Consider the following 72089-nt stretch of genomic DNA (forward strand, 5'->3'; position numbering starts at 1 on the left):
CTTGCAAATTGGTTATCTATGGTAACTATCACAGTGATGGAAAGCTGAATGACAGTTCTCCAAGGGAGAAAAGGATGACACTACCGGGGGACAAAAAGATGCCATTACCTCACTCTTTTAACCTTCCCTCCCACTCCCAGCCCATTCATAGCAGAGGTCACATTGTATGAGAGTCTGTCCATCAGATAAATTCTAATCAGAAGTTCAACATTGTGGGACCAGTTGAAAAATTACAGGTCAGTGGGTACCATTCATTAGATATGTTGGCAAAAATCTAGTAGAAATCAAGACCCAGCCATGAACCTCTTAGGCAGGAGAAGCTGATATGTCAGGGACCTAAAGGGACAAAAGAAAGGTTCACAATTGGCAAAGAGGAATTGGGTGGAGCTCTGGCCACTTAAGTTTCCTTTCTTTTTTATATTTGTTCTCATTAGTTATACATGACAGAATGCATTTGGATACATTACACATAAATGGAGTGTAACTTCTCATTCTTCTGGCTGTACATGATGGAGAATCACACCAGTTGCATATTCATATATGCACATAGGGTAATATTGTCCGATTCATTCTACTTATCCTTCCTATCTCTCATATTCCCTTCCCTCTGCCTAATCCAAACTATATATATTCTTCCCTGGACTCCCACCCCTTATTGTGGGTTAGCATCCACATAAAAGAGAAAACAGAAGCCTTTGTTTTTTTTTAGGATTGTCTTATTTCGCTTAGCATGATATTCTCCAGCTCCATTGGCAAATGCCATCATTTCATTCTTCTATAAGGCTGAGTAATATTCCGTTGTGTATATATACAGCATTTTCATTATCCATTCATTTTGAGGGGGACCTATGTTGGTTCCATAGTTTATTGTGTGCTGAGCTGCTATAAACACTGATGTGGCTGTGTCACTGTAGTATGCTGATTTTAAGTCCTTTGGGTATAAATTGAGGAGTGGCATAACTGGGTCAAATGGTGGTTCCACCCAAGTTTTCTGAGGAATCTCCATATCACTTTCCATAATGGTTGCACCAATCTTCAGTTCACTGGCAATGTATGAGTGTATCTTTTTCCCTAGATCTTTCCCAACATTTATTGTTGTTGCTTGTATTCTTTTTTAAAAAATATTTTTCTTTAGATATTGACAGACTTTTATTCATTTATTTACATGTGGTGCTGAGTATCTGAGTATCAAATTCAGTGTTAGGCAAGTGTTATGTCACTAAGTCACAACCCCAGTCCCTGTTGCTTGTATTCCTGATAATTGCCATTCTGATTGGAGTAGAGGGATGTTATGGCCACTTAAGTTTCTTAATATCTATTGTGAAATGTTGCTCCAGAGAAGTGGTTCCATATATATTCAACCAAGAGCAGCAAGCAAGAGTCAAAGAAGTACAGGCTTAGTGATCTTCAAATCTATAGATATATTCACCCCCAGGTCAACATTGTGGGGAGGCTGCCTTAACAATTCTCTGAAACCCAGAGGAAGAGGTCCTCATGTCAGTTCCCCACCAATCACAATGCACAGAATTTTGCATCTGATGTAAGAGCAAAAGAATACCTATTGCATATTATCCACTTTGCAAGGATTCACAACCAGTATGAATCCAGGTGATGCAGATGCCATGACCCCAGCCCTCTTTCATGCTACTCCTGTATAAATACTTACATATATCAAAACTACTCTGGAGACTCATTTTCCAGAAGATATGAAGAAACTACAAAATGCACATAGCATTTACCCAGTAATTCTGCCTCTATAATATTACCAGGAAAATAACCAGATATGCTGACAAAGACTTACATACTAAGTGTTTACTCCCACATGTCCTAGAGTGGCCTCAAAAGGAAAGCAGCTGACATGCTCTATCAATAGGAAACAGGAAAGAAAGCAGAAAATACTAACAAGACATCTCCTATGACATTAAATGTCACCTACTGAAAGGAGATTAGATGCCTGGGAAAAGACAGAGATTTCTACTGAGGCCTAGCAGAACTTCATAGACCCCAAGGACTCTCCTGGTTTTCACTCATTCTGTGACATGGCTCTCCAGAAGGATGGACTTGAATGCACAGTATCCAATAAGGAAACAAAAATGCTAGCACATGTTCATAAAATGCAAGAATGCTACATCAACAAAACATCAACAGAACAAACCTGAGAGTAACTGGGAGAGAAAATAACATTGAGATGTAGCCTAAAGGCATTAAGAATATTTCTAATGTGATAGTAATAGAAATAAGACATCCTTCAAGATAAAGGATGAATATAGGAACCCAAACAACTGATGAGAAGTTCTCTAAGACACATCAGAATCCAAATGCCTCATGTAGAAAATAAGGAAAGAATATTAAATCCTGCAAGAGCAAGACACCAGGTTATAATGATAGGCAAGCCAACAAGGCTCACTTCTGACTTAACTCAGACCCTAAAATTGAGGAGGGCCCGGAATCAGATACTCCAAGCTCTAAAAGAAAACAATCCCAGCCAAGATTGCTACACCCCACAAAACTCTCCTTTGTATCTAACAATGTAAGTCTTAGATAATACAAAAATATCAGTATAATCCCAAGAATCTGAGCAGACCATAATGAAATTAAACCAGAAATCAATAGCAAGAAAAATATATGAAACCACATAAACACATGAATTTTGAAAAATACCCTTTCAAATGAAGAATGGATCAAAGAAAAACAAAGATATTCTTCCAAGAAATAAGAACAAAGAAAAACACAATCAAAATTTTGGGGATCATATGAAAAAAGAAGTGGAAAATTGTTACCATTGCATACCTACAATTAAAAAAAATGACCCAAAAATAATTTTAGACTACACCAAAAGGTCTTAGGAATGAAAAAGTCAACTGGCTGCAAAACCAATAGAAGACAGGGGACAAAATTGGTCAGAACAGAAATTAATGAAATTGATAAAAAATACAAAGAAGCAAAACAAACAAACAAACAAACAAACAAACAAACAATAAAAAAAATGCAGGGAGTTGGATATGTGAAAATATAAGTAGGATTAGTAAACCCTTAGCCAAACTAACCAAAGGAAGAGAGACCAATTTCACAGAGTCAGAGATGAGAAAGGATATAATAGTTAGAACATTTTCAAATCCAGAGTATCATTAGAGACTATTATGAAAATGTTAACTCTAATAAACTGACAAATCTAGAAGACATTGACAAATTTCTTGACACATATGACCTGCCCACTGCGAACCAGAAGACAGGGACAAATTTGTTGACACATATGACCTTCCCACTTTGAACTAAATAGAATAATATGAACAAATGAGATTGAAACGCCATTTAAAAGGCCTAACAAAAAAGAAAAATCAGGACCAGATGGATTCTCAAATTAATAGTACCAGACTTTTAAAGAAGTAAAAACACCAGTCTTTCTCAAATTATTCCATAAAATTGAAAGGAACTCTCCAGCTACATTCCCTGAACCCAGTATAACCCTGATACCAAAACACAACAAAGAAATATCAAGAGAAGACAACTACAGATGAAAAACACCATCAACATGTAATAAGCTATAATAAAAGGTCAGCAAACTGCACTCAAAATCACATTAAAAAGATAATACACCATGACTGAGTGAACTTCCTCCTGGAAAACCAGTGATGTTTCAGCATAAGGAAAATCAGTTCATATAATTTACCACTTAAAGAGAATTAAGAATAGGAATCACATGATCTTCTCAAAGAGGCAGTGGTCAAGAAATTAGTTTTGGTGGGCCAAATTCAGCATATTGCCTGTCTATAAAATAAACATTAGTGGTAGGGGGAGGGCTTTCTGGTGCTATTGATCCAACTGGGGGCATCCTGTATGCTGTCCAAGTACTCTGCAGGCAGGTTTGGAGGAATGTAGCCACACCCATGAGACCCAATAATTCACAGCAACAGAATTTCTTAAAAAAAAAAAAAAAAGCTTTCCAATTCCTAATTTACTGTATAAAACACACATTATGAAATGTTGATAGGTCTCCCCCCATATTTATATAAATGTCCTTCCTACATATTTAATATATATCTATATTATCTTTCATGTAAATATGGTATACCCAAAATGCAATTACCCATTGTAACATATAACACATAATAAAGATCCTGATAATTTGTATGTATGTACAGCTTTGAAATCATGTTTTTCTAACACTGAAGGATTCAGTTCCAAAAATGAAGCTACTGGATGAAAAGAAGAATATACTGGAAATTTTGATATATGCTTCAAAATCACACTTCAAAATGATTTTTCAAATTCCACTTCCTAACAGTTCCAAAAATGCATATTAATGTCTTTTTCCTCAGTTTTGCCAGCATGTCAGGCAACTACATGAATGGCACCTCTCTGTTTTGCTACCTTGTTCTGAAACTCATGCAAGGAAGAATAGCTCTAATGAAGGAATTACATTTGATAATGAATATAGCCTAAAATAGAATTCATTTTACAATAACTGTTATCTATGGAAAATATTTGCAGAATCTCACTAATTATGTTCTTCTTTCTCCTCAAGAGCAAACTGCTGTTTCCCAGGTTTTTTGCTACTTCTTTGTTGGATTAATTCATCACAACCAGCAACAGCAGCAACATCATCACATGGTTGTTCTGATGTTTCCATTCTATGACTTCCATGCATCCTGCATTGTTCTTCAACCTTTCAAGAAAGTTTGATATTAAGATAGCTGGTATTTTTCAATAAAAGGCACATTTTGTTTTCTTTGAGATTAGAACCTGACTCATTGGACTGTCATGATTTCAGTACATAAAAGGTAAATAGAGAAAGAAAATTCCAGTCTGCACAACCAAGACAAGGACAATTCCTCCTTGTGTTTAGGTCATTATATTAAAGATTCTTAAAATGAAGGGTTACTGTTTTTTGTCACATGTTGGTACAGCTGAAGTTTGTTTTATTTGCACATTTGTACATATACCTAATATTACCAAGTGCCTTAATTTTCTAAAATTTCTGACTTCAAAGTTCTTTTGAAAAAGATAGATTTACCTCACATTTTGTGTTTCCATTAGTAGTAATAGTTTAGGTACCTCACAAAATTTATTATAGTACCGCAGCTGTTAGATTTTAGTGGGTGCTGTAGGATTCATTTGAAAATTTACAGAATTCCATTCTTCACAAGGTGGCAAAAATTAGCTACAGTGGTATAATCATAATTTGCCTGGATATAAATTCCTTTCCACACATTACGGTCAGCATATGTAGCAAACTTGGTGAAAAAGTGACTTGATTTTTTCCTGTAATTTTGAAAACTCCTCTAATAACAAAAGCATAATACTGTTAGATTTTGCAAGTCTACAGATGAGATCTAGGAACAGACCTCACAGCCTTTTCTAACTTCCCCCTTTCCTTTTAGTATCATGAAACATTAATAATTTTTTTTAATTCAGAAGGTATATTATAGAAACTTTTTCAGATTTTTCATCTAATTTGTTAATGCAGATGTAGTTCTATCAAATACCTTATTTTCTTTATAGTTATTTGTTGCTTAGGCAGGCACTGCAGTATTTAGAAATTTCTATTTCGGTTCATTTTCAACTGCAAAGCCAATTTGTATCATGTAACAAATTGATTTAAAATAAATCTACATTTGTTAAACAACAAAAAAATTAAAGCTAAATAGGTGCTTACTTTAATTTAGTCATTACCCTCCAGTGAAATATTTGTAAATTTTGCTTCATTTCTATTTGAGGAAGGAATCCATGTTCCAAAATGTAAAGAGAGACATTAATAATTCTATGATTTAATTTCACCTCTCTTGGCCACCTACTAATTTCTATTCCCATGTAACTGCCAGAAGAAAAAAAAGAACATCATGAAGGTATGTCCTCTTCTGTCTTTACTACCTGATCTAACATTCACCAGGCAGATTAGAGAACAAGACTTTATGAGGCTTCAGGAGCAAAAGGCAGCTTTTCATTTCTGCACTAATCTACTCTTACCCTCATCACCTTTTCCCATTTGAATTCTGAGGTTTTAAAAATGGGGTGGAGGTCACTAAAGTTGAAGGCCAAAGTTAGTATAGTCAGAGGGGCAGAGTCAAACTGTGGAGTTACTACCATACAACAGTAGAAAATGAGCTGCTTCTCAGTTTCTCAGATTTCTCAATCAATAACTATCAAGAAAATTTCACAACTGGATGGTATGGAAATATTTACCAATTCTAGCCTGATACACTATTTAAAATAGGAATAAAACCAAGAAAGTTTAAATGATCCCTTCAAAGATCCTAAATGTCATGAGCTAGAATTTTTGGCATACCATCTAAGGATACAATCCCATCAATTTCATCATGCTGGGTCAAAACTTTCATCAAATAAGATAAATTTTATCATCATATCAAATGCATTACGTGTGTGATTTAGTGAAAGTATTTCATGTGTTCGAGAACAACAGAAAGCCTCATCTACTTTTCTTTTACCTGGTATCTTTGATTGGTTGGTTGTTTTTGTGTTTCTTAAAATCTCAGGGTATGTTGGACCTCATCTTTTCCTTTGGCATCATATACCAAATGTTGGGCTGAGGGTGTGTACTCCTTATGTGATGAAATCACACATGTCTACACTTACCCAACATTTTACAACATCATGTAAACAGCTGATTCAAAAAAAGCATATGAGACTGGTGACTTCGTAAAAAGTATGGAACCACATGCAATTTTTTTCTAAATATTTAAAGTCATGTTGGAACTACGTTTTCAATATTTTGACAAAAAATGAAAAATCTTTAACCATGAAAGTACAACAACTATTTAGAATATTACTCAGGTGCTCAAACTGAAATATGTTTTTGTGTCCCTTCTCACTCTCCATTTCCTTCTCAATATACTTGATTGTTGGTTTAAATGAAAATAATTTATCTCTAAATCAACACAGCAAAATACCTTGAGCAAGTAACAACTCTTCACTAATTATCTCTAAAGTAATTTTGGTTGATAAAGTCACAGGGTATAGGTCTGCATTAGAGCACTTGGAAAAATGACAGAAAGTCTTCAGATGATTAAGAAGCAAAGATTATAAGAATATTTCCCGCAACCAGGTGCTCTCTCCATTATGTAAAAATGCTATACAAATGGAATATACAGAAAAATTAATACTTGATTCCAAGGATAAGCTTTAGCTACAAGTTACTATAGGCTTTGAGAATATTTTAAACTAGACAACTAGCTAATATATTTTAATATTAACTGTCAAACTTTGATCAATTGATTCTAAAGTGCAAGGCTGAATGGTAATTCCATTTGGCATAGTTTTCATTATGAAAAAAATTATAAAAGCAAAATATTCATTTTAATGAATTTTAATTCCATGGAATTCAGGTCTTGTCTTTTCTTGTTATATCAATTCTAAGAGTGCTTTTGCTGACAAATACATACATTTTTAGTTAAAATAAACAACTTAGAATACTTATAAATGGAAAACCTTTACTACAAAATAAAAAAAATTCAAGATAAAAATCTACTTTTATTCTCAATGAAAAAATTGCTTATCCCTCACATAAATATATGATACATGAGATTCACAAAAAAGTTCTTAATTTTTTAATAAAAGAAGTTATTAGTTTTTTAAGATATCTACTGATGCTGTCACTGCACATTATAGCAAGAACTAGTCACTATAACACTGGAGTCAGTTGAAATTGGATGCAACAGGATATGTGCCTAATTTTAGCACCTTGAAAATACACTCAAGGAAATTTGATTCTGACAGTCTCCATGAGGTCATAGATAGCATGACTTCATGGAAAATACTCTGAACTTAGAAGTTGTTCCAGTTTCCAAGTACCAGTCTAGTGTTGTTATGTAAGTCATTTCCTAAAGACTCAAATTTTTCTTTTAAAAATGTACTTTAGCTTGCCAGAGAAACAGGAAGCAATGAAAGAATTTGTTCCCTATTCTGAAGTATATAGGAATTGCAAATATGATTCAAGGTGCATTTTACCTCAGGTTACTATGTTGAAGTATTCAGAAGATAGTAAGCCCTAACTTGGGCCACCAGCTGTTCTTTGAGTCTAGAAATTTACAGAAGTCAGCTATATAATGGTTAATAACCCAATTTATTTATAAATATATCATTCTATTAAATTAAGTGATATAATTGTCACCTATGATTGAACGAATTAAACCAAGGGTAGAAAAATAATAAATGTTAAGACATGACTTGGGACTATTCATATTCCTTGCCTATGTATTCATTCATTCTCTGAACCAGGAGTTCTTTGTTAGAATGATGCTTAATCTCCACATTTACCTCCAGCAACTCGGAGCACAAAACCCTCCTATGTATAGAAACAGTGCTGAAACATGATAAAGTTTAGCTCTCTAAATCCAAGTGCATTTCGATTTCAAAAAATTGTGCCCAATGTCCTCCTCATTAAGGCTGATTTTAAAATATTTGGATAACTTGAGGGATATATACAAGTAGATTGGGAAATTTTCATTACTACAAAAAAAATGACCCCTTGAGTGTAAATGGAATGATGTTACCCACCCCAAGGAAAGATTATCAATTCTACCATGACTTAAGAAAAAGATCTACACTGACCAGAACGTCATTTGGGTGCAGAGTTTGAGGCACAAAAGAAACACAGGGGCAATTTCTTCCTGCAACATTCCCTGAACCTATCTGATAGTTTAGAATGATCCCAAATTACTGGTGCCTCATAGCATAACTCACCACAACGGTCTCTACTATGGTGTCAGATCCACATAAGTTTGACAGTAAGTGGGAAGGGTCAGTTTGCTCACTAAATATGTGACTAAATCTAGAAGGTCCAGGTGCCAAAGCATGTGATTCCACTTTGGGAAAAATGAGTGACCATAAAAGAATATGAACGCATAAAATGTATAACTTTTAAGTCTATGCATGCATTACCATGAAGAGTGCGGGACCTGGATCAGTTAGTAGAGTTAGTAGAGGCTAATCATTACCCAACCGCAAGACAAAATTTCAAAAGTGCCATTGTAAGAATAGTATTAAAAGAGTGATAATGATACCCTTTTCCTCTCCCCTACTTTTTAAAGAGGATTTCCTTGACTAAAGGACAGCCCTAGCTTCTAGAAAAAATTAGGGGTGTGTGGTTGAAGGTATCTGCTCTTAACAGGAAAATTACTTCCTCGTAACAGAAAATTCACAAGATTTCCTGTTAAATTTAATGTGTGAAGTCTCAAATGTCTAATTTGAAACATCAAACATGTGGCACTCTTGGAATCCCAAGGACTGGGGTTCTACTTGGAATGAAATGGATTATGTTGGGATTCATAATGATAAGATCTTAAAAGTCCTGAGGTAGGGCTTGGGTGTTTTGCACAGTAGGAACACTCACCTAACAAGCCTGAGTCCCTAGTGTCAAACCCCAGTTCTTGGATGGAACAAACTCTTGAAAGAATCCGACAATCTTTGCAGCATCGGACTTCTCAAACTTTGTTTAGTATTCTTGGTTTCATGGCTGCTTTTCCAAATGACCAAATTTACCAGAACTCAGTTGAAATCTCACCTGATGTAGAAGATGCAATTCTTCTGCTGATTGTGAACCTCCTTTCAATATTAGCTAGCATTTCATGTAAACAATCACAGGGTATCACCACCATCAACAGCATGAGATAATGCAGTCTGACCCCAGTGATCTTGCAAAAACACGTCAACTCCTTGTTGAAGAAGTAGCCTGACTGTTCCTTTGCTTTTGTGTCCTGCAGCAAGCATGAGGGATGTTCTAAAATAGCAGAGAGATAACTTCACCTCAAGAATCCCAATGAAGTTATTCAAACAGCTCACCTGATCTATACTACCAGTTTCATATCTTGCCTGTCCCTGTAACATTGACCATTTGCACATGCAAACAGAAACAAACCTCTAGAGAGCTTCAGGGTCCATCTATGTACAAGAGTTTCAGAGATAAAATTAGGCAGGTTAACTAAATCTACATACGTACATTTCCTGCCTTTTGTCTCCCTTCTCTGCAGCTGTCTCTTCTTTGCCTCCTCTCCTTTTAAAGTTCTGCTCAATTTCAGGAATTTTGGAGATAGAAAGTTTTGAAACAATTAAGAAGTTTCTTCTATCTTCCTTCAAAGACAGCATTCAATAAAACCTATTTTCTTTTCAAAAAAAAAAAAAAGAGAATACAGGAAACATCTTGACCCACTCAGGGCATACAGTGTAGAATTTACTAATTTAACGTCCTTTGATGGACTATGCCGAAGTCATTTATTTGAAATAGGAATGAATTGAAGAGAATGATTGCCTACTATTTGCCTAGGATACTGTGCTATACTGAAATTCATAGCTCAAAATGAAAGAAATTAAAGTGATTTTCAGGATTAAAGCTGTAATAACAATCATAGTATTAAAATAATTATAAGATTAATGTTAGTATTCATATGAAAATATATTAGAATATTAATGAAATGATAGTCTAAAATACTGACCATAGGAGTTCCACTTAATGATGTTGATAAAAGGTACTAGGTTAAAATGAATGTGCTTTGGTATAAACCTTAAAACCACATCTTGGGCATATACTATTTTCCTTTTCCTATCATAAAATATTTTGGTTAATAGGCAATTTTGCAAGGTAGCACAACTCTCAAGTAAAACTAACAAGTAAACCCAGTCCTGTGTGAATTAAATTTCTATATACTTTCCTTTGTCAAACAACTATGACTTTTATTGAGGGAAGCAAAACAGTAACGATATAGGTTATTTTCCTTAACTCTCCCCATTCCAACTAAAAAGAAGAACATCAGAATATGTTTCCAAAAAAAAAAAGGTGAAAACCATCAGATAATAGCAAAAAACAGTCATATAGAGACACCCTTTATCAAGGAAAGCAATTGAAACCAAAAAGCATCCAAAAGACAAAATGAGTTTTAACTCTACATTACACTTGATGCAGAATTCTGAAGGCATGGCTAAGCAAGCAGAGATTTAAAAATCACATGAAATAAGAGAAAATTTAACATAGAATCAAAAAACAAAAGTTTTTATTTTCAAAGCTAATCAAAATAATATACGCCTTTAGCTAATAGAAATGCATAGATAGATAACAAAACGTCACTCTTCATTGTGAAGGAGTAAGAATCCTGTTACACTGTCTTTGTTTTGCCCACCCTAATACTTGGTAACTGATGTTTTATTTTGGAAAACTGTACAATGCCCTAAACATTATAAGATAATCAAATTCCTCCCATCAACTGAACATGTCTGACTTATGGAATTCTTACCTCTTTACACCATCAGTAAGGTCAAAAGAAACGGGATAAGTAAAGGTCTGTACTTGCCCTGATCAACTGCATGTGAAACTGCTCCCTTGTCTAATAAAAATTCTTCAATGTGTTGTTTTCCCTTAGATTAGTAACAGTGGTGTGAGTCTCTCCTGTAAGAAAACAGAAACACTTTAGATTCACCCAGTTGTATATTTCACAACTGAACTGAAAATTGTATAAATGATAATTTTAAAGTAAAATTATAGTGAGAGAAAACACATAGTAGCTCTTCCTCCTTAGAGCTTGGCACTTTGACAAGTGCTGCTCCTTCCCTTTGAGATGGCCCTCCCCTGCCTATAGTGACAACATGAACTTCAGTTGTCTCCACAACTCACTCCAAATACTCACAAACTCCAAGAATCTTGCATTTATCATGGTACTATAGGGTAATAAGATTATTCCACACCTGAACCAAGACCTGCTTGAGGGCAGGGGCTATATCCTTGATGTGGACAGACATAAACCCAGAAACATGGTAATAAATTTTTTAAGTATTTCTGTTGACTGAATGGGCTAAATTGCTCATCTTCATGGCAGCTTTTCTCATTCTATATTCTATATTCTATATTTTCTCATTCTATATTCTATATTCTATTTTCTTTTCCAGAAGTATTGTCCCCCAACAGAAAGATCTCAATCACTGGTTTCTGCAACAATACAAAACTGTGCATTCTATATCCAATATTAAAGGAATAGCTTTAACTTTGCTTAATGTCAATGGGGTAACTCTTTTTGGAGGCAATTACAAATATTTCAGACATTAGAGTTTCAAGGAGCTCTAATTTCAGGGAGCTCTTCAACAATAATAGAGTTTCATTCAGGTTAAGAAGAAATTAAATTGATTATCTGTTAGTTGTGTTGTTAGGATCCAGAATCTGCTATCAGGCAGTCCCACCCCAAAAGGATCACATTGAGAATTGGGTCTGGACAGTAAACAAACAGATGGTTTTGGCTGCTTATGATTAAAAAACCCATGAGCTTTCTCCAATTATCAGAGAAAAAATTCCCACATTAACTGCTCTTAACCTCAATACAAAATTATGTTCCTACTTATAAGGATTATTCAGCAACACTCATGCATCTCTGGTTTTTAAATAATTGTACAGGTTCCATTTTAATTTCCATTTCAAGTCACTTTTCATTTGAGGACAAATAAAAATGAGAATATAAAAACTACTGGTTTGTCATTAGAAATTAACTGTGATCTACATGGTTAGCATAATGAAAGGCACTAAAGGAACTAGATCACTTGATATTTTAGAGACACTGCTGATGAAAAAAATACCATGTGGTTGACGATATCCATAACCTATCTACCTATAACCATAATTATTCTACTGAGGCTTATGTATAATCATATTGCAATACAGAATCATGCTTTGGATGAAAACAATATGTAAAATACCAAATTTAAATTCTAAAAAAGTAATTCAGTTTCAAATAGATCATATTCTAATCAAATAAAATAATCAAGTTTAAAGACACTAAATTTTAAAGACACTAAATTCCTTATCAAAATACATTATCAAACAGGAATTGTAAACTCAAACACTTCTAGAGGCAAAGTGCCTACATGAGGAAATGCCTATGTAGATCATCAGAAAACTGGAGAACTCATAGTCCTAAGACAAAGGACCTCACTCTGTAACACCCACAGACAGTAGTGTGTACTCAAAGGAGGACAGATACAATTCTTTCAGTGGGCTGAATAGTCACATTCTATGTGAGACTCCTCAATTTTCAGGCTGACTCAATTCACAGAGAGAAGCTAAATATGTGCATAGGCCACGTTTGATCCACAGACTTGGGGTATGGGTAAGTGTATTGCTGTGGGTTTGTATCCAAAGACTGTGTATGAAGGTACATTTTGGCAGTAAAAATCTGTTCTGTGTCATATCTTTTGTTATCATAAAATTCAGGCCCAAAAATATCCTAAGAAAAACAGATTTAAGTCCTTATCAGTGTGAGTACTTCGACTATGGTGCTATTGGAAATGACTACATTGTCAAGAACAGGAAGAGAATCCACGTGAGGGCTCGTGCTAAGAGACCACTCAAAACCGCCACCAAGTTGGAGGCAAAAAGAACCCAGTGTTTCCCAACAAAACATAGAGCTCTTAAAGCCTCCCAAACCAAGGGCCACATTTCAAAATAAACTGTCAAATCAGCTTTTGAGATTCTCTCTCCATGTAAATAAAGATAAAATTCACAATAGTCTGCTGTTACCTGAATCAGAGGAATATCAAAAAGATGTGTGTGTATTCCAAATCAAATGACCTTATTCAAGCCAAATGAAATCAGCCTGTTTGAGAACAAAAGCATTGAAGTAGAAGTGTTATCCAAGTGTTATCTCCTGCAAAGGAACCCGTTCAGCCCGGGGTAGCCCCTGGGAGCCAGTTGCCCCTGTGAACTGTTTAGCCCAGTTGATGGACATGAAGGTTGTCAATGGCACACAGCAGGTCCTTCTCAAAACTGTTTCCACTGGAGGAAAAGAGTTGCCTGGAAGCTGGCAGGGGAGATGGAGGGGATCCCAAGCACATGAGTAAAAAGAAAGGTGCAAAGGAGCCAGAAAATATACTTTGTGCAGAAGAAATAAAGTCGCTAGCAATGGAAAGAAACACTGGAAAACTCATAGGTGTCGATAGTCTTCAGTCTTTAATTCAGAAACAACTGAAAGATGTGAAGTGGGTAAGGTCTTATGATCTTTTCATGTCTGGCTCTGGTGTGCACAATCACAGGGAACCTTTCTCAATTCTGATGCAGTCAAGGATTTGCAGACAAAGAATGATTTGTATCCACATAGGACCACTTTTTCTTTTACCTCCTTAAAAGGTCACTCTCCAGTCTCTGTCATGAAAAGCAGTGTCCTGTGTGGTCCTGGAGCTGCATCAGGCCCCTTTCCTTGTAAAGCTGCTGGTTCTTTTGCTGAAGATGGAAGAAATGTGCACAGTGATTCGCAGCAGCTATTTCATCTGGCAGTGTCACCTACAGCCACTTCCTGCTCTGGAGAAAAGGGCTTATTGCCTACAGTCAATCACAGTGACTTGGAACCTGGAAGTCAGAGCAAGGTTCCTGCAAAAATGTCTTCCTCTACTGGAAAACTGAAAGATGACCAGGCAGAAGACAAGGCAGCCTCAAGTCCAGGCCAGACCTCCTCTCCACAGGAGAGTGAGTATTTACACACAGACATGACAAGAGGAGAAGACAGAGTTAGATCTCAGCCTGGAGGTGAACCTGGGGAATTAAAGGATTCTGAATGGATCAGTGAGACTTCCAAGGGTCCTGTCATCTCATCAGTATTTTCTCTGAGCTCTGGGTCTGAAAATGTCCCAGAGGGCATTAAATGGAATAGTTCAATATCCAGAATAAAGTCAATTGAACCCTGATGCAGATCACCAGCTGACTGAGTCCTGTGCCAAGCCTTCATCTTTGTCTGCAAATAGCGCCTGGATTCGATCTGCTTCAAAGGGAACCTCTAAAGCAACACCTGAGGGCATTCAAGACATGAATGTGTCTCTTCCTGGTCTGGGTCCTTCCACAGATCCTCTTCAGCAACCCCTGAATGAGGATGGAAATGGAGAGCTTCCTCATCAGCAAATCTAACAACAGTTTGCTAATGGCAGTGACGGAAACACCAAGAGCAGAGGGACCAGGAAGGCTCATGTTGCCACTCCAGTGCTGATCCCCAAAGAGGCTGTGCTGAGGGTGCTCAACTCCTCTGAGGATGCCCACATCATAGAGGCTACCTGCGATGCACCTGCTGGCATACCTTGCAGCAAAGCACAGTTATCAAAACCAACTCCTTCCTGCCCCATGAAACAAGACTCAGACCTGCAGCCTTTGATGAGTGACAGTGGGCCAACAGACATGTCCCCATGTCTCCTTGAGACAGCCCTTTGGCCTAAACCAAGAAAAAAGGATGCTCTGTGTAGCACAATCCCTAAGAAAAATGGCCCTGAATCTGGGCATCACAGCTGTGGCAACATGAATAAGCAAGGGAGACTGCTGTCCAGGAGTCTTCCAATGAATAGGAATAAATCCAGGCAAGTAAACTCATCCAAGAAGAAAAGCAAGTTTCAGGCCAATCACAGCCACTGCCTCAAGGATCCTTCCATTTTTCAGGTTGCCAGACAGCTCCAACTGATGGCTGCCAAATCAGATCAGCTGATTAAATGCCCCCATCAGAACCAGCTGGTCATCATGCTGAATCATCCCAATGTGGACTCATCAGAAGTGACCAATGTGATGAAGGTGATCAATAAGAACAAGGGCAATGTCCTCAAGGTGGTTTTATCAGAGACGATGAGGTGTCAGCTGGGCATTCGACGGCAGCACATGTGGCAGTCCTACCAAAACGTGGAGGACACTAACCAGCTTAAGGAGGCAAATGATGTTGAAAATGAAACTGAAAAAGGTTCATAAAAACAACTACCGGGTGGTGGATTCCTTGCCTGATGACTCTTCATGGTGTATATTTAAGTGCTGGTTTAGTGGACAGCTGTATGAAGACCTGGAAGAGTGGATGAGTCACGGCAGCATTTGATAGAGGAGACTAGAGACTGGGATGTTCTTTCTTCCAAGGGGAAATGAGGAAAACCTCGTCTTTGAAGTGAGTTGCTTTTCTTTCAATTTTTCGGTTTGGCGGATTATTCCCCCAGATTCAATAGGAGAAATGCAGACTGTAGGAATGAGGTTTACTGATTTTTCAGATCCCCTGTGGAAATGTTGATTCTTATCTGGGACTATAGGACTGAACTCCAGGATGTATTTGAAGCCTCTGAAACTGCACACAAATGTACATGCATTTTTCTGAAGAAAGGAAGTGAAACTCTCAACGTTTTTCAGTGGGATTCAAGACCTTTCTTTGTTTCATACTCATTTTTTTTGAGTAGATATAAATCTTTCATATTCCACTTAGGAGGGGCAAGTTTAGAATAATTTATACCTGCTCCTTATACAAATGCTACTGAAGAATTAAATCTACATTTTGGTGAGCAAAAAAAAAAAAAAGAGAGAGAGAGAGAGAGCATCTATAAGCCCATTTCTAAGGATTTTCTAAATGGCAAGGAATGATGAAAGGTTGGAAGAAAATGGGTGCTACTCTGCAAGTTAGCGGATAAAACCTTAAACACTCCTTTTTAATTCCCAAGCACGGAAGTGGTGAAAGGCTGGTGAAAGTTAGATTACCATTATTGGGATGAAGAGGTTTGAAAAAAGGAGGACCTGACAAATATCCCACTCTTCCAGAGATTTCATCAGCTTTGGACATCTGGGATTTATATGTGACTTTAATGTATTTAGTGGCTCTTAACTAGGACTCTTATCTGAGTCAGTACAAAACATGTTTAAATCTGAATATCCATACTATATTTACTGAATCTAGATCTTCAGTGGAGAGGCTACACGTCTAAGTTTTCAAAACTTTCCCCCAGACACTCTCATGCACAGTTTCATGGCAGAGCCTGACGGGCAGAAAACCACTTCAGCGTCAACTCTGTACCAAGGAAAATTCCCTTTATCTTAGGGGATTGGGTCACAAAGAAGAAAGGGTAAGATAGGGTAAGACAGTCATGTACAGAAAATCTCATAACTTTTTTCCAGGTAGGGAAAGGATATAAGTAATGTAAGTACATTTCATTCTAGCAAAAACAAAAATGAAAACCTCTCCCTTCTCCAGATTTAATAGAAGGCCCCAAAGATAGGTAATTCAAAAAGTAAAAGACCCATCAAGGATCAAGAAATCATGTTACACAGACTGAATACAGATCATGATGGTATTATATATATACTAATTGCCCAATTTTCTCCAGAGGTGTTCTATATCAACTCTCCTTGAAAATAGCCTTAGTGACATGTTTGCAGCCAAGAAAATGCAGGGTCATATTTGTGTGACTTCTGAGGCTGCATCACAGGAGTCTTTCAGCCCTGCCCTGCTAGCTCAGATGCTCAGTTTTGGACCCTGGACCAATGTGTACATCCAACTACCTGGAAGCAGCCATGTAATAAGGAAACCAAGGTCAGTGCTGTTGTCAACAGAATCAGCTGTGGTCCAATAGATGGCAGTACCCTTCATCAGACATGTGAATGAAGATGCCCCCAGAAGATTCCAGACTCTAGCTGTCAAGTCACCCAAGCCACTAACTCTGGTAACTAAGTTTTCAGTGTGGGGCAGAGAAAAGTCATTACCACTGTGCCCTGATGGAACTCCTGAAGCAGAGTTGGTGACATAACTAGACAGCTTTTGAAGTCACCAAGTGTGGGAGTGTTTTTTTTATTCAGCAGTAGAAACTGGATTTTCTCTCTCTCTCTCTCTCTCTCTCTCTCTCTCTCTCTCCACACACACACACACACACACACACACACACAGAATAGATACATAGTTTCTCTGTGACATTCAGTAATATATCTTACATGGATGATCGTAGCTCAACAATGTCCTAAAGAGTACTGTGATCTAACATAACATCATTTAAACTGCATTTGAGAAAAAAATAAAAACAAAAACACTCCACAAGGCTTCAATGAGGTATGTGGTACATTCGATGAGAGGTATGTTATTCACAACAACAAGGTAACACTGATCTTGTAAGAATGTCATCTTTTAATATAAGGTCAAAGGACTTCTTATTAACCAGGGCCATTGAAAAGCCCTTCTACCAGGCTTGGTCTCTGTTCTTTCCTATTCAGTCTCTTTCTGGTGTTTCTACACTCGTAGTGTCACTCTTAGATCTGCCCCCACCCTATCCCAAATCTAATCCCTGGCCTGACTCATCCCCAACTGCACATCAGCATCTTTGCTTGTGAGTTCCATTGTAATTTCAGCACCTTCAACTTGGAGGTGCTAAGTGAAACACAACCTTTTCTTGTTTTTGGTACTAGGGATTGAATTCAAGGGCACTCTACCACGGAGAGCCACATGCCTACCCCTATTTTGTATTTTGTTTAGAGACAGGGTCTCCCTGAGTTGCTTAGTACCTCACTTTTACTGAGACTGGCATTGAACTCTCAATCCTCCTGCCTCAGCCTCTGAGCTGCTGGGATTACATGCACACACCACCATGCCCCACTCATAACCGGTTCTTCATCAAATTGTATTCCCCACCCCACTGTTGTCATGTATGTGACACTCCCTACAAACAGGGCTGCCAACACGCTACAGTCCCAAGTTGGATCCTCCCTGTGCATGGTCGCCCATCACCAATCCATCACACAGTCCCGATGATTCTCCCCTCAGAATGTTCCTAGAAATCATCCCTCCCTCTCATTTCACTGCCACATCCAGGATGCCTCATCCCCACTTACTCAAACCCATGCAACTGACTTTAAGCCACCTTTCCCCCTTTGGTTTCCCCAGTGCACCCTGCATCTCACTTCCAGATAAAACTTTCCAAGCCCCACAGTCATTAATTACATCACTCTCTTCCAAGAAGAGATACTCCCAAGTGCCATGACTCCAAGTCAGCTCCTTGCAAGAGTTTGCAATGTCTACCTTCCTCTGGTCTCAAACACTGAGCCAGTATTGCTCCTCTGCAACCCTGATCCTGGATCCCCACCCTGACTCAGTCTAACCTTACCCCTTCACTCTCTCTCCTCCGCCCTCTCCCAGCCCAGAAGTTCTTTCCCTTCCCTCCCAATCTTAATTATGTGTACTCTTCAAAATGGTTCCATGTCATTGCCTTCCACAAACTCTCTCTTGATTGGGACTCTAGATCTCACTCCTCTAGATTCTTACCACACATTATTAGCACCATACCCTTTGATGTGGGGCCATTTTCTGTTGTATGGTTGTTTGCTAAAAGCTTATCATTAATTCTCTGACGAGATGTTAGCACTGAGGCAAGGTCTGTGCTCTATGCTTAACTAAAACTTCTCCCAGGGCCAGGAAGTGATAAATCAATACCTTACTTTACCAAATATACTGAGTACAGTGCAAAGTGCTGGAACCCACTGAACTGCTTCCTGCCCCAGGGCCTTTGCCCTGGTTGGAATGCCCCACTCATGATTTTCTTATCTTTTTTTTTTTATTATTGTATACAAATGGGATACATCTTGTTTCTCTATTTGTACATGGAGTCAAGGCATACCATTTGTGTAATCATACATTTACATAGGGCAATGATGTTTGATTATTTTTTTCCCTTCCCCCACCCCTCCCACCCCTCTTTTCCCTCTATACAGTCCTTCTTTCCTTCATTCTTACCACTCTCCTTATCCCTAAACCTAAACCTAACCCTAAACCTAACCCTAAACCTAATGCTAAGCCCTCCCACCCCCCATTATATGTCCTCATCCGCTTATCAGTGAGATCATTTGTCCTTTACTTTTTTGAGATTGGCTTATCTCACTTAGCATGATATTCTCCAATTTCATCCATTTGCCTGCAAATGCCATAATTTTATCATTCTTCATTGCGGAGTAATATTCCATTGTATATATATGCCACAGTTTCTTTATCCATTCATCAACTGAAGGGCATCTAGGTTGGTTCCACAATCTGGCTATGGTGAATTGAGCAGCAATGAACATTGATGTGGCTGTATCTCTGTAGTATGCTGATTTTAAGTCCTTTGGGTATAGGCCAAGGAGTGGGATAGCTGGGTCAAATGGTGTTTCCATTCCGGCTTTCTGAGGAATCTCCACACTGCTTTCCAGAGTGGCTGCACTAATTTGCAACCCCAGCAGCAATGTATGAGTGTACCTTTTTCCCCACATCCTCGCCAACACCTATTGTTGCTTGTATTCTTGATAATCGCCATTCTAATGGGGTGAGATGAAATCTTAGGGTAGTTTTGATTTGCATTTCCCTTATTACTAGGGATGTTGAACATTTTTTCATATATCTGTTGATTACTTGTACATCTTCTTCTGTAAAGTGTCTGTTCATTTCCTTAGCCCATTTGTTGATTGGATTATTTGTATTCTTCGTGTAGAGTTTTTTGAGTTCTTTATAGATTCTGGAAATTAGCGCTCTACCTGAAGTATGGATGGCAAAGATATTCTCCCACTCTGTAGGCTCTCTCTTCACATTGCTGATAGTTTCCTTTGCTGAGAGAAAGCTTTTTAGTTTGAATCTATCCCAGTTGTTGATTCTTCCTTGTATTTCTTGTGCTATGGGAGTCCTGTTAAGGAAGTCTGATCCTAAGCCAACAAGTTGACAATGTGGACCTACTTTTTCTTCTATAAGATGCAGGGTCTCTGGTCTGATTCCCAGGTCCTTGATCCATTTTGAGTTGAGTTTTGTGTAGGGTGAGAGATAGGAGTTTAATTTCATTCTATTGCATATGGTTTTCCAGTTTTCCCAGCACCATTTGTTGAAGAGGCTATCTTTTCTCCATTGCATATTTTTGGACCCTTTGTCTAGTATGAGAAAATTGTATTCATTTGGGTTTGTGTCCATGTCCTCTATTCTGTACCATTGATCTACCTGTCTATTTTGGTACCAATACCATGCCGTTTTTGTTACTATTGCTTTGTAGTAGAGTTGAAGATCTGGTATTGCAATACCCCCTGCTTCGCTCTTGCTACTGAGGATTGCTTTAGCTATTCTGGGGTTTTTATTCTTCCAGATGAATTTCATAATTGCTTGCTCTATTTCTGCAAGGTACATCATTGGAATTTTAATTGGAATTGCATTGAATCTGTATAGCACTTTAGGTAGTATAGCCATTTTGACAATATTAATTCTGCCTATCCAGGAACATGGGAGATCTTTCCATCTTCTAAGGTTTTCTTTAATTTCTTTCTTTAGTGTACTGTAGTTCTCATTGTAGAGGTCTTTCACCTCTTTTGTGAGATTGATTCCCAAGTATTCTATTTTTTTTCGATGCTATTGTGAATGGGGTAGTTTTCCTAACTTCTCTTTCTGAAGATTCATCACTTATGTATAAGAATGCATTAGATTTATGAGCATTGATCTTGTAACCTGCTACTTTACTGAATTCACTTATGAGCTCTAAAAGTTTTCTGGTGGAATTTCCAGGTTCCTCTAAATATATAATCATGTCATCAACGAACAGGGATAGTTTGAGTTCTTCTTTTCCTATTCATATCCCTTTAATTTCTTTGGTTTGTCTAATTGCTCTGGCTAGAATCTCAGGACAATGTTGAATAGAAGTGGCGAAAGAGGGCATCCCTGCCTTGTTCCAGTTTTTAGGGGGAACGCTTTCAGTTTTTCACCACTTAGAATGATATTAGCCATGGGCTTAGCATAGATGGCCTTTAAAATGTTATGGAATGTTCCCACTACCCCAATTTTTTCTAGTGTTTTGAGCATGAAGGGATGCTGTATTTTATCGAATGCTTTTTCTGCATCTATCGAAATAATCATGTGATTCTTAACTTTAAGTCTGTTGATATGGTGAATGACATTTATTGATTTCCGAATGTTGAACCAACCTTGCATCCCTGGGATAAAACCCACTTGATCGTGGTGCACTATCTTTTTAATATATATTTGTATGCGATTTGCTAAAATTTTGTTGAGAATTTTTGCGTCGATGTTCATTAAGTATATTGGTCTGAAATTTTCTTTCCTCGATGTGTCTCTGTCTGGTTTAGTTATCAGGGTGATATTGGCTTCATAGAACGAGTTTAGGGAGGGTTCCCTCCTCTTCTATTTCATGGAATACTTTGAGGAGTATTGGAATGAGCTCTTCTTTAAAGGTTTTGTAGAACTTGGCTGAGAACCCATCTGGTCCCTACTTTTCTTTATTGGTAGGATTTTGATGACCTCTTCTATTTCATTTCTTGAAATTGGTTTATTTAAGTTGTGTATGTCCTCCTCGTTCAGTTTAGGTAATTCATATGTCTCTAGAAATTTGTTGATGTCTTCGAGGTTTTCTGTTTTGTTGGAGTATAGATTTTCAATATAGCTTCTAATTATGTTTTGTATTTCACTCGTGTCTGTTGTGATGTTTCCTTGTTCATTCTGAATTTTAGTAATTTGAGTTTTCTCCCTCTTTCTCTTTGTTAGTGTGGTTAAGGGTTTATCAATTTTATTAATTTTTTCAAAGAACCCACTATTTATTTTGTTAATTTTTCCAACTGTTTCTTTTGTTTCAATTTCGTTGATTTCGGCTCTGATTTTAACTATTTCCTGTCTTCTACTACTTTTGGTATTGATCTCCTCTTCTTTTTCTAGCGCTTTGAGTTGTCATGTTAAATCATTTATTTGTTGATTTCTACTTCTTTTTTTGAAGGCACCCCATGAAATAAATCTTCCTCTAAGTACTGCTTTCATAGTGTCCCACAGATTTTGATATGATGTGTCTTTGTTCTCGTTTACTTCTAAGAATTTTTTTATTTCCCTCCTGATGTCTTCTGTTATCCATTCATCATATAATAGTTTATTATTTAATCTCCAGGTATTGGAGAAGTTTCTGTTTTTATTCTGTCATTTATTTCTAATTTCAATCCATTATGATCTGATAGAGTACAAGGTAGTATCTCTATCTTCTTGTATTTGCTAACAGTAGCTTTGTGGCATAAAATATGGTCTATTTTAGAGAAGGATCCATGTGCTGCTGAGAAGAAAGTGTATTCGTTCTTTGTTGGATGGTATATTCTATATATGTCCGTTAAGTCTAAATTGTTTATTGTGTTATTGAGATCTATAGTTTCTTTATTCAATTTTTGTTTGGACGATCTATCCAGTGGTGAGAGAGGTGTGTTAAAATCACCTAGTATTATTGTGTTGTGGTCTATTTGATTTCTGGAATTGAGAAGGATTTGTTTGACGTACATGGATGAGCCAATGTTCGGGGCATAGATATTTATGAATGTTATGTCTTGCTGATTTATGCTTCCCTTAGGCACCATGTAATGTCCTTCTTTATCCCTTCTGAGTAGTTTTGGTTTGAAGTCCACATTATCTGAAATGAGGATGGATACTCCAGCTTTTTTGCTGTGTCCGTGTGCATGGTATGTTTTTCCCCATCCTTTCACCTTTAGTCTATGGGTATCTCTTTCTATGAGGTGAGTCTCTTGCAGGCAGCATATTGTTGGATTTTTCTTTTTAATCCAATCTGCCAGTCTGTGTCTTTTGATTGATGAGTTCAGGCCATTAACATTCAGGGTTATTATTGTGATATGATTTGTATTCCCGGTCATTTGACTCATATTTGTTTTTGACATGATTTGGGTTCTCCTTTATTTGACTATTCCTTTAGGCTAGTGCCTCCTGTTGCTGATTTGCATTGTTGTTTTTCATCTCTTCCCCATGGAATATTTTGCTGAGAATGTTCTGTAATGCTGGCTTTCTTTTTGTAAATTCCTTTAGCTTTTGTTTATCATGGAAGGATCTTATTTCATTGCCTAATTTGAAGGTAAGTTTTGCTGGGTATAAGATTCTTGGTTGGCATCCATTTTCTTTCAGGGCTTGGTAAATGTTGTTCCAGGCCCTTCTAGCTTTTAGGGTCTGGATTGAAAAATCTGCTGATATTCTTATTGGTTTCCCTCTGAATGTAATTTGATTCTTTTCTCTCGCGGCCTTTAAAATTCTGTCTTTAGTTTGTATGTTAGGTATTTTCATAATAATGTGCCTTGGTGTGGGTCTGTTGTAATTTTGTATGTTTGGAGTTCTATAAGCCTCTTGTACTTGGTTTTCCATTTCATTCTTCAGATTTGGGAAATTTTCTGATATTATTTCATTGAATAGATTGTTCATTCCTTTGGTTTGTTTCTCTAAGCCTTCCTCAATCCCAATAATTCTTAAATTTGGCCTTTTCATGATATCCCATAATTCTTGTAGATTCTATTCATGATTTCTTACCATCTTCTCTGTTTGGCCAACTTTGTTTTCAAGATTAAATAATTTTTCTTCAATGTCTGAGGTTCTGTCTTCCAGGTGTTCTATCCTATTGGTTATGCTTTCTATGGAGTTTTTAACTTGGTTTATTGTTTCCTTCATTTCAAGTATTTCAGTTTGGTTTTTTTTTTCAGTATCTCTAACTCTTTATTGAAATGATCTCTTGCTTCCCGTATTTGCTCTTTTAACTGTTGATTGGTGTGATCATTTAATGCCTGCATTTGCTCTTTCATCTCCTCCTTCAATGCCTGCATTTGCTCTTTCATCTCCTCATTGACTTCCCTGATTGTTTTAATTATGTACATTCTGAACTCCCTTTCTGACATTTCTTCTGCTGTGATGTCATTGGGTTTTATTGATGTAGTATCTAGGTTTGTTTGGGACATTTTCTTCCCTTGTTTTCTCATATTGGTCAGCTGTCAGTGGGACCCTGAGATATCACAGATTTCCTTTATTGGCTTATAGTGTCCCAGTAGATTTCCAGTGTATCACCTCCCAGCCTTCAGTAGCCTGATGTCTTGGAGGAATTTGATAATGCAGTGCATCTGAAGAAAGCTGCCCCTAGCCCCCTACTGGTTCCAGGGTTTGGAGCTGTCTCTGTGCAGAAAGGCTCTCACTGGGGGCCTGCACCGTGCAGCTGGTCGTGTGGGAGGAGCCCACCGCCGGAGTTTGGAAGGCTACCTGGGGAAGACTCTAGCTGCCCTGCCCTGCTCTGATAAGCCACCCCTATCTGTGCCTGCTGCCCAGGCCAAGTTTCACCCAGTGGGGGAAACTCACCCCATGACTCTATTTTTGTCCAAGTCTCTCAAAGCCTCCACTTCTTGAGTCCTGGGTTCTGGAGCGACTGGGGGTGCAGTCACCCTCTAGTCCGCCATCTTGGATCACCCCCCCCACTCATGATTTTCACCATTGGGTCTTATAATTCACACTGCACCTGAAATGCCACCTCCTCAGGAAAGCCATCCTCCAACTTTCCACTCTAAAGTTGTGATGTGATGCAAACACTATCTCCTAATCATGGTTTTTTTTTATTTTCTATGGGGCACACATCACTCTCTAATAGTTCTTCAAGTTATTTTCAATGGGCTTAATTTTCTATTTTTTTTCCCCAAGGAGAACCTAAGCTTGATGACAACAAAAGCCTTACCTGTCTTGTGTACCACTGTATCCTTCACAGCAGAACACTGTCACAGTGGTTAGAAGATAGCAGGTGCTTAGTAAATATGTGTTGAGTGAACAGATGAGAAGTCTTCTATATTCATGAGACAATCTACAAAGGAAAATAGATACATGTGTTAACTATAAGATAGCAGTAAGTGAAATTATATATATGTATACATGTATGTATATCTGTGAATACACCCATAAATATATGAATATATACATACACACACATATATGAATGAATATGAATGAAAAATAAAGTGAAGAGGAAGATAGGAGGAACAATGTAGACAGTGCAAGGAGCACACTCAAAAGTCCACTGATTTGAGGCAGTATGCCCTTTGTAGGCGATAGAAACAGGGATACACTGCATTTTGGTCAACAGTCGACCACAAAAGTGATGATGGTTCCACAAGATTATAACAGCTGAAATTTTCCTTTTGTCTAGTGACATCACAGTCACCCTAAAACTCACCTGCTTGTGGCAATGCTGGGGTAAACAAACCTACTGTGCAGCCAGCCAATTTGAAGTTTAGCATGCATGATTCTGTACAAGGCATAGCAATTGAATATGATAATAAATTACTGAATTGTTTATGTATTTTTGACACTACACTTTTTCATATTTATTTTACTGTAATAGTACTTATTGTAAAAAATTTACTGTTAAACAATGGCCGTTTGGCAGTAGCCTGCTACATGTCACGTTGACCAGGTCTCATGAGAGTATCAAGATGTCATGTGGCACAATTAACCCACACCATCCCAGCATGTGTCAGGGCACCCCAGGACGTTTTCACAATGAAGAAATGGCCTAACTTCTCTGAACAGATCTCTGTCATTAAGCACCACACAAGCACAGTTCAACTCTGCCACAGCATGAATTTTGAGGGTTAGAGGAGGGAACAGTGTGGGAAATGAGGCTGGGAGAGTGGACAGAGGTGAGATCTTTAAGCAATGTGGAATATTAAAAACCTGCTTCTTATTCTTTATATAATCAGGTGTCACTGGAGGATTTCAGGTAGAAAACTTAGACCATCTCTTTATAAATCTCTCTCTGGAAAAAGCAGTGAGGACACACAATAGATCAGAGACTAGAAGCAGGAAAACAGGAGAGCAGCTCTGCATGGAACCCAGGTGGGAGAGGTTTGTGGTTTGGACTAAGGTTGGGGTAAGGGGAGTGGGCAGGAGGTGGCAGATTAGAGAGAAACTGAGGAAGCAGCAGCATAGACTGCAGTCAGACCAGGTGCATGAGAGAGAGCAAGAGTCAAAGGTGAGTCCCAGGTGACAGGCAAAATCATGCTACCATCACCCAAGACAAGGCTTATGGGCCAGGGAGAAGATGAGAAATCTTCTCTGAGGGGAGGTAAGTTTGAGATACGTATGGGACAACAAGAGGATAAATCTTCTGTTTGGTTTTATAGTCAGACCAAGTCAAAGACACTATTTGCTATCATTGTGGATTCTTAAAACCATGGATACACATGACATTTCTGGAGAAGATGAACTGGGTCTACCTCTCAGGAAACTGCTCCTTCAGGTCTAGATTGTGAGACTAAGTTTGATACCCACCCAGGTTGTAAAGAGTAGTCATTGCAAGGCAATCTGAACTGCAAGCCAAAGATACCCTGACATTAGAGTTCAGTCTCCTCACTTGATTTGTACCACATAGTCTCAGTCAGGCAAGCTTCCAGGACCTTTGATTATGACCAGGCTAAAAACCATATGTTCCATTAGGTTCATATTCTGGCACAAAATTTATTGAGAAACTGCTATCTGAACCTGCAATATGTGCTTTCCAAATGATTTCTCAGCTTCAAAAAGCAGCCGTGCAATTAAATTTTAGCAGAGAAGCACTAATAGCTGTCCATCATGTGCAGCAGGCCCGAAAGGCACACATTTTACGTTGGCCAGAAAGAACATGTTGCTGTCCATATTTCATTCATCTCTCTTCAAAGGACAGAAAATTGTGTTAGTTAGCCAAGGCAGGAATATAATTTAACTTTGTGCATGACTGAAATGGTTCACATAACCCTGGGGACATCTGCTGTTTGTTCTCTTATTGTTTGTTGACAATAAGAGATGGTCACTTATTCTCCAGAGACTGGGACATCAAAAGACAGTTGGGAAACTTCTTTTTTGCTTTATGTCAATTTGCCCCTCATACAAGAGTTGCATGAGACAAATGTGGAATGGATGGTCATTTCCTGTCATTTTAAAACAAAGCAAGCAACTACTAATACTTACTATGTGTTCGCTTTAGGCCCAAAACAGTGCTAAACACTTTGCATGCATGCCTCATTGAATTATCCCAAATCTTGTGGGATAGCTCTTTTTGTCTCACTTTACAGATTGTGAGACTTGTTCAACCTAGCCATAAATATTCAGACAATTGGGACTTCTCCAGTTATATTTATTTTGAGAGAGCTAAATCCATGATTTAGGAGTCACTGATGTTTCCTCCATGGTTAGTTTCTTAAGAGCCCTACAATGGTACGCAACGCACAAAACACTGTAATAACCACCTACTGTCTTTTCCTTGTTAGATACCACTGCACCTTTCTGGTCAAAGGTCTTCTCCTTTAGGAACCTGAACTTTTCACTCCATATGACACCATATGACACCAGGTGAGGTATCAGCTAACCAAGATACCTGTTTCTTCCCCACAGGTCTAGACACAGAAGCAAACTTGCTTGGTCAGAAATCCCTATCCCTGAAACCAGCCAAGTGGCCCAGGACAAATCTGTTACCAAAGAGGGCCAGATAGAGCTTGTGAACAGTGACACATAAATAAAGTCCTGTTCATTTACCTGCCTTCACTAACTCTGAGGACAAGGGGCTCTAGAACAATTTTTGGTGGTGAAAAATATGCCAGAGACTAAAGTCAACACAGAAAAAGCAGGGCCAAGGTGCAGCAGAGCCAAAGGAATGGGTTCTGACACCATCATTCAAAGTCCTACATCCAGCCTTCCCTGGTGCTCTTTAATCCCTGGGACTCCCCAGCTACATGAGTCAATAAGTTGCCCTTTTTGCTAATTCTGGTGATTGAGCCAGTCTCTGTTGTTTAGACCTACAGAAACAGTTTTGTCAGAAAGTGATATTTTAAAGACCTGCAAAACATGATTAGAAAGAACTATTGTCATTGACTTCAAACTTCACCCATTGTACATTAGATGTTAATTACAGAAACTATTAATATAATGATTTCAGATATACCATTGAGAAGTTGCACCTTACAAGATGGTTGTTTCAATCTTAGAATGATTTTAACTACTGAGTCAGATATAACAATGACATGACCAGTTCCCACAGACTTTGACAATTAGCCTACTTTAAACAAACCTCAAAGATAACTGACACTATGAATCAGTTCCACCCTACACTGAAACATTAAGATATAATCTTTTAGATAGCTAGATCCTGTATTACCACATCATTATTATTCTCTAAATTTCCATAAAGTTTGTCAATACTAATTCATTTCAAATTTATGAGTTAATCATTATGAAAAGCAGGGTAGCATCTCATATTCATCACAAGTTATCTGAGGCATCGTGGCCATTAACTTCTCTGGACTCAAGGTCATCATGTAACAGGATGACAGAGTACCCAACCTGCTGCAGGGTGGAGAACATCTGGTGAGCCAAGAGAAACAAAAGCACTTTGAAAAATATAAAGATCACTAATATTAACTCAAAAACAAGATTTCTCAAGATAGAACTCAATTTTATTATGTGCCTTTTGTCATTTGGGTTATGAGGAATATCCACTAAAAACTCCAAATGGGGCAGGTCAAATATAGAGGAAAATTAGACTACAATAATAGAACTAGAAGAACATACTTACACCCCACCTGCCTTTTGGATCTAGTAACTCCTTATCACCTACAGGAAATCTACCCAAAACAGTCAAAACTTCATCTTCCAAATACTTTAAATTTTGATGTAACAACCATGCCATGTACCTCAAATCTTCTCTTTTAACCTTACCTAAGCTTCAAAGAAACCCTTCCTTCAGCAACAAGCAGGCCTAACTCTTTCTGGAGCTATTTGCCTGTATTTTTCTACACATAACCCAAATTCCCAGGTCCCTAAAAGACTTCTGGTTCCTCAGATAGTATATTTGAGGTCAGAAGGCAGGGAGATAAGGTATCACAGACAACAGCATTAATGAGAAGAATGATGACTAAAGGGAAAATTTTCCAGAAAAGGACTCTTACTTCTTCTACTCCTTTTCCCACAGTAAAATAAGAAGTCACAGAGGCCCATACAATTTCAGCAATCCAAATGCCTCTGTGAGCCAAATGACATTCTGGGTAACAAAGCACCAGGGTATTTGTCCTTCACTTGACCTGGCTTGCCCCCAGGAGACAGGCTCCCCCTTGCCTATCCTCCAAGTCACCTTAATAAACTCAGTCAGGCCTTACCAAGCTGCATTTCCCTTCTCAGTCAGAAAACAATATGCTCAGCAGAAGCATGAAATCTCTTGTGCAATTGTTACAGGTAACATTTCTGTGCCAAGCTGACACAGGTTAGTTCTAGTGACCCTCTTGCCCTGACATGTGAGCTTCTTGGCAGAGAAGAGTGAGGGCAAAATGACAGCCAAAAGCCAACAATGAACAGAAAGTGAAGCAAAAAGTCAATCAGATTACAACCAGATGATGCCAGGGTCTGTGTTTGCTTTAAAATGCTAAGAGCCAGGGTTTTCTTAACATGATGGAAATCATGCCAGGGAAGTGAAGTAGGTCAGTGGTTCACACACATATAAATGCCTGGAAAGTTGGTCAACATCTCCCTGTCAACCATAGATGGGAGAAGACTTTCCTCCAACTCTGAAGCCCAAGTGTCACAAGGGTCACCATGAACCTCTCCAGATTCTACTGGGAAATCTGAGCAGACACTCGGGCCTCTGGAGGGAAGATCCTATTCAATCACTATGTGGACAAAAATGCCACAGCTGTCATGAGAAGAAAACAAACAAACAAACAAACAACTATGTTTCTCTGGATTTCAATTCAAAAGACCAAAGGTAAAGGATGCTGGAGCCCTAGGGGGAGACATCCTAATGATCTATTTTGAGGAACTCTTAGCACCTGTTTGCAAGCACATCTCTCAAAATAGCATTCAGCAACAAGTTTCTAAAATGGCAAACATACTGCATCTTTTCCCTGGGAATGCTTAGTCTTGCTGATACTCTGTCCCAAGAAGTAATTTCAAATGAGCCTGCAGAATTAAGCAGAACAATGTTTAACCTGTGCACAGCCACTGCAGCAGCTGCAGCAGCAGATCCTGGTGCAGAGAAGACTGGAATAGGTGGGCTGGAGTAGGTGCTACCTAGGCCCCACTTCGTACCCAGCACACTCACCCATCAATAGGCTGAGAGCAGAGTCCTCTCTCAGCTACATAGCCAAGACCTCTGGTGCAGATTCTCATTCACAAACACTCCTGCAGAGTCAGTCCACCTGGGCCATGTGGCAGCTGCAGAGCATCCACAAACACTTACAATAATCCAGCAAGGAATCCAGACATAGGGTGCAAAGGGCTCAAGGTGAAGCTGGGCCACATTTCCCTTGGGGTGGGGAGGAGTGCAGGGGGATATTGGAGGATGGGGTGAGAAGTGTGCTTAGGGGGAGAGGGAGGGAGAGAGGGAAAGAGAGGGAGAAAGAGAAAGAAAATGAAAATAGGAAGCTGCAGGTTATTTAAAGGTGAGCCCTTACTAGCTTCTCTAAACTGCACAAACAGAAAGACCATATCAAAGACAAATGTAAAAGATTAGGGCACACAGTTTTTCACTGCTACCTTAGCCTAAGCAAAAATTCTTTTTTTAACTGACAATTAAAATAAAACATTCCCTACTGCAGAAAATCAGCCAACCCAAGCAACCCCCTCTCTCTGCATCTCTCAGCAATTCTGCTGCATAAACATGCTGAATGTCACAATGTCACAACCTACCACTTGCAATCTGGTCAATGTCCTTTTTGCTGTAGATAGGTGTGTCCCTTTCACAAAGTCAAGCATCTGGGAGGAACAGAGTCCATTCTGACCAGGAGGCACCAGTCACTGGAGATCAGCAAATGCTCTTATCATAGCAGAGGAAGAAGTCACTTTATGAATTGATCCTTCCACCTTCCCCAAATCTACTTTTCCTCTCCAAGTAGACTGATGAGTTCAGGTCTCCACAGGGCTAACATATGTATGAGAACCATAGAATTATATTGCCTTTCTGTTAGTGTTCTGATCTCCCTGCCTGTACCATATGAATGCAACATAGACATTCTCTACCTCTTCCTCCCTCCCTGCATCCCTCCCTCCCATCTCTCCACAGGGCTGCCAGTTAAGAATTTTAAAGGACCCTCCCCAGCTCAGAGAAAGGAAGACATAGGAAGCTAATTTGTAGGAAGGAACACTGATAAGACAAAAAGCCATATTTGCCTTAAAAAAATCATATCATACAGCATTTTCCCTTGAAGATGTCAATGGAAAAAAAGCAGAAAAAGACTGGCTTCCCAGTCTTGTTGCATAAATGAGTAGCTCAAAAGTTTTCCCAAAGATTGAAGAAAATCAAGAAATAATTTTTATGAGCACTTCCAGAAATGTTATGTTCTTATGGAGTCCACATATTCAACTAAAATTGAGATTACGTATATTTCAGGTAATAATGTTCATGTTCGTTTCTGATTTCTTCCATTACTCACCTGCTATCATGTCTCCAAAAATTTCTTAAAATTAATTGTACAATAGTGTATTAATACATGTGTAGAGAGTAATAATGTATAATTAGAACAAATTACAAAATTAAAAAATTAATTGCACAGCATGAAATATAGGACAAGGGAAAAAACTTTCTAAGTGAGAAACTAGGGGAAGAAATTAACAACCTGTAAATCTTCCTCTGCACAGTATAGTTGTCGTCCCTGTAAACTTCATACTTTTAAAAGTATTTTTTTCTACTTTTTAGGGGGAATGCTTTCAGTTTTTCTCCATTTAGAATGATGTTGGCCATGAGTTTAGCATAGACAGTCTTTACAATGTTCAGGAATGTTCCTACTATTCCTATTTTATCTAGTGTTTTTAGGATGAAGTGGTGCTGTATTTTATGCCATTTCTGCATCTATTGAAATAATCATGTGATTCTTAACTTTAAGTCTGTTGATGTGGTGAATTACATTTACTGATTTCTGGATGTTGAACCAACCTCACATCTCTGGGATAAAACCCACTTGATCATGGTGCACTATCTTTCTAATATGTTTTTTGTAACAAAACATATTTGTAACAAAACATATTTTTGTAACAAAACATATATTTTTCTTAACAAAATTTTAGCAAATTTTGTTAAGAATTTTTGCATCTATGTTAAGGATATTGGTCTGAAATTTTCTTCCCTCCATGTGTCTTTGTATGGTTTTGGTATCAGGGTGATATCAGCTTCAGAGAATGAGTTTGGAAGGGTCCCCTCCTCTTCTATTTCATGGAATACTTTGAGGACAAAAAATAAAAACAGGAATCAGTAATTGGGATAATTCAACTAAAAAGTTTTTTCTCAGAAAAGGAAACTATCAACATTGTGAAGAGAAAGACTATATAGTGGGAAAAAATCTTTGCCACACATACTTCAGATAGATTACTATCTCCGGAATCTATACAGAACTCAAAAAAAAAAAAAACCTTTACACCAAGAATTACAAACAATCCAATCAATAAATGGACTAAGGAAATGAGTAGACACTTCACAGAAGATCATCCACAAGCAATCAACATACATATGAAGAAATGTTCAACATCTCTAGTAATAAGAAAAATGTAAATCAAAACCACCCTAAGATTCCATCTCACCCCAATTAGAATGGCAATTATCAAGAATACAAGCAACAACAGGTGTTGGCGAGGATGTGGGAGAAAAGGTACACTCATACCTTGCTGGTGGGTTTGCAAATTAGTGCAGCCATTCTGGAAAGCAGTGTGGAGATTCCTTAGAAAACTTGGAATGGAACCACCATTTGAGCCAGCCATCCCACTCCTAGGCCTATACTCAAAGGACTTAAAATCAGCATACTTCAGTGATGCAACCACATCAATGTTCATAACTGCTCAATTCACAATAGCTACATTGTGGAACCAACCTAGATTCCCTTCAATTGACGGTTGGATAAAGAAACTGTGGTATATATACACAATGGAATATTACTCAGTCATAGAGAATAAAATTATGGCATTTGCAGGTAAATGGATGCAGTTGGAGAATATGCTAAGTGAGATAAGCCAATACTAAAAGACCAAGGGCTGAATGATCTCTCTGATATGCAGATGATGATACATAACAGGGGGTGGGAGGGATGTAAGAATGGAGGAAGGATGGATTGTATAGAGGAAAAAGAGGGGTGGGGAAGGGATGGGGGAAGGAAAAATAACAGAATGAGACAAACATCATTACCCTATATACATGTATGATTACACAAATGATGTAACTCTACTTCTTATACAACCAGAGAAACAACAGTAGTACCCCATTTGTATACAATGAATCAAAATAAATAAATTTTAAAAAGTATTTGTTGGCTGAGTATGGTGCCACATGCCTATAATCCCAGCAGCTTGGAAGGCTGAGGCAGGAGGATCAAGAGTTCAAGGCCAGCCTCAGCAAAAGCACGATACTAAGCAACTCACTGAGACCACCCTAAATAAAATACAAAATAGGGCTGGGGATGTGGCTCAGTGGTCAAGTACCCCTGAGTTCAACAGTAGTACCAAAAAAAAAAAAAAAGAGTATTTGTTTGATCATCACAGTGCTTAACAGAGTTAGTGCTAGAAAATATCATCCTTGAACCTTTTTACCATGTGGTATAACTGATTACTGTCACTAACCTCCTGAACCCCAGAGAATATCACTCCCTGCTATCAGGTGCCAAGTCAAGTTGCCTATGTGTCACTTTGCACAAAGATGTGGGAACATTCCTGACACATTGGTGGGTTTCATAATAATATTCAAAAGCAATAATGATATTCATATTTAAAAATCATAAGGATAATTTAATGAACAAGTCTACGATACTTTCTTAAGGAACCTAAGCCTAACCTAACCTTGCAGGTAGATTTTTACATGTTAACCTGCTGACATTTGTGGAGTACCTACATTGTACCTCCATCCTAAAGGGATCTTTAGTTTATTAAATGTGATGAGAAGGTACAAGGATCATATATGATACAAGATGTGATAAGTGCTATAATGTGACAAAAAACAAACCCTCCCACAGGCACAAAGACAGATGAGTCTGCTTTGATTTCCAGAACTTGGTAATTCTTGAGATGGAACTTGAGGAAGTGTAGGATACATTTTTTAAATGACTTTTGTTTTCTGATTTTATATGCAAGTCCTAACAATATCTGGAATAGAACCACTTTGAACCAGTTATCCCATTCCTTGGTATATACCCAAAGGACTTAAAATCAGCATACTACAGTGACACAGCCACATAAATGTCTATAGCATATTAATTCACAATAGCTAAGCTATGGAACCAACCCTAGATGCCCATCAACAGAGAATGGATAAAGAAAATGTGGTATACATACACAATGGAATATTAACCAGCAATAAAGAAGAATGAAACAATGGCATTTGCTAGTAAAGGGATGGAACTGGAGACTATCATGTAAGTGAAATAAGCCAATCCCCAAAATCCAAAGACTGACTGTTGTTTTTGACATGTGGATGCTAACAAATAAGGGGGCGGTGAATAGAAGAATAGAACTTAATTGGTTTAGACAAAGTGGAATGAAGGGAAGGGATGCAGGATGGAAAGAGGAAAGACAGTACAATGAATGATCTTCCTATGTTCACTTAGGAATACCTGACCAGTGAAACTCCACATCATGTACAACCATAAGAATGAAATTCTAATTAGAACAATTATACTCCATGTATGTATAACATGTCAAAATATGCTCTCCTATCACATATATATAAAAAGAGTAATAAAAAAAGAATCACCAATGACTGGGATCCCCAATGAGCATGTGACAAGAGGGACCACGTAAATCCAGAAAGTAAATCAACTGAGTGTGTACAACCTTCAGTGTTAAAAGTTAGGTAATTCATGAAATGTTTCTTGATTTTTCTATTCAAGCATTTATATTTGCTTTGTTGGTACAACTTTCAAGATATTTCTTTAAAATTATGGTTACTCTCTTTTTCTCTATTACTCCCCTTCTAGAGAGGAATTGACTTGATGTCAAAAGTAAGTAACCCATGCCTCTGTTTACACTTGCAGTTCTAAGCATCAAATACTAGGAGCAGCAGGTGCTAGATGATATTAAGTTGTGATAGTGGAAATGCCTACCTGTTAGGAAGGAAGAGGAAAGAGCAAGGAAAACACTCCATGGGGTGGGTAGGATATGCAAGTGTGTGAGAAAAAGCTATACTAGGCAGAGAAGGAACAGTCAGAGGAAGAGAGCTCCAGAATTCAAGTGGAGTTATGCACACAGAAGTCAAGCTACAAGGAATTATGGAGCAGGTTGTGGAAAAGAGGAATTAATTTATATGAAAAGATGCTCAAAAAAAGTAGTAAATCATGAACTATCTGTGTCCTTTTAAAAACATGTTCAAAAGCAATTAAGGTCACAGAAGGCAGAAGGTGTGGGGGATGCAATATTTTCCTCTTAGTAACTAAGTTTCATTCTTGGTTAATTTTATATCTTAAGAAAGCTACACATGATCCATTTCAGTTAGCTCCTCCTAAAACTCAATGAAGGGTAGTTCAATGTCACATCCAGCAAAAAGCATTAAAAAAAAAAAAAAAAAAAAAAAAAACCCTTACACACACCTCTTCTGTAATTGCCATGAGGTTGTTAAGACATTCGTCCTGGGATTGCTGGCTGTTACCTGTGTAAATTGCCCTGTATAAGAAATTGAGCTCAACATTTAGCACAGGACAAATGTCTGTCCTCCTGAGGTGACTCATCTAATGATAGTTTTGGCCTCAGAGTCCCTGGTATACCATTTTAGTCTGAATCCGTATTCTGTCATTTGCTTTATGATCCAGGGCAAGTATCATGAGAGTTAGGTGAAACACAGAAAACATTATGCATTATACCTCTTGTTAAACTGCACATGGTAGGTGTTAGGGTCAACATGAGGTGTCCCCTAAAAGTTCATGTATGAGACAATGCAAGAAAGTTTACAGGTAAAATGGTTGGATTATGGGAGCATTAACCTACCAGTGTACTAATCCAGTGGATTAACTGGAGGGTAACTATAGGCAGCCAAGGAGGGTAGGTCACAGTTGGTGTTTCTTTCAGACACATATTTTATCCCTGGTGAGTGGAGCTCTCTGTGCTTCCTGACACCATTTGTGAGCTGCTTTTCTCTGCTACACCCTTGTGCCCTGAATATTCTGCCTTAACTCAGGCCCAGAGCCACAGAGTTAGCCATCTATGGACTATGACCTCTGAAATTGTAAGTCAAATTTTTCCTCCTCTAAAATTGTTCTTGTAAGGTCTTTTCATCACAGCGGTGAAAAAACTGACTGAAACAGTATGATTTAAATAACTGGTAATCCCCTGTCAGTCCCCTCTGTATTCTGATAAAAATAATGTAACTAATTACAGTTGGCAGAGTTGATGGTCAGAATGTTCAAAGTTTAAATTTACCTTCGATTACAGAAGATATTATCATAGTTGGCAATATTGTTATTTCATTGCTTTTCTTGACCTCACTTTTCCTTTTAATTCATATTGCATTACTATTATTTAGCAGACCTTTTTGTCAGTAAGTCACCTGAAATTCTGTTTCGGAAAGAGATAGGGCATGAATCATTCCTTAATGTATGAACTACTCTAAAGCAAATTTGCACACTAAAGTATTTTTCAGATGTTGAAACAGCAATTATGAAGCTTTTTAAGGAATATAGCAAATGTTTGAAATGTAATATTAATATGACCATAAAATGAGGCATATATAGTAATTGCAACCAAATAAATATGTGTATTTCAAGAGGATATAAAGGAACTTATTTTTCTAGCCAAGACAAAGTAACAGGGATGAGATATACCCTCCAAAATGAAAGAAAAAATGCATATAATAAATGAAACACTTTTAAAGACAAAGGCTATAAGATAACAAAGGAAAACAACCCCTGAGAGGTAAAACTAGATGAGACTTAACCTCTCAGTTGTCTTAACTGAATTAAAAGTATTCCCAGGTCACAGAATAGAGAGGAACCAGGTAGAATAAGTTGTCTCTCTAAGTCACAAATAGAGATAAGAGGCAAGACCAAGATGGACAGAGTTTGCCAGACAGTACCAATGAGGACTCAGGTACAGAGAACTTTAGAGACCTTCTAAGGGTTCCGCTTGGCATAGAGTTGAGTACCTGATCTCCATAGGCATGTGAGAAAACTACACAAGGTTTGGATAGTAAGTGTCCCACAAAGGTCTGAATGTAAAGGTTTGGTCCCCAGGGTGGCAGACTGGGAGGTACTATAGGTCTTTAAGAGGCAGGGCCTACTGGTCGGTCCTAAAATTTTTGGAGTGGGATTATGAAAGTACTGTGAGATCCAAACCTTTCTCTTTTTCTCTCTCTCTGCCTGCACTACTCTGCCAGTTCAAGATGTGACTGTTCCCTACATTAGCTTCCACAATGATGTGCCACCATCTGTCTCCCTCACCATAGACCAAATAAACTTCCAAAACTGTGAGATAAATAAACTGATCTTAGCTTTGGATAGAAGTTAAGTATAACCTGTGTCAGGTATTTCAGGATAGTGACAGAAAGCTAACTAATATAACTAGATGAAGAACTGTGTACAAGGACCAGAAGAACAGTTAGCAGGGCTTAAACAGGACTAGAATGGTGTCTGTTCTCACTAGCCAAATTGTGAAACCTCATAAATCATGGTACACCAGAACACTCAGAAGGTGCCTGCCTCATTTGTGAGGAATAAATAACCAGAGACTGATCACTTTTTGAAATCTAACATCTGACAAGTAAGACCTGAAAGGGTTAAACTGTCTCCACACAACTTCGTTGCATTCCAAAACAAACTTAAAAGAATATTTACAAAAATACAAAAATATTTAGCACCCAAAAAATATAAAACTTATAATGTCTGGCACCTAAAAAAAATGTTACAAGGTATGGAAAGCAGCAGGAAAACATGATCACCAAATAGAAAACAATCAAAATTATCCAGATCTAATGTAAGTGTTAAAGTTAGCAAAAATGATATTAGTTATCATAATTATATTCAACATGTTAAAAACCTAAGACATAAAAGATACAAAAATTTTAATATTGAAGAATAATCAAATTTCCCCAAATTTTATGTAAACGGAAGAACAACAAACAGGAAGAAAACTGTACCAAGGCAAATCACAATCAAATTGCTCAATAGTGATGATGAAGAGAATATTCTTCAAGCAACCACAAGAGGAAACACATATATCACATACAGGAGAACAAATAAGGATGACAGATTTTTTTGTTGAAAGCAATGTAAATGAAAACAGAGTGAATGGAGGAACATCCTTTTTAAATTTTCAAGAAAATCTATCAATATACGATTCTCTACCCTACAAAAATGTTTCAAAAATGAAAACCAAATAGAGACTTTTTTAAGTCATACAAAGATAACAAAGGTAAATGATTGGGAAGAAGTAAAACTTCCCACAAAGAAAATACCAGACTCAGATGCCTTCATTGGTATATTATAGCAAATATTTAAGGAAGAAATAATACCCATTTTTCATAAATCCCTTGAGAACATTCAAGAAGAAAAATATATTTCTAAACTCATTTGTCAAAACACCTCACCAAAGAATATGTACATTTTAATACACTTCCCACCAAACAATAAAACTCAATGTGATAGAGTCGTTACTCACAAAATTTATCTTTAACAGAATCCTGATCGCCATTTTCATTCTTTTGTAGAACTTAATGAGCTGATTGTACATTTGCATGGAAATGAAAAGGGCATACTGAAGCCAAATAACTCTGAAAAAGAAAAATCTGGATTACTAATACTACCTAACTTCAAGATTTTATCATGCACTTGTAGTAGTTAACAGGGTATAACTGTTGTGAAGATAGACACACGGTTCAAAACCAACCTGAGAATTCAGAAAGAGACCACACACATACTGATAAGTGGTATTTGACGAAAGTGCAAAGGCAGTGCAGGGGAGAAAGCATAGTCTTTTTAACAAGTGGTACAAGAACAACGGGATTAAGGTATGAACTTAATCCATATGGTACAACCTATCATAGAGTGAACTGCATAACCTAGGGCTTTAAAATGTGTAGATGAACACATGAGGGAGAAAATTCTGTGACTTTAAGTTAATATTTTTGAGACAGCACCAAAATCACAATGAAAGGATAATTATTTAATTAACAATTAACTAAAATTTCTGTACTTTGAAAAATACTATTAAGAGTATAAAAACACAACCCATTAAATAGTAGCAAATATTCACAAAGCATGCATTTGATAATAGATATTGTATCCACAATAAGTAAGAAAATAAACTCAATAATAAGAAAATAAGTGCCCTAATGAAAAATGCAGATTTAAATAAGTACCTCACTAATTTTATATATATATATATACATACACATATATAAAATATATGTTATGCATGGCAGATGAATATATGACAAGGTGCTAAACATCATTAGTCATCAGAAAACTTGCAAATTAAAATCATAACAAGATACACCTATTAGACAGCAACAATTAAAACAATCACTCATACTAAGTGTAGGTATGTAGGAATATAAAATATCATACAGTATCCACCTTGCTGGCCTTGGAAGAGTTTGACATTTCCTTAAAAGTTAAACATAACCTATTTTATAATCTGGCTATTCCAAGAAAACACAAGCTTTGTCCACTAAAAGACTTGTACATGAAGGTTTATGGCAACCTTATTTATAATATTTCAAACCTGGAAACAGCCCAGATGTCCATCAGTGAGTGAATGTACACCTGGGCTATATATCCACAGAACAAATTCCTACTCAACTATAAGAAAGAATGAAGGCCTGGTGCACACTACAACCTGTATGAACTCAAGAATATTATGCTGAATGGAAGACACCAGATGCAGAGACCACAACTTGCTTATTCCCTTTACTAGAAATGTACAAAGGAGCCAAACCTGTAGTGACAGGTCATAGTTGTGTTCATCTAGAGGGAGAAACAGATAGTGATGGAGAACAGCCACAAATGGTGATTTGGGGGTGGCAGAACAGTCATGACACTGCACTGTGGCAATGGTGGCAGAATTTATTATAAATAAGTGAACTGCACACTTATAATGGGTGAAATTTAAACTGTGCATTTAAAAAGCTGAGTTTTATAAAATGAATGACTTATTAATACAGTTGAAAACCTGGATGAATCTCAAAATAATTACACTGGATGAAAATGCCCACCCTTCCCCACCCCCAATACTGTGTGCTTTAACATACATAAAATTCCAGATAATTCAAAATGAATGTGGAGTTAGAGAGAACCAGCCAGTGGTTGTGGGACAAGGACAAGGCTAGAAACACAGATCACACAGCAAGGGGTGGGGGACAGAAATTACAGAGGAGAAGCTTTGGGAGTGAGAGATGATTGATATGTTCATTATCTTGACGGTAGTGATGGATTGGTGGGTGTATACATGGGTCAAAATGTATCAAACTATGAACTTTAAACACATACAGATTATTCTGATTTCACCTCAGTAGAGCTATTTTTAAGGGAAGTGAATGGTATGATAATTACACAAACATAAGATTAGTTGTTATATTGATTTTTTCATTTCAAAAGTTTAAGTTGTTATTATATTATGTATAAGCAAATGAAAATGCTTTTAGAAGTAGCTCATTACACCTAGCTTGGGGAGCTGGAGAGTGAAGACAGGGTGATGCTGCTCTTGCTGTTAGAGGCAAGAAAGCCCTCAGGGTGTTTTAAGGCACAACATAAGAAGCCAGAAAGAAGAAAAGGGAAAGTTCTGTAAGTCCTGGAGGAGGCCAGGAGGAAGGGAATCCAAGCAGATGGGTTATTTTTCCTGGAGAAGAAGGTGGTCTGTTCCCATGAGATTTAAACAAAGAAAAAGAAAAAGAAAAAGAAAAAAAGGTGAAGTCCAGAGAAGTGTTGAGGAAACAGGGAGGGGTGCTGACAGAGATATTTTAATGGAGTGAGGAGGGCCTTGCAGGCACCTTCATTTAAGGTACTGATTTCAAAGGAGGTTCCACATGTTTCTGGGCCCCTTCTCCTGTCTTCACAGTGGTACCAACCTGCCCTGGGAGCTGCTGGTCCCAGAATGACAGTCCATGCCCTCTGGCATCCTACCCATGTCAGGCTCCTCACTGAGAGTGCTGCCCAACAGGATAACAGAAGGTGCCAGAATAAACGTAGCCCCCAAACTGCAGGTTAGGACCTATTCACGCACCCAGAATCTTGGGGGCCAAGGAGATGACCAGGGAAGACCCAGCTACCCTAGACATGTCCTAGGATGGGCCGATTCCCATTCCCTTATATTGCTCTTTCAGAGTCCCTGCCCCAGAGCCTGACCTGTCCTGTTGCAGCCCAGCCCCAGACACAAACATGAGCTTCTGCCTACACCTGAAGTAGGACTGTCCATTGTAGGCCCACACTGACCTCAGTGCTTCCCATCTCAGGTAGATTATGCCAGAATGAGGGGCCCACTAGAATCCTGCATGGGGTCCTAAGGATCCTGGTGTCTGCAGCTTTGTCTGCCACATCCTCGTTAGGACAACTGGATCCATATAACTTGCTTCCTTGTCCTTTGCCAAGCACTCCAATATCACCAAACTCAAACCATGTACCCAAATCCTAGGTCATATGACTATGACCAAAAACTCCAGTCAGGCACAGTGGTGTACAGCTGTAGTTCCAACAGCTTGGGAGATTATGGCTGGAGGCTGGAGGATTATGAGTTCAAAGCTAGCCTCAACAACTTAGTGAGGCAATAAGCAACAAAGCAAGACCGGCCTCTAAATAAAATATAAAATAGGGCTTAAGATGTGACTCAGTGGTACAGCACCCTGTACCAAAATAAAACAAAACCAAACAGAATCCAGGGAACTCTTGTCTTCCAACAGGCTACATTCTCCTCCATCCCAGTATTGTCTACCTGAGCTCCTAAATACTGACCCCATTGTCCTGCTGGCCAATGATATGCCTTCAGATGGCAACATCCACTGGGATCCAGCTCATTTTGACAGTTCCCCAACGACCTGGTGTCTTGCAACCCACGTGCCTCCCATGCAGCATCACAAGCTTCCTCTGCTTCACCCCCCCCTTACTCTCTTGCCCCAAGGAACCACAGAACAAAGACCTCAACAGAAAGTGCTCATGTTCACCCCAGTTCTCAAATGAAATGAGCAGAGCTGTTTAAGGAAGACAGAACATAAGGAAATGGCCATTTGATCCATTTCTTGTAACACCCAAACATTTCAAACTAATTCCTTAATCAGCTAGATGCTCACATTTATTCTTTCATGGCTTTTGAAATTTGACACCAATTAATACTCAAATTCCTTCACCTACACTCAACTATATTTTTCAGTTGTATCTTCTACCTTTAACCATAGGAAAACATTTTTCTCTATCTGGGTCTTGATGAAACTTTTGTTTCTTTTCCTTATAAATCTTATGCAACAAATATTTAGTTTCCTACCTCAGATTCACAGTAAATATGAAATCTGGTTCATACCTCAAACTACTAAGCTACAGGTTACTTGATCTTTCTCCAATTATAAAAGATTTATTTGGTTTCTAGTTGTTGCTATTATGTACCTTTCTGCATGGAGCATTTATTTTTCTTTCAAATTATTTTTCTAATGAAAACATTTCCACAAAAGGGTTTCCTAGAAGAAAGCTAAAAATATGTTAAAGCTGACTAAAACATTGCCCTAGTGGAGGACTGAATCCATCAATAGTGTCAGTTCTGCAGGAGGCACCTTTCCTTAAGATTCATCAGAGACCCCTAGATGTATTCCCAGGTATGTAACTGACCTCACAACTAATTCTGTATCTTTCTTTATAAACAATGTTAGCGGATTTTTCTTTTGTGTGAGTAACTTCAGGGTAGGTATGTGTGCAAGTGTGTGTGTATGCATGTGTGTGTCTACTGGAGATTTGGTGACAATTTTTGAAATTTTATAAACTTTTTGTATATTTTAAAATTAAATCTCCAACTTCTACATTTAATTTAAAAAATATCAGAAACTCCAAAGAATACTTAATAACATTGTCCATCTGGTGGTTGGACCTCTTGCAATGACTTAAAATGTTTTGCTTATTTTGCTATGATTTTGATCATACTTTATTATAATTTTGCAGATATCTGAATTTTCTTTAGACACTTTTGCCTATCTTTTCTCCATAACTTCTTCAATAATCTAAATGATTTTCCTATTTTATTAAATCAACCTCTTTTTGGATGAGTTGATCTTTTATTATAATTCACTGAGGTAAAATCTCTTTTTAACCTTATTGAAAATAAAGCTAATTCAAGCAAAATGTACAAGAAAATTATGTTCTGTATAATTTCATTACATTAATTTGCAACACATTGTATTTTCATATATATGTAAAATTATTAATGTGCATTCTGTATTATTTAACGGTCTCTATTTCTCCTTCTAATGCAGTGTTATACCACATAAGTTATTGTATTTTAGAACAGTCTACTTTGTGAGCTAATTATTATTCCTTCATTGGTCCTCTAGTATTCTTGTCTATCTTACCACTTATACTGCAGAAGCAATCATTTTCAATTCTACAAAATGCCAACATCATTGTTGGAATTTCAGCTGAAGTTATATTACAATCACAAATTAAACCATCAAAAGTTGCCTCTTCCATATGATCTTCCAACCCAGGAGTAAAAACTATTTCTCTATTTTTTTCATCATTAAACTTTTGTGGAATTTTATAGAGATGCATACCCATATACAAACTTAATTAACAATAATTCAATTGTGTTGACCATTAATTGGAAGTCTTTCATTATTACATTTTTAGCTGCCTAGTAAAGTATTCAAGTATCAGACCGATTTGTGTTATTCTATCTTTTGACCAGCAGTGTTTCTTCACTGTTCTATTATCTCTAATAGCTTTGGGGCTGATTACTTTCCCTCTTCAGGGTGTATAATCATACAGTCTTCTAACAGAGATCCTTTTAAATCTTGGTTCTTTTCTACTCTTTATTATGCAGACAAGATAACTCTCTGGAAGGTCCTGCATAGTCCCTGTTGCCCATGCCAAAAGGAAACTCACATCCCACATTGATCTGGCATCAAAACCTACCAGCTCTCCCTTCAAAACAGCTTGAGTCCCACCCTTTTCACCATCTCCCCTGCAGCACCCATTCTCACAGGGACCACTGCAATGGGATCTTAATTATAATCCTAAAGAATAGCCAGGGCAGTCTTTGAGAACTGGGTACACAGGTCACACTTTTGCTAGAAACCCTCCTCAGTCCTTACAAAGTCCTATATGGTCTGCCTTCTCCACCTGTCTAACTTCATCTCTTATTACTCTACACCATGCACAATTCTTAAGCCAAAGGAGACCCCCTTGCTATTCCCTAAACCTGCCAGATATGCTTCTACCTCTGGGTCTTTGCACTTCCTACATTCTGTGTCAGGGAAGTCTTTTCCCATGTATCTATGTGGCTCATCTCCCCACCTCTTCTGGGTATAGCTCAAATGGCAGATTCTCAGCAAGGCCTTCCCTGACTCCTCTATTTAAATTTGCATCTTTCTCCTCTATGTTCCTTAAGTCCTTCCTGTCTTATTTTTCTGAATTACACTTTTTGCTATCTGATTTGTGTGTGTGTGTGTGGTACTGGGAATCGAACCCATGGTCTTATGCTTGCAAGGCAAGCACTTTACCGACTGAGCTATCTCCCCAGCCCGCCATCTGATATTTTAAAAATTATTTACTTCTCAAGTCTCTATCTTCCTTTCACATCAACACACACTACACTAACCTGAAACATAAATTTCTGAGAGAAAGGATTCCTGCCTGCTTTTCTCATGACTGTATCCTTAGCATTGAAAAATAGATGCTCAATAAATTGTGTTGAATGAAAATGTATCTATTTTTATATCAGACTGAAGATAAGTCATTCTAAAATAACTATATTCAGTAAAATTTTTATCTGTACTATTAAGTGAACTTTGTGGTCCTATTGAGGGAGAACATTTTCACAGATTGGTATGTGTTGAATTTGATTAAACACTTCATCAGACAGATATAATTTTATGTGCTATGTCATCCTACACAGAATGAATACATTCCTCTAAAGAATTTTTCCCTTGAATGAGTCAATAAAGCCAATTTCCAGGGATATACCTAAAATATTGGATCCATTGTTCAAGTGGACCCTCTGCTTTCTCATGGAAACAAACCAATGATGAATTTGAATGAGTTAGCCAGCAGGAAAAATAGGAGTGTTGGAGAGAAAATGCTTTGCTGTCTTATTTCAAATCAACCCAGTGGACATGTCCTATTCATTTGTGTATTTACCACTGATTAACAATTGTGTATGGATCAGCTGATGGGAGTTCCAGTTATCAACTACTACTTTTATGCAAGTAATTTATCACATCATATTATCACTTCTTTTAACCTTCTTATCTGTTTTACCACCATTTGGAAGTTTCCCAGTCCTTATTATTTCCTATATATAACAGGCATATGAGTAAGAAGAAATAAAAAGTAAACTTATTCACTCAGGCTTTGAATCCAACACATGTATGTGTGATTCAAGCAAGGTAAGGTGTTCAAATATTTTAATAAACATATTACATTAGCCCTTGTGTTGCAGAGGTAAAAGTCTAATGTATTTTAGAGTATAAGGTTCCTAATACTTAAATGACATTTTCAAGTTGTCTTTATACTTCCAATAATAAAAAGAAGTGATATTTTAACTTGGTCAGAAATTCAAATAGTTTGTCAATTTGGATTAGTTTCAGGTGAGTTCATCTCAGTGCAGTCTCCTCCTATTCAAAATTAACATTATGATAAAAATTTGTTTCAAATGAAAGCCAAGTTCCTAACAGGAGGCACGTAAATCAATTTTTAATCATCTTTTAACTATACAGGGGGAATTCGTTATTTAAAAAAAATGCTAAGCCTGACAGACACTCTCTCTACCAGGTGATAAAGGGCAACACCAATAAGCCACATTGTAAGAACCCTCGCTATGCCATGGTGAAACTGGCAATTCATTTCTGGGTCTTCCTCTCCAGACATAACCCAGTCTAAATATACGAGAAGACCACTGGGAAAATCCCAATCAGGGGACATTCTAGAAATATCTGAATAATTATCTAATATAACAGTACCTTTGAATCCGAATTCTTCGATGAAGCTCAGTTCACGGCTTCTGCATGTAGGTGGGGGTCTGCACAAGCTTCAGGCCTCCGCAGGGAGAAACGTTGCAGTTCCTAACGGTCCCCGGTGGCTCAACATCCCTTCCTTCTTTCTGACTTCCTGTCTCGTGAACCTTGAGGCTCAACATCCCTTCCTTTCTGACTTCCTCTCTCGCGAACCCCGTGCTCTTCTTTCTGGCCTCCAGTTCCGCGAACTCCTTCCTCGGAACTCTCAGCTGCAGTGGTGGATGCCATGGCGTCTTTCCCGGGCAGCGCGCTCGCTGGAGGTTTATATAGCACTTGGCTCACTGCTATTGGTCCAAACGCATGCTAATGTGAAGCAAGTACTAATGTGAGTGGTCCAAAATTTATGCTAATTTGGGCTTGAAAACGTACTAACCCTATTAGTCAGTTTTTGTGTTTTTTTGACAATTTATAGTAGACTCATTCTTAGCAGTTAATAAAAGGAGTGAATGAATGAGTTGGGATTATAGCTGCAGCAAACCACTTGCCGCTGGGTTGAGCTCCCTTTCCAAGAAAGAAAAGGCAAATACAAAACAAGAACCCTACAGGGAAAATAAAAATAAAAATAAAAAAATAAAACGTGAATAGGTCGCTGTCGGTTCCCTGGCTAGAGCAGAGCTGCAGCCGGCCACGCAGCGGAGGGCACGATGTTTGCACCAGGACTAAAGAGGAAATGTGCTGACCAGGAGGAAGATGGGGAGGGTGCCCCCGCTGGCTTTGGCTCAGTCCCTGACTATAGCCTACGGCGGCAGTCGCTCTGGACTTGTCCTTGGGCAAGCTCCAGCTCTGCCACAGGCTGGTGAAACCCAGCTCGGTTATTATCGCCAACACAGTCCGGCAGATCCAGGAGGAGATGAGCCGGGATGGCACGTGGAAAGGGGCAGCACCCCAGAGTGCGGGGCGAGTGCCGCTGGACTGCCTGGGGTCCACGGAGACCCTGTGTCACACAGCAAGGGGACCAGAGGCAGGGCACCCTGCTCCTGACTTGGGAGATGACCTCTTGCAAAGCCCAGTTTCCAACTTTCCACAGTCAGCTCAACACAGGTGCCAAGGAACGCTCAGAGAAGCCTTTGTGATATGGGCAACCCTCTGGAAAACAGGAAGCTTTCAGAAGTCTCTAGTTCAGATATTTGAGAACAAAAGTCCCACTCCTGTGGAGGAGCTGTTCTCTGATGTGGACAGTTCCTACTACAACCTGGACACTGTGATGATAGGAATGATGGGGGCCACAAAGCCAGGTCTCTGTGATGGGCTCGAGGGCTTTGCCACAGCAGCTTTGCCTCCTGGCTCTAGCTGCAAGTTCAACCTGGCCCAACTGGTCCATGTGATGGAGATCCTAGCAGAGACCTGAGATCCCCAGTGGGCCACAGACAAGGCCATATGTCCCAGACAGCTTATCTGATGTACTGTGGCCACATACACATGCAGGGCCTCAGTCCTGTGAAGAGTTCTCACCACTGCAGCCTGCGTCCTAACCTTTTGGGCAGTCTGCTGATTACGAGAGCATCCTGGGACAGACTGTCATAGGCAAGGGCTGCAGACTCCAGGCCTGTGCCTTCCCTGGGGAAGGCAGGGCAGAGGCTGATGCTGGAAGCTGGGAATTCTCTGAAGGCTTCTCAGCCCTGGTCTAGGTGGCATCCCATAGCCCTGGGCCCTCGTTCCTTTTGTGTCCTGGCTGCCGCTCACATGGAAGATGGCAAAGCCACAGGTTGCATCCAAACTCATTAAAATCCAAATAGGTGGACTTTTAAAATTCAATCTTATACGTTTGGGGCAGTATTTTGTCTTAATATATATTATTTAAACTTTTCATACTTTATCTCTAAATTTTTGCAGTTATTTTCTTAAAAGTCTATTTTTTGTATAAACATTCTTTGTTGCTACATTAGAAATGTGTGTAACCTGAAGGATTGCAGTTAGTGTATTTCCTTGTTGGAAGGTTTAAATGGGAATTTTTTTTTCACAGTGAGGCAGCAGTGTAAGGGTTCTATTTTCTACTTCAGCTGTTTGCAGGACCCTCTTAGATTCTGTTACAATACAGTGCACTTAAAATGGGAACCACACGCAGCCAGTACTCTCTTCACTAGACCTGCTCTGATGCCATATCTTTTTGCCTTAGTGTAAGTGATGGAGGGCTCTATTTATGCCCATTTATATATGTAAATGCCACTGGAGGGGAAGGTCAGGATTTGTGTGGAAATCACAGGCACCATTTGATCTTCAGAGACTTTAGAGTCAGCCAGGCCTTCCTTCAGGTGGTCACAGAGGGCACCTTCCATAAGTTCCCAGCATGGCCCTAGCAGAAATGTATGCCCGTTTAGGAGGATACACAAGGAGCTGCTGCATGTCAGGCACGTGTGTTGGGAAGGGTGTGTCCCTGTGCTGTTGGGGTAGAAATACTTGGACCTGCTCTATTAAATTGGTGCTAGACCAGAATCTTAAGATTAAATTTAAGTCCAGAATGAAATGACTGTGTAACTTATGTCCCCTTAATCCGAAGGGTCATGTGATGAGCTGCCCCATGAAGGGGACTGGTGTGACCCTGTGCCCAGCCTGCCACATTGGCACATTTGCAATATTTATTCCATGACCCCATTTAATTATTGATAAGTTAGAGCCCCAAAGAGTAAGGGCTCCTTTTTTATTTTTTTAATAATGAGACTGTGCTATAGGAAAAATAAGTCCTTGTAGCCAACTCTACCATTAGATAGAAACTATCCATTTATTAGTTCTTTATGCTCTTGCTTCTTCCAAAAGTTGAACAGTGTTTTGTCCATTATTACTGTGATAGTGGGAAAGAAGAAATGCATTATTATTAACTTATTATATATGAAATTATTATTAATATGTAGAGATAACTACATAAGATATTATCAATTATTATGATTATTCCTAGTCCCAGATAAATTCTATGGGGCAGTTATAAGTGAAGGACTTTGCCATAGGCTAGACTTTGATTCAGGATTAGAAAGTCACACTTAGTCTCCTTCCGAATTTGAGACTGATTCAATAGGATAATGGGTTTTCAATCTGTTTATTTTTTTTTAACCATAATACTCTTTGCAAAACAAAGGCTTATAAATTGTTAACCAATGAAATATTTAGAAGTTGAGTAACTTTGGTCCAACTGTGGAAACTCTGGGACATTCTGCTTAGCCTCCTTCTGGCCAGTGGGAATGAATAGCCACATCCAATGTTCCAGCAGCCCCAACATCCCTCCTGATCCTCAAGGTTGCTGCAAGTGCGAGGAGGACTTGGGTCAGGGACTTTCCAAGCAACCAGTCAGGACATCACATAGTACAGTGTCTCTCTGGTCCAAAACATGAAGTATGTTCCCCAAGGCCATTTGGCAATGCTTGGGTGGTTGAGTCAGTAGGGAGTCCAGGGACCCTACCACCTAAGAAAGTTCTTAGTCCTAGTAGGCACTCAGTGCTTTTCTGTCACAATTAAGTAAACGAACAGCTAGCAGGAAAGCAACATTGTCTGATTCCACTCTCAGTTCAGCCTCTAAGTCTCAGCTCCTCTCAGGACCAATCTGTCCTCAGTGAGATGTTGGATGTCAGAACGTAAAGCCCTTGGAGTTTCTTTCATGCTGTGATGCTGAAGCAGGTGTCCTCCCACCAGCCCTTCTCCTGGCCTGCTGGAGGTGACACTGTGATGCAAATTGGAGGTGACCATAGCCACAGGAGCCTGTCACAGCTTCCTACAGTCCATGACTGTCCTTGCAGGACACACAAGGTTCCCATGCTCTGGTCAGTGGTGTCCTACAGAGGTGACCCCCTCAGGCCTCTTTCTGTCTGCAACCCTTTTCTTCAAGGATAGAATGCAGTAATTTCCTGTGTCATACACTTTGTCTTGTGTGTTTAATTTTGGTGACAGGAAAGGGAATCAAGGAAGCCCAGGGCTCCTCCTGGCCCATAAGAGCACTGAGTTCTCCTTTCTCTGCAAAGGAAACAGGACCTGACTAGGGAACAGGCCAGGGACTTGTGACTTGAGCTGGCTTTAAAGTCAGGAAGAGTTATCACAGTTATCCACAAAGAAATCCAGTCACGGCCTGGGCAGGAGAAGGGAAGGGCAGCTGAAGAAAGCAGAACCTCACAAAAAGGAAGGGAGGGAGGAAGGGAGAAGAGGGAGGGAGGGTAAGAGGAGTGGGGAGGCAGCTTTCTCCTTTTGATCAGGGTGGAGGAATCATCTGGGAGGTGGTGCACTGTGGTGCCAATGCTGAGAAGGGAAAAGATTTTGACATCAGATATTAAGTTGTGCCCAGTCATGAAAGTTGCCTCTCACTGAGGAAGTTCACAGCTCTCTTCTGTCTTTAAACTCTGCTACTTTGCTGCTTGCCTTCCTCCTCCTGCCATAACACTTCACCTCCAGCTTGTGTGCACATGTCAAAAACACACACCAGACACAGGCACACACACATGAACAACTAGCGTTTGAGATTCACATAGTCACATTTTGTTCCAGTAAAGAATCAGAAAAGGAAGCCAAGTATAAAGGTGTTTCTGGATCTGATATCCTGACCACATCAATAAAAACGGGTTCTTGGGTGCGGGGCACAGCGAGAGCGGGAGCAGCCCACCTGGTAGAGTCCCCAGCGGCGGCAGAACCATTCCCAGATGCCCAGACACTCCTGCTTGCATCTGCGTATCTCAGGAGGAGGGTTGTGAGCAGTCCCATCACCCGGAAGAAAGGTGTGGAAGGCCTCCGCAGGCCACACCACGGCCCTCATGCCGGATGACAGTGGGGGGGCGGGGGGAAGCAGGCAAAGACTGGGAGACCCACCCCGACTTCGTGAACGACGTCAGTGAAAAGGAGCAGCGATGGGGCGCCAAGACAGTGCAGGGTTCGGGACACCAGGAGCACATCAACATACACAAGCTGAAGGAGAACGTCTTTCAAGAACATCAGACTCTCAAGGAGAAGGAGCTGGAGACAGGACCGAAAGCCTCCCATGGCTACAGAGGGAAGTTTGGTGTGGAGCAGGACAGGATGGATAAATCAGCTGCTGGCCATGAGTATCAGTCGAAGCTCTCCAAGCACTGTCCACAAGTGGACTCGGTCCGGGGCTTTGGAGGCAAGTTTGGAGTCCAGATGGACAGAGTTGATCAGTTTGCTGTCGGCTTTGGATACCAGGGCAAGACGGAGAAGCACGCCTCCCAGAAAGACTACTTAAGTGGTTTCAGCGGCAAATACACCAGGCAGGCTGACAGTATGGACAAGAGTGCCGTGGGCTTCGACTACCAGGGCAAGATGGAAAAGCACGAGTCCCAGAAAGACTTTGAAAACCTGGCCAAGTAGTGGGGGCAGGAGGACAGGCGGAAGGCTGATGCAGAGCGAGCCCAGCGGTTGGTCAGGGAGAGGCAGGAGCAGGAGGAGGCCAGGAGGAGGCTGGAGGAGCAAGCCCGAGCCCAAAGGCAGACACCCCCAGTGTCCCCCGCCCCGCTGCCAGCTGAGGAGGGGACACCCTCCAGCCCCGTGTATGAGGACGCAGCCCCCTTCAAGATGGAGCCAAGTCACAGAGGCCCCATGGGTGAGAGCAGGCCTGAGATCTTGTACAGCACCGAGGCTGCAGACTACCAGGAGGTTGGTGGCCAGCAGGGCCTGGCCTATACCCCAGAGGCCGCCTACAACACCACAGAGGCTCCTGGCCACTACCAAGCAGAGGGCAGCACCTATGCCGCATAGGAGAAGGACCTGGGCATCCTGGCCACCACCCTCTACTACTACCTGGCTGTGGGTGATGACGAGTTCTCCTTCGACCCCGATGACCTCATCACCAACATGGAGATGATAGATGACAGCTGGTGGCTTGGGGTGTGCAAGGGCAGGTACGGGCTCTTCCTGCCAACTACGTGGAGCTGCGGCCCTAGGCGACCAGGTGCCAGCGCTCCAGGCTCACGCTGTAAGTCACCTTCTCTGGGTTTGGGTTCAGGTTCGGGTTTTGTATCTCCATTTCTTTTGTTTTATTCCCGATGGTTGGAGGGGAATATACTGTTACACCACCTGCAATTCCCCTCAGTGCTTGACAAGGATTCCGCTGAGTAATAAAGGTGTTTGCAAAGTCTCATCGTATTGAGAATTCGGTTGTGGATTTTCCTTCCTTGCTTGCTTAATATGTGTAGGTTTACTATTAATATTATATGTGTTTTCCCTGAAAACAGGGGTCTTAACAGAATCAGGGTTAAAACATAAAAAACAGACTTCTAATGGAACAGTAATTTTAGATTTAGTCATTTGTAATAAAACTTTGAATAACCAAGAATGTTATGAGAAAATACAAAAATAGATTCTAGCTGCCGATCCCCTGTTGACTACTCTCAGATGGCCTGAAGTATGTAGGCAAATAACTCCAACCCCATCAGGAATGATTAACAGGAACAGAAGAAATAAAGAAAATAGAGTTCCTAGAGTTAAAACACCTTATGACAATGCTTATTTAATTAATGGAAAGCCATGACATCCCTATAGAGGGATGCCTCTTAAGCCCCTGGATTTAGACCCTCCTTTATCTCCCATGGGATATTTAGGTGTAAAATCAGGACATGTTATAATCTGGTTTGAAAGTATACATACAAGAGTGCAAGATGTTCCATTTCTTAAAGATTAGGATTTAATAAATGCTGTAAATATTATTGGCCACCTGTCCCCCGGAGAAAAAGTTCCTCAATGTTAAGTTCACACAGTAGAAGATGATGATTGTTAGCTTAAACTGTCTAGCACTTATTAACCACAGCAATAGCCACACAACTGACATTTACTCAACCCTGCTGAACTTGCTTTAAACTTTATGATTAGTTAAGCAATATTAATATGTCTTATTGTTTAGTTATAAGTTATCACAAGTAAGCAATTACTAAAAGTAATTAGAATACTTAATTGCTTGGTCTAGTAATGATTATACAAGATATTTTTGTTATTTTTCCTTGTGATCTTTTCCTGTTCTGGAAAAGCATGTATAACTGTCAACCCTTTAATGTATAAAAAGCTGGCTGGGAAAAATAAAATTTAGAACTTAGCATACATTCCTTGAGTTTGTGTTGCTTTGTTCTCCACCTCGCTGATGCCTACTCCATCACCTGTGACCACTACTACCTCTGCTAGGGCTGGACCCTGGCTATATACTTATTATGTGTATATTTAAAAGAAAATGGGTTCTTTTGATTCTACTGAGATTTCCCCAGAGAAGCTGCTTGAAAAATCCACCTTTTAAAAGGGTGTTCCATGGCTTTCTTGCAAGATCTTTTCTAATAAACCGGTAAATGTAATCAAGTGTTCCCCTGAGTTCTGTCAGCTGCTCTAGAACATTAATTGAACCCCAAGTGGGGTTTTTGGTTACCCTGTTTTATAGCTAATTAGTCAGAAGCACAGGTAAAACAACCTGGGGACTGGAACTGGCACCTGAAAGGCACTGCAGTCTTGGAAACTGCTCCCTCAACCTGTGGTCACTGATGCTATCTCCAGGCAGGTGGTGTAGAGCAGAGCTGAATCAGAGGACACCCAACTGGTGTCCACTGCTGCAGTATTGCTGGCCTGATGGGAATAAAAACAATCAAACCCAAACATGTTGTGAGAGTACTATAGGAGAACAGGAGTTTGAGGTGGATTTTTTTTCCTCCTAAATCTACTCACTGGTATTTTCTATTGTCTCAAATTTATAAACAAGAAAATGAGGATCAGAAGTGTTTAGTGACTTGCCTGAGACCACCCCAAGAACAGGTGCTGGGACTGGGATTCAAACCCATCCAGCTTCCCATACCATGCACCACCTGTAGCTTCTTCCCCTACCCCCAGCCCTGCCCTGTCCATCATTGCACAGAGCCCAAGAGACAGACAGACCTCAGCTGGGAACATGCACATGCAGCAACTCAAATGTTTCCCAGAAAGTATTGATTTAGGAGTTATAAATTAATTTTAGCACCTAGGTAAAATCGCAAATACAGAATCCACAAATATCAAAGATTAATTATATTTATGTGTCGAGTTTCCTCCTGCTGTAAACACTGTTGAAAAGTCAGTCGTACAGTGTACCACTCATGTTATATGGGGAGAGGCAGGGAAAGCAGGATTCAGTGGGGGTGGATTACAGGGCTCAATGAGAAAAGAAACTGGGGAAGCAGGGACTTGGAATAGGCATGGGCATGCCCCATGTTGACCACTACTTTAGAGCCAAGGCCCAGTGGAGTTGTCTGAAGCTTCATAGTAAGTTAGTGGCCACACTGGGAGAAATATCAGGTTTGATATAGTTTAGTTTGAAAATGAGGTGTCCCCCAACAGCTCCTGGGTTAATGCAGGATGTGAAATGAGTAGATTAGGAGAGTGTAACCTAATCAGCCCATCCTAATTTCAGTGGGCTAAGTGGGTGCTAACTATAAGCAGGTGGGGTATGGCTGGAGAAAGTAGGCCATAGGTGCATGTCTTGGGGATTATAGATCTTGTCCCTGGCCCCTCAATCACCTCCCCTCCCCCTCTATGCTTCCTGGCTGTCATGAACTGAGAAGCTTTACTCTACTATGCCTTTCTGCAATGATACTGCACCTCACCTCTGGCCCAAAAGCTATGGACACAGCCACATTGTCAGGTATTTTGGTCAGTGATGAAAATTGGACTAACCCAGCACATATCACCTAGGCAAAGGAAAATGCACTTCAAATCAAAGCATTGGGTTTCCCTGACCAGACTCAACCAAGGATTCTCCATGGCATGAGAGGACAAGACATTTACTTCTCAACATTCAGCCCAGGACTTCCTTCACCCCACAGTGGTGAAGATGGGCCTTCAAAAGCTGCCTCTGTGCTATGTCTTCTGCTGCTGTCTGTGTTTTCCAAGAAGCTCCAGAGCATACCCTAAATAAAAGACAATCACATGTCCAGAACTTTCAGAATGATGGGATGGAAGTAGCTTCATCAGCTTATGTCTAGTTCCCACCACGGGGAAAGGGTATCCAGGGGTGTGGACACCAAAGAAATGGGGACCTCAGACCCATGCTAAAGCTGCCTGTCATACAAAGAAACACAGACTCTGCCAAGGACAGTGGAGAAAGCAAAAAGAGAAGAGAGGGAGCCTGGTTTCTCCTCTTACACCCATGGTCTTCCCAGGGGCCCCAAGAGGCAGGGGGCTAGGGATGCAGAGCAGGTGCTAGACAGGGATGGGACCAAAAGCAGCCTCGCTATAGTCCCTTTAGATTTTCTGACATAACTGGACAAACACAGAGACTATCCTAAGAGAAGTATCCCCTGGGAATTATGGCTCCAGGATTGAAGGATGCTATTTTGATCTCCTGTGAGGTGTCACTGTGCCATACGTCAACCTTTCTTTCCACCAAAGAGCCTCAATACCCACACCCAACACCCTTGCACACTCACACCCTTGATCATGCCTACAGGGCAGAGCTTCCTTCTTGCTCAGGGACAGGTAAATATACCAGCTCCCTGCAGCTGTGCCAAGGAGGAGGCCTTTACCTGTCCGATAGTTAGGACAAGGGTTGGGATCCCCATTCATACCACATGGGAGGCAGGACACCTTGGTGTCCACTGTGACCTCCCTCTCTGAAAACCATGGCAGGATTTCTGCAATAAGCCAGTGCTCTGGTTTTGATTTGTTCCCCTTTCTGAAAGTGACTGCTCCTGTCTCTGCAGCATGGTGCCATAGGCCACAGCAAGCTGTGAGGCCTCCAGGGGGTCTGCATCTTCCAAGAGGCCCGCAGCCCCTCCCAGACATACTCTAGACTCTCACCACTGCTCCCCTGGAACCTGGGTGAGTGTCGAGTCCATCTCCACTGACAGGTCATGGTGCAGTCATGGCACAAAGCCACTAAGGCTGGAGAAGAATGCTGCTGCTAATGTGCCCCTGTTCTCTTGCTGCTCTTGCTCCTGGAAAGCAACCTTCATGTTGTGAGGCAGCCCTCATAGCTGTGGGAAAACCCCACAGGCAGGAACAGAGGCCTCTGTCCCAAACCCCAATTTTGCTAGTGGACACCCCCAAAGGGTTTGCTGGTGTTCTGTCCTGCTTTATTAACTGGTGCCACTTAGAGCAGAGAAACCACCCCCTCTGAACCCTGTTGACATAGTGGATTGTGAGCAGAATAAGTGGGTCATTGTACTTTGGGCCACGGTGTGTGTGTGGTTTATTACAGAGGCAGGAAACTAGAAGCTACCTGCTGGGAACCCCATAGAGAGGCAGAGTACCTGAGTTAGGAATGTGTCTGGCTTATCACTGGAGATCTGCCTTGCAGTGGTCTGCATGCACAAAGCAGAGCAGGTGGCCTCTGCCATCAACTCAGAGGCTTATTTCTGCCAGGACCACTGCCTCTGAAATTCTCTTGACCCTTCTCATATGCTTGTAACCCCTGAGTGGCAAGAAGGCTGCCCTGATTCCAGACAAAATGCCATGTGCCAGGAGGGATGAAGGATAATGGGAAGGGGCTGAGCCAGGCCCCATTGCTTCTGGAAGCCTCTTCCTGGTTTCCTCAGCCTTGGCTTGCAGGTGCTCTCTAGCTAGAATGGAAGCAGGACTACTGAGCATGTGCCTTCATGCCAAGAGGAGGGCTGTGCAGGGACTGGGGGATGCACACACACTGTGTCCCCAGGCCTATGCATGGTCCAGAACCCCACATAGTGGAGGAGGCCTGAGTGAGTAGCAGTAGACATGAGAAAAACTGGGTAATGAGTGGAAGCAGGCCAGAAAACAATACAAACTATATTCACTTGGTAGCATGTTTAATATTTCCAGAAATTCTCAAAACTCCATGTCTATTTGAGTAACAGATATTTCCTCCAATTCTCCAAATACCTTTTTGCAGATATCCCCCTAGAGGCCCCTCCTTAAATTCCAGTCTCTAATTGTCCTTCAGCTGTCAGACACTCCCTGACATCCAAACCAGTTCCTGTGGTCTTGTCCTGCTGATGCAAACCCTGACCAGATTCCAGTGCTCTCCTGCTCATACTCTTTCTCCCTGTGCCCCTTTCATGAGGTGTCTTGCTTCTGCTTTCTGATCCCTCTGCTGCCCACCAACATGGGCTCCGATGGGTTTTCTCTGAAGCTACTGTGGAGCTAGCTCATTCCTGGTTTTTCCTCCACCCTCTTATCCTTCCCATCATCCTAAGTGAATGTAGAAAGGGTTCTTAATGACTTGGTGTCATTGTGTAATTTTCTAGGAGTATATGTGGCTCTCGGAGCAGATTCTTCAGAAATATCACCTGCACTTTTGTACTTAAGCATGTCATCTATTCATGGGAGGGTCGTGGGCCTTTTATACCACAAGACACAAAACACAGAGAGGCACCCTCAATCTTACCAGTGAAACACCTTCCAGCTGCCCATGCTGCCACAGATCAATGGCTTGATCTTTCACAGGTAAAATCGGGATTCCCACATGCAATCATGCTCCAAGCTGTCTTCAGCACATTAGCAGGAGCCTTGCTCAGAGGCACATGTTCTGTGAGCCTCATGTTTTCTTGAGTCTGTGCACCTGGAACCCTTGCACTCTGCTTCCTTGCAGCCTTGTCTGTCTGAGTGACCCAGAGCAACTTGGGGATGTGCACAACTTTGCCAGAGGAGGCTCGATCATGGCTCCAATCTTGCAACTTTTCTGCTCAAATCTCTAAGGAATCCTCTATTTCTAAATCTTCTAGTAAATCTGCAATTCCCCAGGCTCCATCCCTCCTCAGCCTGTGTTCCTGCACTGCTGCCACTATCCATCCCTACCCATTCATCTCCATGGGGAATTGAAGACAAACTGGACATATCCTGTCACTTGGAAAGCCATGGCCAGAGAATAAACTGGAATCAGCAGGACTTGACCCCTAATGGACAATAAGTCACCAGTGAGGTCATTGCTGTAGACCTGCCTTGCCCCCTCTCTCCTCCCAGCACCATTGCAGCTTGTAAATAAAGCTGAAGCAGATGTCCCCACTTTGAGTTTTGAGGTCTGATCATACCCTGTTTTCTTTACTACAGTGAAACTGCATAACCACATAGCCACAGGGAGAACGTGGCCCAGGACTCAGGCTGCCCTTTGGAGATGGCTTCAAAGAACTTCACTGCTCTCTCTCATCTGAGAAGACACACAATTCAAACATCCCCAACTTTTCCTCAAATAGCAGGTGAAAGGGTGACTGGGGACATGAAGTTGTTCTGGAGAGAGTACCAGCCAGGCCACACCAACTACAAGCGACCCTGTGACTCCTGGCCAAAGTGAGCTCAGGCTCACCTGACACACTTGTCCTCTGCAGACCTCCTCCCAGCAAAAGGGTTGCCTGGTGGAGTAAAGGACCCAGTGAAAATGTGAGGAAGAGCCATGTAGTTCTGAAAGCAATATGTGGGTGGAATTAGAACCCTCAAACTGCTGACCTGCTGACGTGGAATGTCCACCACACAGTCCCTCTGGGAATGTGATGAGCCTATATTTTAAGTTTTCTCACTCTCTCTGCCAAAATTGAAATCCTTTTAAACTGATTTTTCCTCAGAATAGGTAATAGGCAACTTTGAGTTCAACTAAAGTAATTATGGAGACAATGAAGAAAAACATTTGAAATGTCCTCAGAACACTTCCCAAGTGAACAAGCAAAAATGCTGACATTCACACAGCCTTGTGATAGGCACAGGTGGCTGGTCCCAGACCCAGTTTTCTATGCTACATATGAAGATGGAACCTGCCTCCCTACATTTTAGTCATGCAGAAAAATAAAGAAAAACAGCATTCCAAATGGGGAAGGTGAAGATAGGCATTTTGTGTCTCTCTCAAGACATCCTCCATGGACACAGAATGTGACTGGTCCAGGAAGAGATTGTGCTGGAGAAAACAAGGAAGAAAAGCATGTACTGGAAGGTTTTCCAGAGACCAGGGTCACTAGTACTTCCCCTCCCCCTGGCGCTACCCATTTGCTCAAGTTCTCACAACCCTGCCTGGGGGAGAGAAACCTGTGGGGACAATTTCTCTCATGGGTCACATCACTGTTTATTCTTTTTTGCAAGGACTTTTACAAAAAAAAGAGACACATTTATTTTTCTTGTACTGGTAGCAAATGTGACACAATTGAAAATGCGTAAGAGATGCAGTCAGCAAGCCTGGCTTAAGCAGTTGCCTTCCAGGGCCATCTAGGGGTCCATCCCAACAGCTAGCAGTTCAGTTTCCCAGGAGAACTAACAATGACACCATTTTCCCACTTGGGGCTCAGGGCTTGACCTCCCACTCTGAAACACAGAAGGGAATTGGAATCTCATGCTTCAGTTTACAGTCACTTCCAAGGTAGAGCCAGAGTAACTGGGAATGGAGACCTGCAAAAACCTAGTTTTTCCCAAATTTGGCAGCTTTAGTGGCACTTCTGCACTGGTCCCTTGAAAACACTTCTAACAACGCACAATGAGGTCATCAACATAGCTAGAGAGGTACTTTCCCTACTGTTGAAATTCGTCTTCTCTAGGCAGGTTGATTCTTTTTCAAAGTGAACCCCAAGTCATATGTTTCCATCCTCTAGATTCCTTTTAACCCCCAAAGCCCCCCGCAGCACTGAGACCAGTGCTTCCCCCTAAAACATGTCAGGAGTGCAATGTTTACAGAATGCATTGCCCACAGGAAGCAGCTGTCAGTCAAGAAGCCATTTCAATGAAGTGATCTCTCACTGTGTTCCCCTTGTAGTTGCCACAAGATGAATGGCATTCAGGGGGTCTGGCAAGGAGTATTCTTTTGTGAGTGAGTGAATCAAAGTGAAAGCTGAAAACTGAAGTAACTCATCTTAAATGAGCCCATTTTGATAAGTAGTAAACATTTAGCATGTCATAAATGATATGGGAATTGCAGGTGCATCCCTCCTTCAGGAGCTTGTGTTATGTTGGAAGGTGGCAGGACCAGCATGAATAAGCAACAAGAAACCAAGCACTGAATTGCAGATGTTCCTGTGACAGAAAATGGAAAGGCTGGCATTCCCTATAGCCGCACTGCTGCATGACCACATCTACCACTCCTATTGCACCAAGTCAGACAATACACCAGTGACCTTGAGTTAGAGACTTGACCTTCCAAACAAAGGTACACATCTGGCCACATCACATTAGTGATAACAGAAGAGTGTTTCCTGAACTTTGACATATCTGTCACCCTGAGGAACCCTCTGGGGACTTTACTCAGTACAACTGCTTAAGTTCCTTGTAGTGAGCCATCCTTCACATCTCTGGGTGCCATCGCACTACTGCTTGGTGAGAGAAGAAAAGACCAATACCAAAGATGCTGTGCCGTGCTCCCTGGAGAGAGATGGCCCCAATATGTGCCCTGAGCATAAAGCAGTTGCAGGAGCCATAGAGTCATGCCTTGGACAGGTGCTGGAATTCCACTACGGGTAAAGACTCAGACCAGTTCTCCTGTCTTCTTCCTGTACTCATTCTGACAGGCTACCTAGAAGTGCAGTTGGCATTTGATTTATGCTGAGAGCAGGAGGGTTGAGTGAGGAATCCATTGAAGAAAAGAGTGCTCAAGTCCAAGTGCTGCAAGTTTGGGGGAGATGTCAATTATGGCATTTCATCTCTCTCTTCTGGAAGGGCCTGTGAAAACTATAATTTATGGGTCTGGAGAGAGCCATGAAACCATGAGCAGAGGAAATAGATTAATCTACCTACTAAGAATCACAAGGTAGATCTTATAAATCTCTTGCCATTATTTTTGAGAGAGTTCTCAGAAACTTAAATATAGGGTAGAATAAACAATGCAGATTAATTTTAAAGTTTCTTCTGTCATTTTCATGTAAATTCTTACAAAGAAAACAGCTCCACTTTCAAATCTGTTTTATGGACTTTTCAAGTTCAGTGTTTCACATCTCTGACTGTGTGCTTTGATAGTTCAATTAACAAACAGACATGTTTTTTGATAGCAGGACTTGGGGAAGTCATTCATTCCACAGGCAGGAAGAGAAAAGAAGGAAGGGAAACCATCTTTCCGTACACAAGCTAGAGTGTGGAAAGCCTTCTGCATTCATGCACCTTAGTTCCCAGCAGCCCATCTCCCAGAAGCAGAGTACAGGAGCCTGAGAGCCGGCTTGGTCTTGCCTGAGAGAGAACAGACCATCAGATCTGGAGCAGCTCACGAGGGTAAAGCAGACATTCACAGGTTGGGGTTCGGGGAGGCTAGACAGAGGACAGAGGGTTGGGGATGCAACAAGAACCCAGGCAAAGGGTTGGACTCATGTGGTAAGCTAAGGAGGGCCTACCTTATATGATCACCCACCTGGTGGCATCACCTCAGGGAACTGGGTGGGTGCTCCTCCTGCAGTGCTCTGCCCGGTCCTCCTGTGGCTCTCCAGAGCTCTGCTCAGGAAGCCTGTGCTGGTTCAGCTCTCTCTAGTACTTACACTCCTCAGACCCTCCCTTTGGCCTGGATACTCATCTTTGTCTTCCCAACATGAAGGTATACAGCAGGCATCACCTATAATTCTATAAAACTCAAAATTTATCTGAGCTCATGGTGACAGTCGTGCTCCTGAGGACAGGTTCTCCCAGCAAGAACACACTGACTTTCCCTCCACGTGGTCCTGTCTGCAGTTGGAGGTAAAATATTTATAAAAACTACCCACTCTTTTTTTTAAATTTATTTTTTTTTATTGTAAACAAATGGGATACATTTTGATTCTCTGTCCATGGAGTAAAGGCATATCATTCGTGTAATCATAAATTTACACAGGTCAATGTTGTTTGATCCATTCTGTCATTTTTTCCCCTTCCCCCCACCCCCACCCCTCTTTTCCCTCTATACAGTCCTTCCTTCCTCTACTCTTGCCCGCTCCCTAACCCTAATCCTAAAGCTAACGCTAACCCTAATGCTAACCCCTCCAACCCCCCATTATATGTCATCATCCACGTATCACTGAGATCATTTGTCCTTTGGTTTTTTGAGATTGGCTTATCTCACTTAGCATGATATTCTCCAATTTCATCCATTTGCCTGCAAATGCCATAATTTTATCATTCTTCATGGTGGAGTAATATTCCATTGTATATATATATACCACAGTTTCTTTATCCATTAATTAATTGAAGGACATCTAGGTTGGTTCCACAATCTGGCTATGCTGACCAGCAATGAACATTGATGTGGCTGTATCTCTGTAATATGCTGATTTTAAGTCCTTTGGGTATAGGCCAAGGAGTGGGATGGCTGGGTCAAATGGTGGTTCCATTCCAAGCTTTCTGAGGAATCTCCATAATTCTTTCCAGAATGGTTGCACTAATTTGCAACCCCACCAGCAATGTATGAGTGTACCTTTTTCCCCACATCCTCGCCAACACCTATTGTTGCTTGTGTTCTTGATAATCGCCATTCTAATTGGGGTAAGATGGAATCTTAGGGTAGTTTTGATTTGCATTTCTCCTATTACTAGAGATGTTCAACATTTTTTCATATGTTTGTTGATTGCTTGTAGATCTTCTTCTGTGAAGTGTCTGTTCATTTCCTTAGTCCATTTGTTGATTGGATTATTTGTATTCTTGGTGTAGAGTTTTTTGAGTTCTTTATATATTCTGGAAATTAGTGCTGTATCTGAAGTATGATTGGCAAAGATTTTCTCCCACTCTGTAGGCTCTCTCTTCACACTACTGATAGTTTCCTTTGCTGAGAGAAATCTTTTTAGTTTGAATCTATCCCAGTTGTTGATTCTTGCTTGTATTTCTTGTGCTATGGGGGTCCTGTTAAGAAAGTCTGATCCTAAGCCGACATGTTGAAGATTTGGACCTACACTTTCATCTATAACATGCAGGGACTCTGGTCTGATTCTGAGGTCATTGATCTCTGCCATTTTTGTTACTACTGCTTTGTAGTAGAGTTGAAGATCTGGTATTGTCATACCCCTGCTTTGCTCTTTGTGCTGAGGATTGCTTTAACTATTCTGGTTTTTTTATTCTTCCAGAAGAATTTCATAATTGCTTGTTCTATTGCCGCAATTGCATAATTGCATATTGCCGTGGGGTGCGTCTCTCCCACCGGGTGAAACTCGGCCCGGACAGCAGGCCCGGACAGGGGCAGCTTCTCAGAAAAGGGCAGGGCAGCTAGAGTCTTCCTGAAGACGCCCTGCTCCCTCCGGCGGCAGGCTCCTTCGGTAGCCAGCTTCTTGGAGCAGACCGCCCAGTGAGAGCCTTTCCACATAGAGCCAGCCCCCCACCCCTGGAACCAGTAGCCGGCTAGGGGCAGCTTTCTTTGGAAGCACTGCATTATCAAGTTCCTCCAAGACTTCAGGCTACTGAAGGCTGGGAGGTGATACACTGGAAATCTACAGGGACACTATAAGCCAAAGAGGAAATCTGCAATATCTCAGACTCCCACTGACATCTGAACAATATGAGAAAACAAGGGAAGAAAATGTCCCAAACAAACCTAGATACTATATCAATAAAACCCAATGACATCACAGCAGATGAAATGTCAGAAAGGGAGTTCAGAATGTACATAATTAAAACAATCAGGGAAGCAAACAAGGAGATGAAAGAGCAAATGCAGGCATTGAAGGAGGAGATGAAAGAGCAAATGCAGGCATTAAATGATCACACCAATCAACAGTTAAAAGACCAAATACGGGAAGCAAGAGATCATTTCAATAAAGAGTTAGAGATACTGAAAAAAGAAAAAAACAAATCCTTGAAAAGAAGGAAACAATAAACCAAATTAAAAACACCATAGAAAGCATAACCAATAGGATAGGACACCTGGAGGACAGAACCTCAGACACTGAAGACAAAACATTTAATCTTTAAAACAAAGTTGGACAAACAGAGAAGATGGTAAGAAATCATGAACAGAATCTACAAGAAATATGGAATATCATGGAAAGGCCAAATTTAAGAATTATTGGGATTGAGGAAGGCTTAGAGAAACAAACCAATGGAATGAACAATCTATTCAATGAAATAATATCAGAAAATTTCCCAAATCTGAAAAATGAAATGGAAAACCAGCCACAAGAGGCTTATAGGACTCCAAATATACAAAATTACAACAGACCCACACCAAGGCACATTATTATGAAAATACCTAACATACAAATAAAGACAGAATTTTAAAGGCCGCAAGAGAAAAGAATCAAATTATATTCAGAGGGAAACCAATAAGAATATCAGCAGATTTTTCAATCCAGACCCTAAAAGCTAGAAGGGCCTGGAACAACATTTACCAAGCCCTGAAAGAAAACGGATGCCAACCAAGAATCTTATACCCAGCAAAACTTACTTTCAGATTTGACAATGAAATAAGATCCTTCCATGATAAACAAAAGCTAAAAGAATTTACAAAAAGAAGGCTGGCATTACCAAACATTCTCAGCAAAATATTCCATGAGGAAGAGATGAAAAACAATGATGCAAATCAGCAATGGGAGGAACTAGTCTAAAGGAATAGCCAAATAAAGGAGAAACCAAATCATGTGAAAAAACAAAAATGAGTCAAATAATTGGGAATACAAATCATATCATAATAATAACTCTGAATGTTAATGGCCTGAACTCATCAATCAAAAGACAGTCTGGCAGATGGGATTAAAAAGAAAAATCCAACAATATGCTGCCTGCAAGAGACTCATCTCATAGAAAGAGATACCCATAGACTAAAAGTGAAAGGATGGGAAAAATCATACCATGCACGTGGACACAGCAAAAAAGCTGGAGTATCTATCGTCATTGCAGATAATGTGGACTTCAAGCCAAAGTTAGAAGGGATAAAGAAGGACATCTCATACTGCTTAAGGGAAGCATAAATCAGCAAGACATAACAATCATAAATATCTATGCTCCAAACATTGGCTCATCCATGTACGTTAAATCCTTCTCAATTCCAATAATCAAATAGACCACAACACAATAATACTAGGCAATTTTAACACACCTCTCTCACCACTGGATAGATCTTCCAAACAAAAATTGAATAAAGAAACCATAGATCTCAAGAACACAATCAAAAATTTGGACTTAACGGACATATATAGAATATACCATCCAACAAAGAACGAATACACTTTCTTTTCAGCAGCACATGGATCCTTCTCTAAAATAGACCATATTTTATGCCACAAAGCTACTGTTAGCAAATACAAGAAGATAGAGGTACTACCTTATATTCTATCAGATCATAATGGATTGAAATTAGAAATAAATGACAGAATAAAAAACAGAAACTTCTCCAATACTTGGAGATTAAAATAATACGCTATTATACGATGAATGGATTACAGAAGACATCAGGAGGGAAATAAAAAAAATTCTTAGAAGTAAACGAGAACAAAGACACATCATATCAAAATCTCTAGGACACTACGAAAGCAGTACTTAGATTAAGATTTATTTCATGGGGCACATTCAACAAAAGAAGTAAAAATCAACAAATAAACGACTTAACACTACAGCTCAAAGTCCTAGAAAAAGAAGAGAAGACCAACACCAAAAGTAGTAGAAGACAGGAAATAGTTAAAATCAGAGCCGAAATCAATGAAATTGAAACAAAGAAACAATTGGAAAAATTAACAAAATAAATAGTTGGTTCTTTGAAAAAATAAACAAAATTGATAAGCCCTTAGCCACACTAACAAAGAGAAAGAGGGAGAAAACTCAAATTACTAAAATTCGGTATGAACAAGAAAATATCACAACAGACAAAAGTGAAATACAAAACATAATTAGAAGCTATTTTGAAAATCTATATTCCAACAAAGCAGAAAATCTCGGAGATATCAACAAGTTTCTAGAGATATATGAATTACCTAAACTGAACGAGGAGGACATACCAACTTAAATAAATCAATTTCAAGCAATGAAATAGAAGAGGTCATTAAAAGTCTACCAACAAAGAAAAGTCCGGGACCAGATGGGTTCTCAGTCAAGTTTTACAAAACCTTCAAAGAAGAGCTCATTCCAATACTCCTCAAAGTATTCCATGAAATAGAAGAGGAGTGAATCCTCCCAAACTCATTCTATGAAGCCAATATTACCCTGATACCTAAACCAGACAGAGACACATCGAGGAAAGAAAATTTCAGACCAATATTCTTAATGAACATCGATGCAAAAATTCTCAACAAAATTTTAGCAAATCGCATACAAAAACATATTAAAAAGTTAGTGCACCACGATCAAGTGGGTTTTATCCCAGGGATGCAAGGTTGGTTCAACATCCGGAAATCAATAAATGTCATTCACAATATCAACAGACTTAAAGTCAAGAATCACATGATTATTTCAATAGATGCAGAAAAAGCATTCGATAAAATACAGCATCCCTTTATGCTCAAAACACTAGAAAAAATAGGGATAGTGGGAACATTCCTTAACATTGTAAAGGACATGTACGCTAAGCCCATGGCCAATATCATTCTAAATGGTGAAAAACTGCAAGCATTCCCCCCTAAAGACTGGAACAAGGCAGGGATACCCTCTTTTACCACTTCTATTCAACATTGTCCTTGAAACTCTAGCCAGAGCAATTAGAAAAACCAAAGAAATCAAAGGGATATGAATAGGACAAGGAGAACTCAAAGTATCCCTGTTCACTGATGACATGATTATATATTTAGAGGAACCTGGAAATTCCACCAGAAAACTTTTAGAACTCATAAGTGAATTCAGTAAAGTAGCAGGTTACAAGATCAATGCTCATAAATCTAATGCATTCTTATACATAAGTGATGAATCTTCAGAAAGAGAAGTTAGGAAAACTACCCCATTCACAATAGCATCGAAAAAAATAAAATACTTGGGAATCAATCTCACAAAAGAGACAAAAGACCTCTAGAATGAGAACTACAGAACACTAAAGAAAGAAATTAAAGAAAACCTTAGAAGATGGAAAGATCTCCCATGTTCTTGGATAGGCAGAATTAATATTGTCAAAATGGCCATACTACCAAAAGTGCTATACAGATTCAATGCAATTCCAATTAAAATCCCAATGATGTACCTTACAGAAATAGAGCAAGCAATTATGAAATCTATCCACTCTAAGTAAAAATCCAGGGAGAACTAAAAGTACATGTGTTCTTCATTTCTCAAAGTAATTTCATTTCATTGCTTTATACTCTCTGTTTTTCTAAGCATCAAACTGTGTGATATACACAAGTACTGAGTGACTTCCTTTTCTCTGGGGAATTCTACCTACGCTATGAGTAAAACATTAGATATTTGTTGAATTGGATGTATGTACTGTGAGATGAGCTTTGGTCCAGGGTTTTGGGAAAGATACATAAGAAAAGTAGATTAGAAATGAATCTTATCAGCTCAAAACTTCCACAAATTTGATTTTGATAGTGACAAGTATGTGACCTAAGACAAAGAGATCTTTAATGCATGTGCAGAAATGAGAGCATTGGTTGATGCTACTTCCATTATTATTACAAGTTTTTGATTCATCTCATCCCCATTCTTATTACAAGGATACAATCTGAAAATGTTTAAGAGACTCTTTTAAAATATAAGCCATTTTTTTTGTTTAAAAAAATAGTGCAAAATGAAGTCAATGGATATATAAAATCCATAAGAAATAATAAAAGGAAAAATAATCCCAAGAAACAGTTGTACTAAAATCGTGTTTATATAAATAGAAAATACTTTCAATATTAACTACCCAACATAGCAACTATTCTTTTACAAGTACTAAGTATTAAGTATATGTGTAAGATTGCATTTCAAAAATGTAATCCTAAATACCTGTTAGTATATTCCCTAATGGAAGGCATTCAGAGTAACCAAGTGTGTATTTCCTTAAGAAGCTTATTGTGCATGGGAAACCAGCTCATTTTCCAAGTTTTGATTTGTGCATCATAAGTAACCAAGACAAGCAGAAGCATAACCTTGCGTATGTTAATTGCAAAAATTTAAATTCATATTTTTTCTATGCAGATACGTTAAGAAGGTAGTTTCCTTTCCCACCTGAGCTCAGATATGTGAGTTTAGCAAATATGCTGAAATTTTTAACCCATAAATTGGACTTTTAGCAATTAAGAACCCATAATAGAGAGAGAGTCGCCTCCATAGAGAGCTAGAAGAGGTGCCAGTCCCTGCCGGCTATGCCTCCTGTTGCTGTGGTTCCCGCCGGTGCCCGCTCACCCGCGCGGCCTTGGGCGAGCAGCCGGGTCCCTGGGACGCTAGGCTTTGAGACCCCGGCCTACTGCCCGCCGCGGCCGCAAAGGAGGCGCCCAGGCCCGCCTCCCCGCCTCCCTTAGCGCTTGGCCGGCCTAGGCTCGCTCCCCTCCACTGCCATGACCATCGCTGCCCAGCAGGCCGCCGGCATCGGGGGCATCCGCAGCCGCAGCAGCTCCAGGCTCAGCTGCTCTGCTGCTCTACTTGTGGCTGTCGAGCGGTTGTGCAGCCATGCCACTGGCCATCGCTGCCCAGCAGGTCGCCGGCATTCGGCATCCGCAGCCTCAGCAGCACAAGGCTCAGCCGCTCTGCTTGTGGCTGTTGAGCGGTTGTGCGGCCCTGCCACTCTCGGCGCTGCTGTCCAGTTGCACGCGCAGCTCTCCGAGGCGGGGCAGCTGCTGGAGGAGTTCTGCCAGCAGCTGCACCAGGAATGAGTGCAGGAGGAGCCGGAGCTGGAGCCGCTGGAGCTGGTGCCGCGCGCCGGCGTTGACCCGCTGGAGGGCTGTTCAGGCTCGGAAGGCGACGGCTACAGCGCCGTGCTTGACGCCATCATCCGATGTCGGGGCGCCGCGGACCCCTGGCCCTAGGTGTGGCTTGGCTGCCTGGGTGTGGCATAGCTGGCTTGGCTTACTTAGATGCGTATCCAAGATGGCGCCTGGCAGCTTGCCAGTGCGGTTGCATGCAGCTGACTTGTGAGACAACAACTAGCGTCACTTTGAGGAAGTTGTTTGGATTGGTTAGGCTCCCTCGTAAACACTGCATGTCTAGTGTATGCCCTAATTGCCTCTCTGTACCTGTCCACGCTCTCCCCGCATGCACTTGTATCTGATTGGTTAAAGGTTTGTATATATTGAGCTGCGGAAGGAGAAGAAGGAAGTAAGTAAGCGCGCAAAATAAAGAACTCAAAAGAACCAGGTTTGCATCTCGTCTCTCTGCGCGACAGGTGCTGCCGAAACCGGGAACCCTAAAAATAACTCTAGAGTAAGTACAAGGTAAGTATTTAATAAAGTAAATTAAACAGTAAGAAGGCCTTAAAAGTTCACGGAACAGCGACTAGTTAAAGAAAGTTCGCGGTGCAGCGACTAGCTATAAAGGTTCGCGGATCAGCGACTAAGGTTCACGGAACAGTGACTAGCCAAGGGGTTTTGTGTTGTCTGTGTGTATGAAGTGGTGGTAGATTTTCTGTGTAGTAAGTGTCTTTGTTACATCAATTGTGTGGTTTGTTCGTGTGATTGGGTTAGCTCTTAGTGTTGCAAGTTTTAATCATGGGAACAGAACTGTCTAAAAATAGAATGCAGCAGCCTCTTAGAGAGATGTTAAAGAACCATGGAACACCGTTAAAAACAAAAACAGCTCGAATGTTCCTGGATACCATAGAAAAAGTCTCTCCGTGGTTCTTAGATGAAGGTTTATTAAACATTCCTCAGTGGGAGCATTTGGGAGAGGATTTAAGAATAGCAGATAGACAAAAAACATTACCGGTGGGAACACTGGCCATTTGGTCTCTGATAAAATCTTGCCTACAACATAAAGACAAACGAAACATTAAGGGACCCCTAGAAGAGGGAAGTCAGGTTTTAGAAGAAATTAAAGAGGAGCGTTCTCACCGCTCGAAGGGGAAGTGTGACTCAGATGAGGGAAAAGAGTCAGAAGGGGAACTGTCAGGGGGGGAGTTAGAAAAAGCTCTTGAGAAGTTAACCACGTGGGCCGAGCGCCCCCTAGTGCCTTTAATACCTAATGCACCTCCCAGGGACTCTATGGATGGGGAGCAATCTAACAGACACCTAGACTGGGCATCTCATACACCCACCATGTTTCCGGTGTTTGAGGATGTACAAAATCAACGTTTCCATCAACCACTAGACTTTAAAATTGTAAAACAATTAAAGGAGGCAGTAAGTACTTATGGCCCTCAATCTGCCTTTACAGTGGCTCTGGTAGAAACTATGATGTCTCAGAATCTCATACCTTTAGATTGGACTAATTTAGCTAGAGCCACTTTATCAGGAGGACAGTACCTTATGTGGAAAACAGCCTGGCAAGAGCTTTCCATGGATACTGCAAGGCGTAATGCAGCAGCAGGGAATCCACAGATAGATAGAGATATGTTAATGGGAACAGGACCATATGAAGGGTTACAGGCACAGCTTAATTACCATCCAGCAGTATTTGCTCAAATTGCTGTGGCTGCTACCAAAGCATGGAAAACCTTACAAGGATCTGGAGACTTACAGGGACAATTGTCCAAAGTGACCCAGGGAAGTAATGAGCCTTATGCAGACTTTGTAGACAGATTAATTCAAACAGCTTCAAGAATTTTTGGAGACGCTGACCAAGCAATGCCTTTGATAAAACAGTTAGCCTATGAACAAGCTAATAAATGGTGTAAGGAAACTATTAGACCATGGAAATCTAAAGATTTATCCACTTATCTAAGAGTTTGTAAGGATATTAATGAGTCCACTGGACAGAGTGCTGCATTTGTGGCTGCAATTGACAGAGAGACCTCAGCGCTTACTACAGCCTTAGCTTTAGGTGGTCAAGGAAAGCAAGGGTTTAAGAGAGGACCTCTAGGTTCCTGTTTTGTATATGGACACATGGGTCATCTGAAGGCTACTTGTCCTTATAAAGCTCCTGTGCAAAATCCTAGCCACAATCCAGCCCCGGGTATTTGTCCCCGATGTAAAAAGGGAAATCATTGGGCGGGAGAATGTCACTCTGTAAGAGATAAAGAAGGAAACCCATTGCCACCAAACCCCAAGTTACAAAAAAGCAGGGTGAGGGGCCCACCCCGGGGCCCGCAACAAATATACGGGGTAATTCAGCAGATGCCGCGTCAATGGTACCCGCCAACAGAAAAAGGGATGAAAATCAAAAAAGAAGGGCAATCGCAGGAAGTGCAGGATTGGACGTCTGTGCCACCTCCAGACTTGTACTAACACCAGATATGGGAATTCAGATGATAGACACGGACTGGGAAGGTGATATTCCTGCAGATTCAGTAGGGTTGCTTTTAGGTAGGAGTTCCTCTACTTTAAGAGGTCTGATAGTCCATCCAGGAGTAATTGACCCTGATTTTAAAGGACAAGTTAAGGCTATAATTTCTTCACCTAATGGGATTACAGTCATTTTCCCGGGAGATAGGATAGCACAGATGTTAATTTTACCTAGTCAGCATTCCCAGTGGCCTAGTAAGGAGACAATAAGAGGAGCTAAAGGATTCAGGTCTACTGGAGGACCCTGGGCTAATTTTACTATGGATCTTCAAGACAGGCCTATCATGCAATTGATAGTAGGGCACAAACCTTTCATAG

At 40.2% G+C, this 72089-nt stretch overlaps 4 pseudogenes; all 4 read left to right on the forward strand.

The window, feature by feature from the left end:
- The first annotated feature begins 13139 nt into the window (after nucleotides 1-13139).
- LOC124961263 (zinc finger protein 518B-like) lies at nucleotides 13140-15874 on the forward strand (annotated as a pseudogene).
- Nucleotides 15875-47324: 31450 nt separating this feature from the next.
- On the forward strand, nucleotides 47325-48028 carry LOC124961073 (cell division cycle-associated protein 4-like; annotated as a pseudogene).
- Nucleotides 48029-49999: 1971 nt separating this feature from the next.
- On the forward strand, nucleotides 50000-52550 carry LOC124961264 (src substrate cortactin-like; annotated as a pseudogene).
- Nucleotides 52551-69006: 16456 nt separating this feature from the next.
- Nucleotides 69007-72089, forward strand: part of LOC124961266 (low-density lipoprotein receptor-related protein 11-like) — a 9511-nt pseudogene continuing 6428 nt past the window's right edge.

The sequence above is a fragment of the Sciurus carolinensis genome, chromosome 12 (assembly GCF_902686445.1).
Source record: "Sciurus carolinensis chromosome 12, mSciCar1.2, whole genome shotgun sequence".
Classification (NCBI taxonomy): Eukaryota; Metazoa; Chordata; class Mammalia; order Rodentia; family Sciuridae; genus Sciurus; species Sciurus carolinensis.